Source organism: Vulpes lagopus, chromosome 1 (genome assembly GCF_018345385.1).
Source record: "Vulpes lagopus strain Blue_001 chromosome 1, ASM1834538v1, whole genome shotgun sequence".
NCBI classification, from domain to species: domain Eukaryota; kingdom Metazoa; phylum Chordata; class Mammalia; order Carnivora; family Canidae; genus Vulpes; species Vulpes lagopus.
Genome location: NC_054824.1, coordinates 54,511,319 through 54,572,266, shown reverse-complemented (window position 1 = coordinate 54,572,266; position 60,948 = coordinate 54,511,319). Strand labels below are relative to the sequence as shown.

The window sequence follows — 60,948 nt, the reverse complement described above, 5'->3', positions numbered from 1 at the left end:
ACCCATCGTCATCATTACCTCAGTGCACTGAGGACAAGTAACAGGCAACTAACAAATATCGATGCATAGTTCACTCATATATTTGATTTTAATTTTTGAGCTCCATTCTCCCATGGTTAAGTGACACACATCAATAAGTTACCAAGATTTGAAAACTTCATTAAATGATGAGCAGCAGCGAATTAGTAGCGTTTTCATCAGTTATTCACAAGCTATCAGATCACCTGGGTACCTCAGTTGATTAAACATCCAATTTCGGCTCAGGTCATGATCTCAGGGTGGTTGAGATCGACCCCAGCTTTGGGCTTCCCACACAGCAGGGAGTCTGTGTGTCCCTTTTCCCTCTGCCCTTCCCCATCCCTCACTCATTCACACACACTCTCTCTCAATCTCTCTGAAATAAATAAATCTTTTCCCCCAAAAGTTCACAAACAACCATCATTGCAGAACTATAATCTGGTTCAATCAAAAACAGTCCAGGACTGGATGCCTGGGTAGCTCAGTCAGCTAAGTGTTTGCCTTCAGCTCAGGTTATGACCCCAGATCATGATCGAGCCCCACATCAGGCTCCCTGCTCAGCGGGGAAGTTTGCTTCTCCCTCTCCATCTGCCTCTCCCCTCGCTCATGCTCTCTCTCATGCACTCTCTCTCTCTCAAATAAATAAATAAAATATTTTTTAAAATAAAATTTTTTAAAAAAATAAATAAAATAAAATAAAATAAAATAAATTAAAAAAAAAAACAGTCCAGAACTTCATTATTATTACATTTCTCAGAGGAAAGAGCAATTACGTTATCAATCATCACAAAACTTTCAAGAGAATCTGTAAATGTTAATGTGTGTGTTAGGGATGTGCTTGTGTTCTTGTGTGCTTTTAACCAACAGACCTGAGGAATCATAAGGACAGGTGCTTAAGCTGTTTCCATGGTGAGTATTAGGAGTGAATTGCAGGAGCAAATTTGGTGGAAGAGAAGAACAAAGAATTGGACGGTAGAGGAACTGAAGATTTGTCCTGGCCCAACCACTTTATGACCTTAGGCAAGTGATTCACCTTTCTGAGCCCTAAGCAAGTGATTCCTTTCTGAACTTGGCATAATGGTTCCTTATGTTCCTCCCAGTTCTAACGCTAGTCTTCAAAGTCCCCACACGGAACAGTTAGAACATTATTCAACCTAGTTCTTCCTTATAGTGGACTGCATTTAGTTGAATTGGAATCTATATTAAAAAACATTGTATGGATTTAATTTATATTAAAGATATAAAAGATATCACTCCAAAGCTACATTACAGAATTTTTTTTTTTTCTCTCAGGTCTTCAGGGAAAGAAAGAGATTAACAATACTAAGGCTTCTCCCACGTTTTTGTATACCTCAGACTTGTTTGAGGATTCTGATGTAAGATCTTAGAAATTACAGTTATTCTAAAATGTCCTGTTTTGGTAGTTGGACCATCAAACCCTAGACCAGGGTTTCTCAACCTCAGGACTATTGACATTTTGCTATTTCTTTGTTCTGGAAATGGTCCTATATATTGTGCGCATTTTTTAATAATATTTTTAAAATTTATTTATTTGAGAGAGAGAGCCAGTGCGTTCAGAGAGGGGCAGAGAGGGGGAAAGGAAGGATGACACACTGGGTGCTGAGTACTCAGTGCAGAGCCCAACTCAGGGCTCTATCTCACAGCGCCAAGATTTTGTCCTGAGCCAAAACCAAGAGTCTGACAATCAACTGAGCTCCCCAGGTCCCTGTCCTATGTAATGTTTAATGTTTAGCAGCGTTCCTGGTCTCTACCCTCTAGAGAAGCAGCACCCCACACCCCAAATTATGACAGTTAGAAAATGTCTCCAGATAGGAGCACCTGGGTGGCTTAGTCAGTTAAGGGTCGGACTCTTGGTTTTGGCTCAGGTCATGATCTTGCAGTCGTGAGATTGAACCCAAATCTGGCTCTGTGCTCATCATGGAGTTTGCTTGGCATTCATTCTCCCTCTGCCCTTCCCACTTTTGCTGTCTCTCTCTCTCTAAAATAAATAATATAAAAAAATCTTTAAAAAAATAAAAAGAGGGATGCCTGGGTGGCTCAGTGGTTGAGCATCTGCCTTTGGCTCAGGGTGTGATCCCGGAGTCCTGGGGTGGAGTCCCACATCGGGCTTTGTGCATGGAGCCTGCTTCTTGCTCTGCCTGTGTCTCTGCCTCTCTCTCTCTCTCTCTCTCTCTCTCTCTCTCTCTCTGTGTGTGTGTCTCATGAATAAATAAATAAAATCTTAAAAAAAAAAAAAAAGAAAAGAAAATGTCTCCAGATGTTTCCAAATGTCCCCTGGGGATGAAGGTCACAACCACATTAGGATCACTGCCTGGACAGAAAGCCAACAGCCTACCACATGCTGTATCTCTTTTATTTCCTTTCTATTCATTTCTCACTTTCTTTCTCCATTATCTTTCTTTCCTTTCTACCATTTTAATTCCTTTTTCCTCCTCCTTTTATTCTCCTTTTCTCTTTTCTGTGTCTAATATATGTGACTTAGTTTTGCCACCATCTAACTGGCCCCTGGAAGTCAGAGAAAAGCTGACTCTGGGCCCTGATGAACACCCATAAAATAGCTGTGAGGTTAAGGGGACAGTTCTGAAGTCAAAGTCGGGCTCAAATCCTATTTCTGTCATTTACCCATTTTATGACAGTTTGGAAAGGTTGCTTAATCTCTTTGGTCTTTGGTTTCCTCATCTGAAAACTGGAGTGAGAATGTCTTTTTCATGGGCCTTGTGAAGAGTAAATTAAGTTAGCTCCAGTGCTTCATGTGCTTAGCTTAAGGCATGGGACATTGTGAAGTTTCAGTGGGTGGCAGCTATTATTGAATAATATGAGGTCACTAGAAAGAAGGACACCGTGTTTGATCACATGAAGAGATTTAATAATAGAGATCATAATAGAAGAGATCATAATAGAAATTGAAGCATTATTACTCTCAGTTGTCAAATACAGAGAATCTAATCAGTCCACAGAAAATAAATGTAAAGGGCAAAGTTAACAATGGTTATCCTTTTGAGTCTTTGTGCCTAGTTAAATCCACAAATTGCTAATTTAATTTAAGTGTCTATAACGTGAACATTTCATAAAGGAAGAGCTGCATTTATTTTCAAATGTAAGCTGTTGTTACTAGAATTTGTTAATGTAATAATCCTTCCAAAAGCAATGGCTCTCTTCTTCTTTTGAAGAAAAAAATAAGTATTGGCTGGAAACAATAGTTGAACTCACCAAATAATGTTCAGAGAAATTTTTTGAAACACCCTGATGCCAAAAGGCTAGAGCTGGTATGCTTCTATGCTTCAAATAGATCTAATATGGCTTGGAAAGCCTTAGACCTCTCTGGTTTCTGTAGCTGAAATCAGTTTGTTCTTTGGAGTCACTTGGATAAAAGGCCACTTTGCACCATCATCACATTCTCTAAAATTGTGTTTCTCATTTTCTGGTGCTGTCTTTATAACTAGATCTGAAATGAAAGGTATTTGCAAAAATGATATCAAGCTCACTGATTTAAAAAAAAATTTAAAAAGAGCCATTGCCCAAAGATACCAGGTTAAGAATAAGCAACAGTCAGATTTGCATTACAGAGTTGTGAAAATCAGAAGGGTCTCTGCCAAGTAAAGATCCTCCATGAGCGGGGCACCCGGGTGGCTCAGCGGTTTAGCGCTGCCTTCAGCCCAGGGCATGATCCTGGAGACTCGGAATTGAGTCCCATGTCAGACTCCTTGCCTGGAGCCTGCTTCTCCCTCTACTTGTGTCTCTGCCTCTGTATGTGTGTGTGTGTGTGTGTGTGTGTGTGTGTGTGTGTGTGTATGTCTTTCATGAATGAATAAATAAAATCATAAAAAGAAAGTAACAGTGAAAGTTTTATAAAGAATCTTCATCTCTCTGCAGTTAAGTAACGTTTTGGAAAGGATTGCTTTTCTATTTGTTGTGTGCTTATTAAATCACCCAAATATTTTCTGCCCTTATTGTTGTTTTAAAATTATTTATTTTTTAATATACCTTTCTGTGAGTTAAGATGACACATTGTTACTGTAATATGGAGAGCAAAAAGATTTGCTTATACAAAAGAACCCAGAAATAAAAAAGTTACTGTGCATTGTTTAGAGCAACAAAGCTATAATAGCTTAAAGATTTTTGAAAATTGCTCAAAGGGAGTCTGGTTTGGAGTGTGATCATTAGATAAATCTTCTACAAAGGATTTATTTCTTTTAGGGATCAAATGTTTCTCAAAAATGGTTGTGAACAAATGCCTAAAAGGCCCTTCATCCATACTCTAAATAAATAAATTTACTTTTTTTCATTCTATAAAACCACCAACAGAAAATGTTAAATATGCAGAAAAAGTGATAATGACAGAAGCAAAACAATCAGAGAGTGACAGACCAATAAGGCTATTGAATATAATTGCTGTAATGTTATTTCTACTAATAGAAATCAGATAATATATGCAGTACATGGAAACATGGGCTCAGTAAATGTGTACAATTCCCCATCAGATAACACTTCTACAGAAACAATGGGATCTTCTACATATATCTCTCAATGCCAGTCCTTTACAATTATTAATCTGCTAAACTCAGAATGCCCAGCATCAAGCTGAGCACGTGGAGTAGAATCACAATATGGTGTCATTGGCAAGGACCTCCCGCCCAGCACTACCACATTCCTCACTGAGGTCATCCAGGCTCTGTTCGAATCCTGTAGGGATTGGCAGATTCAGCACAATCAAAGCTGCTTTGTCCAGTACATCCAATTTTTAGAGAAAAGTTTTTTTCTCACACCGAGTTAAATCAACCTCCTGGTGTAACATCCTTCTACTGATCTTTGATCTTTATTGTTAGAGGAAGAGAATTATTTCACCTAAAATGCTTTGAGCACATTTGCACCAGCCACTTTGCTATATACTGACTATATAGCAATGAACAAAACAAATGCCAACTTCTTTCTCCATCTCTTCCTTCTTCTCCAAGACCAACCCCTAATATTAGAAGACAGAGTTGACATCCCTACATTTTCTCTGTTCTAGGATGGCTATCCCAGTTTTCTCAACTCTTTTTTCTTTGACATGGCTTCCAGGATTTTTAAAAATTGGATTGCTTTCTTTTAGAGACCTTTTGGTTTATCAATAGCAATCTCAAAGCAGGCCACTAAAGTGGAACACAGTGCCAAAAATTCAGTTTGATCAGCATATAAGACCATGGCATTGCAACTTCTCCAGCACTGAACACATGAACTTTACTAATGTAACCTGAGAGGTCACTCACTATCTGTGTTTACGAGTCTCAATAAGTTGTCAGATGGAATGTTGATGTGATTGTTGTGTTTCAGACACCATAAAGATCCCACGCAGTGAAAAACTTTTCTTTTCTTTTTTTTTTTTTTTTCCTGAGGGTAAGAGAAGCAGGGATGGAAGGAGAGAGAGAATCTCAAGCAAGCTCCAAGCCCAGCACCCAGTGCAGAGCCTGATGCAGGGCTCAGTCTCACAACCCTGAGATCATGACCTGAACCAAAACTAAGAGTTGGATACTTAACCAAATGAGCCACCCAGGCGCCCCAACTATAGATATTTTATTATCTTCCTCTGTCAGCCTCTGATTCTCCCCTTCACATCTACCATTTTTGTTGCTTTTGTGTTTGTCAAAATTATGGATTTGGGGATTTGTTCCAGCATATTAGCCTGTCGAAATGTTTTTGATTCCTTATCCTGTAACACTGTATTGACTCTTCTTCCCAATGTTTAACACCTGAAAATAACGAACACATCTTCTATTTCTTCTTCTGATTCACCTATTTTTTAAAAATATTAGAATAAGACTAAGGACAAAGTCCCATGGAAACTATTGAAACTACTGCCTCACATTGGTTTCCATTAATCAATCACTTTGGGAGAGAATTACTCAAATAGCTGTAAACCTATGATGGTAGCAGTAGACAGAACATACCAAGTGGTTTTCTTTAGCTGGAGGCCATGATACATATTTTATATGTATTATTTCATTTAATCATCATGACAACCCCATCCAATGGTCATTGCTATGTACATGTTTCAGATAATTAATAAGTCTCATATATGGAAGTATGTTCAAAATATTCCAGATAAGGAAACTGAGGCTGAGGGACGTTAAGTAATTTTCCTACTAACCAAGAGAGTAAATGGCAGATCTGGAATTCACATATATCTGTCCCACTCCAAAGCTCATGTCCTTGGTCAAAAGACAAACTCCTCTCAAATACCATGGTATCACACAACTCAAGTTGGAGGAGCCAATGAGAAATTCTTGAAATGTGTTTGACAGCTCTAGATACATTATGTCCCTGATACTTGGTCTAGTAAACCTTCAAAAAGGAAAGGGGAATGCATGGAACAGTCTATTCTTCCCGAATCTATGTTGATTCCTAGGGATTTCCTCTTTCCCTTCCAGAGTACATGACTAACCACTCTGACAGCTGAAACTATCATTTTCCTGGCGAAACCATAGCACAGATGCCCACCTGTGGTTTCTAGTACCCACCATTTTCCTCTTTCTGAAAACTGAAGTGTTTTCCAGCCTCTGCTATTAGCCATTGCTTCCCTTTTACATATTTTATCAAAGGTTACTGACCATAATTTCAAGATCAAAACCACAAACTCTTTTAGTACATTAGGATGTAATTATTCTAGACTTAGATGCTTGACCTCTTTCAAAGTGCCAATTAGGTAGTATTAAAATTATACCCTCTTCCTAGAGCTGTATTCTTATCCTTTGTTTGCTTTCTTCTCAGATGATATTCCTAAAAACCCTGTGTGTGTGTGTGTGTGTGATTAGTATTTATCAAAAGATCAGGGTCAGTTCTCTTAAACTCTCCCCCCAGAGGATCCCCGAGAGTTGAGATTCTGCTGTAAAGTGTTCAAAAAGGAACATTTCATTTTAAACTTTTCTTTAATTACTATTTAATGCTTTCATAAATCTCACAAAGTCCATTTCTAAGAAAGAAAATTGGATATCATCCAGTAAATCTGCCTCATTTTATAGATAAGAAAACTGAGATCTGGAAAGGTCAAAGGACATACCCATGGTGACATAGCTGATAAGTGGAAGAAACATCCTATGTTAAGGGAATAAAAAGTCATAAAATGAATATCATTTTCTATTTTATTAAAATGCATAAATGTGATTTTTAGGAAGTAGTTCCATGGTAATGTTAATTTCTCCCAAATGTCCCTTGTACTTAAGAGACATTTCAGTCCTGATGTTTTACATTGTATGTGTTTATTCATGCTTTAAAGGTTATATTTCTGCTCTACATCTTTCCATGTCTTTATTTGCAAATTTTTACTCACAGATATGTATTGGTCTATTGGTTGCATTTTGAAACCAAATTGTTTAGTGTTCTCACCCTTTGAGATTGCTCCTTCTTAAAGCAATAATATGGAAAATGTCCACAATGATGGAAATACCTGTCCTCCCGCATTAGTCACGCCAGGGAAAATGCGCACCTCTCACATTTTGTATATGAAATATCCATTGGTATTGGGAACAACTGTACTGTGGCTGTTTGCATCATTTACCCCAACCCCCCCCCCCCATCTTCCATTTCTTAACCTCTTTATCTCCAGGAGATAGAAATTTAAAAATTGTCCCCTTGGCAATTTTATATCTCCCTACAATTAAACAGAATAAGCATAAGGACTTCAGAACATCTAAAATGTGTGATAAAAAATTAAAAAATAAAATAAAATATGTGATAAAATTACTATTGCTCCTCAAAAGCCCAATAGAAAGTAGAAGTTTTCACAGTCACAGTGAATTTCATTCTTACAAGTGATTTCAACTAATCACTTTACAAATTCACAAGTACACAACTATTTTAATAGTACAGTTAAAATAATAAATTTATTCCCTTTCCAATGTTTGCCCCACTCTGTATATGTATATCTACAGATATTTTCATCCCCATTTAATTTTTGTAAACACTTAGGGATCCCTGGGTGGCTCAGTGGTTTAGCGCCTGCCTTTGGCCCAGGGCGTGATCCTGGAGTCCCGGGATCGAGTTCCGCGTCAGGCTCCCGGCATGGAGCCTGCTTCTCCCTCCTCCTGTGTCTCTGCCTCTCTATGTCTATCATAAATAATAAATTTTTAAAAAAATTTTTGTAAACACTCTTGTGGAAGAATCAGCTCCTCCTACTTTATTTCCTTGTACCCAGACCACCAAAACCTCCGTGATATCAAAGCCTTATAAATCCAAGGGCAGGTGCTTGAATTGTGTTTTCACACATTTGACAGTAATTTTTCCAAATCGATGTTAAAAATATATGATCAAGGAATGCCTGGGTGGCTCGGCGATTGAGCCTCTGCCTCCTGCTCAGGGCGTGATCCCAGGGCCCTGGGATCCAGTCACGCACTGGGCTCCTTGCGTGGAGCCTGCTTCTCCCTCTGCCTTTCTCTCTCAGTGTCTCTCATGAATAAATAAAATCTTTTTTAAAAAATCTATGATCAAGATTCTTTTAAAAAGTATGATCATGAGAAAACTTCAAGATAGAAACACGTTAGAAAAATAGAGTCAGGCTGTCACCAATAAAAAGTGCAACTGTCATATCTTATTAATAAATTTGGTGGATAATAATGATTCTGACAGGTGAGAGGTGGAAGTGGCATCTGCACATGTCAGAGTAAGTCAATGCTTCATTTTCTCTCTTCCTTTGCCTGTTTGTAAATCCAGGACAAAAACAACCCTGGAAAAACTTAATTCAAAAATACCGTCATCTTAATTTCAGAAGGAAAGGGAGAAGACAGCATTAATTATAATGCTGTGAAGAAAGTGTTCAGCATATGGTTAGAAGGCCAGCATTGGTATGCCCATCCCCACTTTCCAACCAGGACCTTAAGCGAGGCCCTGGCACCCAGAATGAGAAGAGTCAGGGTCTTGATTTGACACAATAATCCTAATTTAAAATCTTGGCCTTTTCCATTTGATTATTCTTGTGTTTGTGGATGATTAAAAAAAAAAAAAAGGAAACCCAGACAGCGCATATAATGTGTAAAAGAAAAAGTAGTCTATCAGCTGCAAAGGAAGATAGTTTATGAACTTGAAATCGGACGTGCCAAGGTGAGAAATAGGAGAAGGAAGGAAGCCTGAGAAAATTAGCTAATTCATAATTATATTTTTAGAAAAAAAAAGGAGACATGAGACATGAAAGTGCTAGTAGTTGATCTTGATTTAATATAATGGTATTTGTCAGTAACATTTTTTTTAATAAAAGAAGTTATAAACCTACTCCGAAAACCGCCAGCAGAGGGCTCTATCCTAGGTGCGTTAGCTTTCTATTGGTGCCGCCTGTATTTATCGGAAAATACTCCATTTGAGGCTAAGAGGGCATTATTAACTCTCCTCTCTGCTCTTAAAAACGGAAATAAATATAAATGAAAGGGGAAAATACGAATATAACTGTCTCGGCTGTCTCCAGCAAGCTTTTTACCTAGGCGACTGCCCTGAAAAAGAAATACAGGCATAAAGCAAGACGAAACGAAAAGTGAAACGATGAAAATGCATATTTTACTCGTTTATCTTCTTTTCCACACCAGAGTTTGTTTCGCCTTTATGTTTGTTTTGTTTCGCATCTATTAAAAGTCCTCCTGGGGATCTTTTCCTACTTCACGTGATTGGAGGTTAAAGCGAAATGTAGCAGAAAGTTAAGAGCAAGCGAAGCAGGTTCAACTAAGGAAAATTTTCTCAGTAGAGATTGAGCTTTAATTTGCACATTTTTTGAGACTTTTGAACTCTTTAGATCCTGAAACAATCGTTTCAAAAACTAGTAGGTATAACAAGAATTGAATTTTTAAAACGCTTTTAGGGATAACAGGTTTTCAAGAACGGAAAGAAATCGCTAAAAAAGAAATTGAGCGGCCGTGCAGGATTTGCTTTATAAAATCCCGACAGAGGGCGCTGTTGCCCGCTCGATGACTGAGCGCAGGCTCCCAAGGAAAGATTTCCCTTGCAATTTCTAGGATTTTTTTGAATAATGCCCATGTTGAAAAATTGACGCGGGTTTTAATTATCGTTACGTATTTCTTTGCATACTCTTTATACATGTGTGTATATTTTTAAAGTTATGCTTTATTCTTAATAAAACCAGATTTGTTCTTTTTTTCAGTTTTCCTAAAGAATTTATATAAATTTTAACCAAATATTTCAAGATGTTTCTAATCTCAAAAATACCTAATATTAGCATAAAATAAAATTGCATATGCAAATTTTGAAATTATACACATACAAGGCTATAAAACAGCTATGTTAATAATAAATTTTAAATAGTTTTACATATGAAAGTATCTTTCATGGGGTTTTTTGGTTTGTTTTATACTTAGAGTCTATTTATTTTAGGCTAATCAAATGATATACCAGAAAGAGATTTAAGAGATTTCGGGGGGGGGGGGGGAATTAAGATTTTTTTTTCAAATGCTTTTTATTTGGGTTGGGATGATCTTTAGATTTAAAGAGATAATGGAGCTATTGACTTGAAAGGAAAAGAATTATTCTCATTAATAAATTTTGTCTAGAGCATCTCAATTTCCATGTCTATAATATTTGTCTCGCAAAATATTGATCTGAGACTGACTTTAGTTCTGGAAAGGGTGAGAAGGAATGGTAAAACCCGTTCCAAGTTCTACCACACAATGAAATTGGAAAGGATGCTTCCCACGTCCAAACCAGCTCTGGGGGCAAAGAAGAAAATCTCTGCTCATGCTCCCAGTGGGAAATCTGTATAGATTTTGTATGGTTTAAGGTGTTAATATTTAACGTAGAGGAAAAGAAGAAGGAAGGAAGGAAGGAAGGAAGGAAGGAAGGAAGGAAGGAAGGAAGAAGGGTGAGAGGGAGCGAGAAAAGGAAAGGCAAAACAGGAAAATTATAACTGGAAATGAAAAAAGGGTGGTTTATTCCTCAAGTTCTTTCTGAAGCACCTTTTTTGTGCTCCTTTTATTGGACTTATAGCTAAGAAATCAAATTAAAAGCCTGCAGAATTGTTCGTTCTGCATGATACGAAGCTTCTCCCTGTGTTTTATCGAGTCCACGGCGGTTGTCCGGAGCCCTCTCCTGGAACAGCGTCGGTCCCCCGCGCACACGGCCGCGCTCAGCAGTCGTGAGATTTACAGACAATCGCCCTTTGCAGATTCGCTCTTATCAGGTTTAATAACTTCCACCCCAAATTGCCCCGGTCCCTCTTCATTCCCTCCTGTCATTTATTTTCTGCCCCAGGGGCAGAGATCCTCCACTGGATTTCCCTTCTGGCTGTGGGAATCCTTCCGTACTCTGAAAGGGAGTAGAAAAATAGAAGGGGGTGGGAAAAAAAAGAGGAATGAGGTGAGTATTCCATTTCGTGATGAAATTCGGAAACTCTGTGCCTTAAAGGGCACCCATTTTCAAGGTTTGGTTAACTTTGTTATCATTGTTTATGTGGTCCTTTTTGGTAAAAAAAAAAAAAAACATAGTTCACTAAGAAAAAAAGAATGCATTCCAAACAAAAACAAAATCCATACATACTAAAATATTTTTCACTATCTCTTTGAAGAATATTCTTTAAATCTTCCATAGGTTCAGGTGAACATTTCTTGACTGTCCATGATTAAAACCACTTAAAAGTTATAGACCACAGATGCAAATATAATGTCCTATGCCTCTGCAATGAAGGCTCGAAATTAACGTCGTACGAATGTGTGCGTGTGTTGCTCCCAACATGTGAAAAAAAAACCCCACCTCATGATATGGAGACTCTAGCCAAGGCACATGGAATTCGTTGAAAATGCACACAAACAACCATTAAAACGACAAGACAGACTGAAACGTTCAAACAGTAAGTTTCCAAATGTGTAGGGCAAAATGACCAAAAAATATTAGAAATAGTGTGGTGAGCTGCCTTTTTTTGTTGTTGTTATTCTACACTGACAGAGGTACAGTTTGGAAAAAAAAAAAAAAGTTTGTAGACATCAATACAGAGAGATATTGCCCTAAAAAAAATCCTCAAATCCATCTTCAAAATACCCTCCTGCTGAACACACATGAATAGGAGCTTTTGTGTATGAAAATCTCAGCAATGGTCCCCCTTTTAAAATCTACATAGAAAATGGGGGACTGTTGGTCCCATGGCTTCTCATTATGAATTGTAAAGACTTTAGTCAGTGGCTACAATGATTCATCATTTTCCATACAGAGGTTTTTAAATGTGTATATTTATATTAATCCCACTGAAGACTATCTCTCCTTTAAATGTATGTTTAGAGTCTGTAGACTCTGTGTGACCCAGGGGTGCTTATATAACTCAATGTGGGTGTCCGGGTGTAAATACGTGTTTATGATTTTTTTTATAATATATATGTCTGTGGGTAGCATCTAACTCCTGTGTATGTAATAATGTTTTTCTCTCTGCTGAGGCTTACTTCTCCAGCCTATTGTTTGAGACAACAGATATAAGTTGCGATGGGAGAGGAGCGTCGGATTTGGTGTGTATCCCCCATTTCCAATTATAGATGGATCATTACAGACAGCGGAGTCCTGAGAAGCCAGACATCTGCTCCTCACATGAATGCACTCACCTCCTAGAGACCAGGCTGCCATCATGCTCTGGAAGCTCGTGGAGAATGTCAAGTACGAAGATATCTATGAGGTGAGCCGACACCCCCAGATGCATCTTAGAGCTTTGCAGATAGAGAATTTGAGCTTCTTGACACCCCAACTGATATATATTTTTCAGCTATTTAGTCGTAGATTCCCGGCCGGTTTTCTCAGCTTTCTCTAACTTTTAGAAAAGCTGGTTGGGGAGAGACTTCGCTATTCGGAAAAAGAACTTTAAGGCTGAAATCTGGCTACTTTAAGTTAGGAGATTTCTCTCTCTCTCTCTCTCTCTTTCTTTTTTCTTTTATTTTTCTTCCTCTCTTCCTCGCCCCCCCCCCCTCCTTAGGCTCTGATGGGGAATGTGGTGCTACTGAATGTGGGCAGAGAAAATAGAGACTAATAAAGGCAGAGGCTCTCCCCGTTTTGAGTGTGGGAGAGAATTAGATTTTCAAGCTTCATTCGTAACAGACTCGGGCTTATAATTTTCATTTTCAATAATATTTCTGAAATCGACAACAAACGGATCCAAGTAGGGGACAGAGGATGAGAAGGAGGGAGGTAGATAGACGGTTAGAGGTAGACGGAGCACCAGCAAAGGAGTCCTAGCAGATCTTTTTAATCTTTTTTCTTTTTTTTTTTTTCTCGTGTTTTGCTTTTTTTTTTTTTTTTTTTTTTTTTGAGGGTCAGTGCGTCCAACCACCGCAAGTGTGGGCATTTTGGACGCGGCGCTCTAGGGCGCTCCAGCGCCGGGGGTAGCGCAACTCTCGCTCCGGCCGGAGAGGCGGCTCGTCCGCCCCGGCGGGGCCGGGGCCGGGGCCGGGGCCGGGGCCGGGGCCGCGCCCGCCCTGCCCTCCTCGGTCCGGGGCGCCCGCTGCGGCGGGGCGGGGAGGGCGCGGCGGCCGAGGCCCGCGGAACTTCGCTCGGAGCCGGGGCGCCTCTGGGACCCCGACCTCGGCGCCAGGGGCACGGGGAGCGGAGGCTCCGGGAGACGTCGAGGGGGGACGCAGAGCAGAGCCGGGAGGCAGGGCGAGCCCGGCGCGGGCCGGGCGGGTGACGCACGGAGACCGCCGAGCGGAAAAGTTGGGGAGAGGAGGGAGCACGGGACGCGGGTCCCGGGCGCGGAGCGGCAGGAGCGCTCGAGGGGTCGTGCCCAACGGCGGCGGGACGCACGGAGGCTCCCGGACCGGGGGTGCGGGGGCGGGGAGAAACCGAGAGCCCTCGGCTGGGGGACGGCTCCGGAGAGCCCGGCGGGGAGCCGCCTTGCGGACCGCTGGCTGCGCAGGGAGGCCGCCGCCGAGGGCCCAGGGCTTCCCCGCGGACCCGGGGTGCCGAGGCCCCGCGGGCAGCCAGTGCCCCAGCTCCGGCCGGCCCGGGGCCCTAATTTTGGGGTGTGTGTGTGAGAGAGGGAGAGAAGGAGAGAGGGAGAAAAAGACACGGACAGAGACAGAGACAGAGGTGGAGGAGCTTTCGCCTTTCTGCGGGAGGACGATCAGGGTTTTCCTTTCCTCTTTGTGCCCGTGTGCTGACTGTAACGAAGAGCCGCGCCTCCGCCCGGTGGGGTTTGTTTCGGTTCGGCCTCCTTTTCTTTCTTTAACAGGCGGGATAATGGTAAAGTCGCAGGCGCTCGAGCGAGCGGTCCTGGAGAATGTGAGCGCCCGGCGTGGGCTGGGCGCGGGCGCACAGGGGGCCGCGGTGTGGAAATAGCTCGGGATGGACATAGAGGGGTCCCCGTGGCTTCCCAAAAGTAAGCAGCATCGAACTTGTTCTTTGCTCATGAAAAGTAGACTGGCTACATGGGAGAGGAGGGAGGGAGGGAGGGCAGAAGGGACGGAGGGAGAGAGAAGGAGGGGTGGAGTGGAAGAGGGGTAGAGAGAGGAGAATAAAATGAGAGGGAGGGGGGAAGAGAGGGAGAGGCCGGGGCCGGGGCCGGGGCCGGGGCCGGGGCCGGGGCCGGGGCCGGGGCCGGGGCCGGGGCCGGGGCCGGGGCCGGGGCCGGGGCCGGGGCCGGGGCCGGGGCCGGGGCCGGGGCCGGGGCCGGGGCCGGGGCCGGGGCCGGGGCCGGGGCCGGGGCCGGGGCCGGGGCCGGGGCCGGGGCCGGGGCCGGGGCCGGGGCCGGGGCCGGGGCCGGGGCCGGGGCCGGGGCCGGGGCCGGGGCCGGGGCCGGGGCCGGGGCCGGGGCCGGGGCCGGGGCCGGGGCCGGGGCCGGGGCCGGGGCCGGGGCCGGGGCCGGGGCCGGGGCCGGGGCCGGGGCCGGGGCCGGGGCCGGGGCCGGGGCCGGGGCCGGGGCCGGGGCCGGGGCCGGGGCCGGGGCCGGGGCCGGGGCCGGGGCCGGGGCCGGGGCCGGGGCCGGGGCCGGGGCCGGGGCCGGGGCCGGGGCCGGGGCCGGGGCCGGGGCCGGGGCCGGGGCCGGGGTCAGTTCTTCCCATTAGGAAAGTCCCTCTCCATGAACCAGGACACCTACGTTCTGTACAAGCCCCCAGCGATGCTCTCCCTCACTGCCTTGTCCAAAGGAGCAGGGGCTGCGTTATGCGTGTCCCGGCTCAGTTAATTGAAGTTCTGCCTCTTTCCTGCTAAACTTTTCCCCCAGTCTGCCTTTGCCAGCCCCCTCGTCTGATTACATCTAGTAATTCTCCACTGAATGAACGTCATTTACAATAGTAGGGGAGCTCTGCGCTCGCTGCTGCTTCACGCTCCATTTGTCCTCCATTCTCCCTTTAAAGTACTCGTGTAATATTAATAGTCATGAATATCAATTATTATGAGGCGGTGTAGGCAAGCGGAGGGAGGAAGGGGCGCCCGAGCAGTCTGAGCCCAGCTTCGGGTGGAAGAGGACTGCATCTGGAGCCCCGAAGAGCGGCAGAAGAAAAGAGGCCAAAAAGACAGCAAGAGACCGATGAACAGATCTGTCTGTGTGTGACAGGCATCGCCAATCTTGTTTGGGGGGGCCGGGGCCGGGGCCGGGGCCGGGGCCGGGGCCGGGGCCGGGGCCGGGGCCGGGGCCGGGGCCGGGGCCGGGGCCGGGGCCGGGGCCGGGGCCGGGGCCGGGGCCGGGGCCGGGGCCGGGGCCGGGGCCGGGGCCGGGGCCGGGGCCGGGGCCGGGGCCGGGGCCGGGGCCGGGGCCGGGGCCGGGGCCGGGGCCGGGGCCGGGGCCGGGGCCGGGGCCGGGGCCGGGGCCGGGGCCGGGGCCGGGGCCGGGGCCGGGGCCGGGGCCGGGGCCGGGGCCGGGGCCGGGGCCGGGGCCGGGGCCGGGGCCGGGGCCGGGGCCGGGGCCGGGGCCGGGGCCGGGGCCGGGGCCGGGGCCGGGGCCGGGGCCGGGGCCGGGGCCGGGGCCGGGGCCGGGGCCGGGGCCGGGGCCGGGGCCGGGGCCGGGGCCGGGGCCGGGGCCGGGGCCGGGGCCGGGGCCGGGGCCGGGGCCGGGGCCGGGGCCGGGGCCGGGGCCGGGGCCGGGGCCGGGGCCGGGGCCGGGGCCGGGGCCGGGGCCGGGGCCGGGGCCGGGGCCGGGGCCGGGGCCGGGGCCGGGGCCGGGGCCGGGGCCGGGGCCGGGGCCGGGGCCGGGGCCGGGGCCGGGGCCGGGGCCGGGGCCGGGGCCGGGGCCGGGGCCGGGGCCGGGGCCGGGGCCGGGGCCGGGGCCGGGGCCGGGGCCGGGGCCGGGGCCGGGGCCGGGGCCGGGGCCGGGGCCGGGGCCGGGGCCGGGGCCGGGGCCGGGGCCGGGGCCGGGGCCGGGGCCGGGGCCGGGGCCGGGGCCGGGGCCGGGGCCGGGGCCGGGGCCGGGGCCGGGGCCGGGGCCGGGGCCGGGGCCGGGGCCGGGGCCGGGGCCGGGGCCGGGGCCGGGGCCGGGGCCGGGGCCGGGGCCGGGGCCGGGGCCGGGGCCGGGGCCGGGGCCGGGGCCGGGGCCGGGGCCGGGGCCGGGGCCGGGGCCGGGGCCGGGGCCGGGGCCGGGGCTCTGTGTAAGCCTCCTATATTTTTAACTAAGGAATTTAGAATTGCTGCCCTTACCTATAGTTACTGTACCCTCACCCCTTAGGCCCACTTTGCACTCCCAACATAGGGCTCAGATGTCGGGTAAGTGGGTGGTGATTCTCCCCCATTTTTTCCCCCAAAGCCTGGAGTTTGGAATTGCTGAAATCATGTGCCCTCTGAGTCAACTTGGGAGTTATAAGTTTCAGACTCTTGCTTCCCTGTCCTGGGAAGAATATACGAAGCCGAGCTTCTCCATTAGTCGCTTGTATTTTTTTTTCTTTCTCTCTCTCTCTCTCTCTCTCTCTCTCTCTCTCCCTCCCTCCCTCTCTCTGTCTCTCTCTGTCACTCTGTTTCTCTCTCTCCTTCTCTCCGCTCCCAGGACCGGCACGATGGCGTCCCGAGCCACAGCTCCAGGCTCTCGCAGCTGGGCTCGGTGTCCCAAGGACCTTACTCCAGCGCCCCGCCGCTGTCCCACACCCCGTCGTCAGACTTCCAGCCGCCCTACTTCCCGCCTCCCTACCAGCCGCTCCCCTACCACCAGAGCCAGGATCCCTACTCCCACGTCAACGACCCCTACTCTCTGAACCCACTGCACCAGCCCCAGCAGCATCCCTGGGGGCAACGGCAGCGGCAAGAAGTGGGTTCGGAAGCCGGCTCTCTCCTGCCCCAGCCTCGGGCAGCCTTGCCCCAGCTCTCGGGCCTCGACCCCCGGAGGGACTACCACTCGGTCCGCCGGCCAGACGTGCTGCTGCATTCGGCGCACCACGGCCTGGACGCGGGCATGGGTGACAGCCTCTCGCTGCACGGCCTCGGCCATCCCGGAATGGAAGACGTCCAGGTAACCACAAACAAACAAACGAAAAGGACAATAAATAAATAAACAAATAGTGAATGCCCCAGGAGATGGGAGGGATGGGGGAGGGGCAGCTCTGTATCCTTTGGGGGAGGTAGTTTTCATCTTTAGAACAGGAATAGCTGGACACCACAATATAACTGTTAATACATGTATGGCTCTGTAGTGGCAATTCGATTTCTGGAGGTCCAATTATGAAAACTGGAACCACTAAAATCATAAAGGAGAAAAATATATGTGTGTATGTTGATAGTTTAGCATCATCAGAATTAAGGCTAGATGTTTTTTGTCTTGCCCTAGCTACTTCCTATTCTCTTGTACTTTGTGCTAGCAAGCTAGGTACCCTTCGCAACTCACTCTCCATGGACATCCCGTAGTGGGCCTGGCCCCCAGACAAGGCAGGTGAAAGACTGGGCTGCCTAGAGTCTGGAGCTTCAGCAGGGAGGCATAGGGTCCTCTTGCACTCCAGAAGTTCCTGCTGGAATTTAAGCGTGACGATGCACATGGGAAGAAAAACATGTGCTGTGATTGTCCAAACCAGGTCCCACTTTGAATGACTCATAAGCTGCTGAGCCCTTTTTCAAGATAAGTGATTTCCAGAGTCATCTTCCCAAGAAATGGAATAAATATGGGGAAGAGACCCAGAAAGCCATATTCCGCTTGGGAGTCCGAGAGGAGACAGACCATTTTGGAGAATGTTTTCACCTTTTGATCCATTAAATGACTGGGGAGCAATATTCTCCACATCCCTCTTCAATCCTCCCCCTCCTTTAATACTCTCCTCTCCCCAAAGCCACTATCCCAGTTAAAGAGGCATCACGTGTTTGTTTCTTAAAACAAAAGGCTCAAAACACTACCCCCCCCCCCACTCCCTAACCCATCTGCAACCTACACAATGGAGACTGATTTGGTTGAGAATACTTGGTTAAACTAAACAAAGAAACATCAAAGAAATGATTTCTAAAAACTGTCTGGGTGATTCTGAGCAGGTTTCCTTTTGCTCCCTAATTTAAATAGTCTGCAGAAAAGATAAATATGGTTGAAAGGTGTTTGACACTTCTGTCTCATTGGCATAGTTGTATATATTACGCATCATTTCAGCCGTACCTCCAAAGCAAAGAAAAATGAAATGGGGAAGAAAAGAAGAGTACTTGAGTCCTTCTTTACCTTACTTGGAAAAAAAAAATGTATTTTGAACGGTTAAAATGTGGTGACAGCACCAAATGCTGCCTGTGTGTAGTCTATGATGGTCTATTGCTTTAGAGGAGATTCTGTTATTTATTATTTCCAAGAATGATGGAATCACCTGATTTGTGGCTGGATTTACCCGTAGTAACAAGAATGGTAGTGTTGTTGATTTAATCAGGCTTTGAGTATTCTATCTGGAGAAATTGCTCGTTTTGGAATACCATACAGGAAGGAAATATTTAATAGCTTCAAAAAATGTATTGGGGTAATATGTGTGTTTGGGGGGGGGGCTAAGTTCTTAAATTAACCTTTCTGAGTAGGGCTCAAAGTGCTAGATAATGAAAGTGGATCAACCTATCACCACTGCTGTTGGCAATGCTAACACACTGGCCGCATCACCATCACCCTGCAGGCCGGGTGAGTCAGTCAACTGAACCCAGGAGTTCTCTCAAAGGAGGGAATAGATTTCTTTAGTTTCAGTTTAGTTTAGTTTTAGGTTTGTTTTTTTTTTTGTTTTTGTTTTTGGTTTTGGTTTTGGTTTTTTAAAGATATAATTGTAAGGGGTTTTGAGTGTTTGGCCAAAGGTAAAGGAGGAGAGAACAGGACCAGTTCAGTGTGTATTGGGGAGGACACCCTCTTCAAAGCGTCGTGCCACAGGCTGAGTTCTTGCGTCGTCGGAACACGGACGGCGAGGTGCAAAGAGCCCAGAGGAGAGAAGGTGCAGGCCCCGGCCCACGCAGGCTCCCCGCCCACGCACCTCTGGTTCCTCCCCCAGCAGTTTCGCACCAGCCGGTCTGGAGAGGTGGGGGTGCTCGAGGGGCTTTCTCTGGACGACCCTCAGTGCAGGGGGTCGAGGAGGGGGGCTGCTATCCTGCGCCTGTCCCGGGCAGCGGGGAAGATCTCTGCCCCCGCGGCATTGAGAGGCCTCCGGAGGCCTGGGTGTGCTTGACAAGGGGCAGGTGACAAAGAAAGGCCGGGGAGGAGGTGTACCTAGGACCAGACCCCCGAATGCAGAGGCTGTGCCTCATCTGCTGCATCCCGGAGGATCCACTTCCGAATTAGGGATTTGGAGCGCCGAGGGGTTGGGGTGGGGGCAGCTGAAGTGACACGAGCCAGAGGGGATCTCACCCTTCCTTTGCAGCAACGGATTGGGTTGGCTGCGCCCGACCAGTCTTTAAAAAGGGACCAGAGCGTGTCTCCACCTGGACCTCAGTCAGTTGTTCGATCTTAGGAACCTAGTGTGTGTTCAGGCTCCCTCCTTCCTCCACCCAGCCCCGGACCAGGGCGCTGCTGGGCCGATGGGCCTCAAAGCGAGGGGTACTCACCTGGCGGAGTGGTTGGTATGGGGGGTATGTTGGGTGACCCAGACATACACGCGGAGGGCCACCGCCCCGACCTTGAGAGAAGAGAAGGAGGGGATCTAATTAACCAAATGCTTCTAATATTTTTTAAATGAAACTATAAAACCCTGTCAATTTCTATTTCAATTTACTCACAGGGGCTATTAAACTAGCAAATCGCTGTTTGGGTTCTGGGTATGCTACATTTCACCCATTGTGTGTATGTGTGTTGGGGGTGCAGTGTTAAAAACTCAGGAAAACAGCATCAGGAAGAAAGATGGAGTGAGATGACACCTAGTTTGGAGTTTTGTTGTGAACACCTCTCTTCTTCCAATCTTTGCTCTCTAACCTCTCATCACCTCTACTACCCCTGAGTATAAACATACAAGGATATTGTCAAACCCACCACACACACACACACACACACACACACACTCTCTCTCTCTCTCAAACACGCCCTAGTGTCTTAAAGCAACCCCTGGTATCACTTTTAACTAAAGAAGTCTAGTAATTACGAGTCTGAGTTGTTTTTCTGCGCTTCCGCATGCAGTCCTAATTAAATCTTTACGATCCTCCCTGTGACGATTAAGCGCCAGCATGCTGCGTGAATATCCTGTACAAAAACCCAGCAGGCGGCCGTAATTAGATAGAAAATCAGACAAGAGCCTTCTCATTAACTACCACAACTACCCCACGTCGCTGATGAGGCGTATATACATATTTACGTATGGACGTGAGGGTGAGGTGTGGGGGCGCCGGGATCCTGGCCCCTGAGATCCCGGGCCTGCCCGCCCACAGACGCGGGGGAGTGTTTTTGTCTTGAGTGGACACCTCGCGCTGCAGACACGTGAGCATGGCAAGGCGTGAATCTTGAGCGTGTGTGTGCACGCGCGCGTGTGCGTCGTGGGGGCTCCTGGGGAGTTTCGAACAAGTTATGTGAAGTATTTTTTAAAGAAGCTTTTCACTATTAATATGCACATGACATGTTGCAACATGGAAAACCGTTCTTAAGGAGAATAGCAATTTTCCTCACCTTTCCGACAACTGAAGAGTGACTATTAAAAACGAAAAGAAACAAATTAACATGCTCCCTTCGTGATTAGATCATCTCATTTCTAATGTGCTGCTTGTTTGGGGTAGACAGTCTCTTCCTTGTGATGAACACACACCCTGTCTGGGGATGCAGCCTGAGTGGGTGGAAGGTGCTGTGAAAACACAATCTCACTCTCAAGCCCTTTGCTTTTTACTTCTTTGTAGAATGGGTGACAGATTGGTCCAAACTTAGGTTTGAGAATCAGGGAAAACAGCAGTTCATTCCAGAAAGACTTAGCATCTATTTTCACTGGGGTGGGTGCGTGGGTGGAGGAAGGAATACAATGCTTTTGGATGCCCTGGGATGCACAACCAGAACTCTGTTCTTGTGCATCCTGACAGTAAGAAACTCATTCCAACAGCTATTTCCCCTCAGAAGTCCTGCCAACACCCAGGGTTGAAACTTTCCTTCTTTAGCATAAGACTGTGGCACAGAGGATGAATGCTCTTTGCCATTACCTAGGTGCTGACTGGGAGGATCCAGAGTCTCTGTATCTGTGTCTGTAGTTACTGCCATCCTAACAGGTGTGCTTCTTGCCGGGAAGTAGCAGCAGCAGCAGCAGCAGCAGCAGCAGCATTGGGAGGGGGAGCAAATTGTGCAGGTTCCTCTGAGGGATTATCATGCAGCAAGAAATTCATAGTACACTAGGGCGTGTATGGACTGCATGGGTGTGCGGTCCTGCCAGCTTGCAAACGTGTTCTTATGTGTTGCTGTTTGCATTCCATTCCAAATTGCTCAGACTTTAATTAAAATCCCATAATGTAAACTATTATGTATTTGTAAAATAACTCTAGGGTTAAGATGTGCGGGGATAGAATTGAAAACAGAAATTATTCTTACCAATATTGGTGAAAATATTTCAGCTATTGCCAAATTTTCACAATTCATAAGAGCAAATAATATAAAACTTTATATGTCTGTGTAACATCTATGTTTAATATAATAACTAAAGCAATACTGCATCCCAGATGTCTCTCATAGTTTCCTTTTTCCTCTGCTTCCATTGGAAGAATTTATAATTTGGGTGAATTTCATTTCTATGTTGATTTGGAGGTAATAATGATAATAATAAAACCTCCCTTTGTGAATTAATATAAATGGAAATAACAGAAACTCCAGTTTGGAATGACATGATTTATGTGTGCAATTCTTTAATATCCAGTCAATTTGAATAGTGATGTTTTTATATTCACAGTCAGTTGAAGATGCCAATAACAGCGGCATGAATCTATTGGACCAGTCTGTCATAAAAAAAGGTATGGATTATTCCTCCCAAAAGTAAGCAAAGTTTTCCTGTGCAGTCATGTCTTCATGAGTTTTCACTTTGGGGGAATTAGTTATTTTATAAGACAGAAATGTTTGTTCACAATCATAGGACAGAGGATGTCTAGGTGAAAAAAGGCCTGTCTGGAAGAAGGAAATTGGGGGAGGCGGGGAACGGCAACCAAAGGCAGAAACCCAGATAAGAGACAGAGGGACAGAGACTATTGCCATTTTTCTCATGGTACATTTGGTGGCAATTCTAGATACATCTTAAATAACCGAACTAACATCACGTATGGAACTGGCTAGGAAACACTGCTTTCAAAAATGTGCTATAATTATTTCATTGGTAAGTGGAGTTTGCTGAGCTAAACCCCAAGTTGTTGAGACAGTTCTTCTTGTTTTTGCATTTGATTGTTTTGTGTGTGTGGTGATTCTGTTCCCAGCTCTCTGTGTTTTATGAGTTGTCTCTTATTTTTTTTAAATTGTGCCAAATGTGTTGCCAAATATGCACATCCTGAGAAGTTGAGACAGCCTATGCACATTTCTAAATCTTTCTACATATGCATTCATGATTTAGTGTGACTGTGGAATCACCCCATACTGTTAAAGGGCATGTGATATTAACAAATGTTTGCAGTCTCTTGTACAGCTGTAAGCAAAATAATTAACTAATTAAACTAATTAAATGTAATTACAATAACTCATTTTGGGCGTATTGCAGCTGCTTAATTTTTCCCCCTCTCTTCTGACAGTCACTGAGAGAATGCCTGGCGATTAGTGTGGCTGCCGAAAGGCCCGAATGTCACTCACATGCCACCAATTTAGGAGCTTGAATGTGTAAACAGTGCAATCTTTAATTATCGCAAGAACTGGTATTTGGAGATACAATTTTAACTACTGTAACCCTTTCTTATCGATTCTGGAGAAGGCCTGTCCTTATATTTCGTGTCAACAATCCCTAGCTTCAGCCGTTTGTGATTAATTTGAGCCACGTGACATTCATCAAAACAATTAAAGAAAAAGTGCTTTGGAAAGTAACCCAAAGTCAAGCCCGTACAGTAGGAGGGTCATGAAGTAAGAATTACAAACAGGGTGAGGTATTCTGAATTATCTTTTTTTACAGAGACAGAAAACGTGGCTTTGAGAGGTGGAGGATAGGAGGGAGCAGCTGTACTTGGAATAATGCCATTTGGTTTTGGAATGTAAGATCCTGAAGAAGAATAGTAAGATTTGGGGCAAAACTATTTATTTTATGTCTTGCTCCAAACACCCTTCTCTCTCTTCGTTAGACAGTATCATTTCAGTTTTTAATGCCAACTTTTGGGTTTGCTCGGACACCCAGGCATGGTGCTTAGATTTGCAACTGTGCTGACTGCTCACTTTCACCATTTTCTCTTGGGTCTTCTCTTTTGGTTAATTGCTGGTTGATGGGGGCGAGTAGGGGATGGTGGGGAGGCACTTCTCCATTGGCTTTTTTGTTTCAGCTCCTCCTCCCTTTTCATGGAAGGCTAGAATTTATCTCAGGGCTCTGAATCCTAGAAACAACATTTGGGCTGTCAGTGGGGCATGCCCAACAGATGACCAATCAGAAATGTTATTAATAGGCAGGCCAATAAAAATATTTGGAACTTAGCTTGCTTAACAAAACGGAGTTGAAAATATTCTTAGATGTGGGATGCTTTGGTTTTAGGGCTTGTATATGTTTGTCAGCAAAATGTGATTATCTGTGTAGAAGGGTATCTCTAGTAGTAAGGAAAGGAGAATATTTACTACAGTTGCTCGTTCTGTTTTGAAGAGTACTTTTCAAAGTACTTTTCCTGGCCCTGAAAGCCTTTTTTTAAATTGTGTAGTTTTAAACATCTAAGTGGCACCCCAGTCACTTTATTGATGTAGGCGGTATGGTATGAATATGAACTGTTAGGTTAACTCCATTATTTAGTATTTCAGGTATTTGCTTTATTACATGAAGAAAAGATCCTAATATATGTTTATCTTTAGAGAGTCATAGGCAAAACAGTAATAAGTGATTGATTTACTGTTCTAGATAACTATGAACCACTTAAACTAAGGATATGGATTCACTTGCTCCTTCCTGGCCCTCTGGTCTCTCCTCTTTGTCCCCTCCCCTCCTCTTATGAGGGATATCTCCCTGAGATTAATTTCATAAAAAGAGAGGTGAGAAAGTTTCTGAACTAAATTTTCTAAATTTCAACAACTGGCAAGGGACCTGGTTGCTTAATTTATTTTCTAATGGGCTTTTGGAAAGATTTAAAAAAATTTTTTTGGTAGAAAGATTTTTTTTTTTTTAAAGTCTACCTCCTTAATAAAAGTGCCGCCACTGACCAGGTTCCATGTCTCTGTCATTATGTATACTGAAGCCAGAAGACTTAGGCATTAAGGATATGTCTCCATGTCTCTCACTCTCTCTAATTATGGAAGGACTCCCTCCTAAAACTTAACCAGTCCAATTTTTCACCCGTGTTGATATCACCCCATAGATTATAGGCTAGCTCTCTTGTTATGTTTGCTATCTGGGCTTAGCTGACATTTCTGAAGTAATTTAGTTAAGAGGAAATGAGTTGTTCCCAGTAGAGAGAGCAAACGAGTGGAGTGAAGGTAGCCAGCGTGATAAATGGCTCTTTCATTTGAAGATCTCCAGAGCTCGTTTACGGCTAATTTTCTGTATTGGCCCCCTTTGAGCTATTAATGCAATCGGCAGGGACCGTGGCCCCTCTCCTCTTAGCTGCCCCATTAGAGCTCCCATTAAGCTGCCGAGTCTCAACTCCAAGGCAGGAGTGGAGGGAGTAATGAAAGGTGCTTTTTAAACTCTCCTAATCTAAACCGGCAGAGGGTGGTTAATACGATTTGAAGGGGGCTGGTCAATGAGCAATCAATAAAGTAATAATGAGAAGGATTCGGTACATTAACAGTCTAAAAATCCAACGAGACATTAAAAAATCATTCTTAACTATCAGTTCCATTAAGATTAGGAATCTGGGCTGGGGAGGGGGCAGGTTGGTGCCCAACTAATATAAATGATCACAGCCATCATCCTATAGCCTAACTAAAAAAGGTTCACCTAGGCTTTAAGAAAAAGTTTTTGGTGCAATCAAAGGCCAATATGCAATCGGGTTGACACCTTAGAGAGCAGAAAATATGCTGGGATTTCTTGGAAAGGCTAGCGTGGCTGGAGTCCAAGGTTCAAATGTGACTGTGGGGCATTTTCATTGGGCTTAGGGATATCCTGTTTGGTTAGTTTCAGTTCAACTTCAGTTCTCTCCCACTTTTTTGCCCGTTAGTTCTGGCCCCTTCCCCATATAAACACTTTGATTAGTGTGGATTTTCTTTTTTTTTGGGGGGGGGGTATGAAGAAATTGCCAATTTCAGTTACAATGTTGGGATTCTTCCTTCTGACCTAGAAGGTAAAAAGCACTAAGAGTATGTCAGAGCCTCTGAAAGGATATGAGTTTCCCCTCAAAGGAAGAGGTTCACATTTCCAGAGCTGACTTGGATCCCAATAGGTATTTATTCAACTCCAGACTCTGAGATACATTCCAGCCACCCAGGGAGTAATCAGAGTTCACAGAATTTCAAAGTTGGAAAGGTTAGATGCTCTTCTCCAACTCCCACCCCAAATCCTAGTGAAAAAAAAAAACTGAGACAGAGAGAAGATAAATTACTTTCTCAAGGTTCCACACACCAAGTAAGTGATGGGACCCAATTCAGTTTCCAGACTCTTAGACTTTGCCCCTGAAAGACGCTAACCATGAATGTTTGTAGTTCTTAATATTCCAGGTTTCTTTGTGAGAATCTTTTTGGTTTTCTTTCCAGAATTTCAGTGCTCACACTTACAGATGTGCTATATATACATGTGAAATAATATTTAGCCCTCAGGTAGATGAGAAACAATGCAAGTATAAAAGAAAGGGTGGTATGCTGGTGAGAGGTAGTTATTTCAAGCAGTGTTCAACCCCTTGGTGGCTTCCTAGTGTCACTCAGGGGGACTTACCCTTCAATCTATTAGATGGGTTCATTTCTTCCCTTCTTCCCCACCAGCAGATCAGAGCCACAAAGGGTCTGTTTGCAGTCAAACACAAAGATCTCAAGGCTATGATTTAACACTTAAGTTTAAAGAATACAGATTAAGTGCTAGTCTATTAAAGCTTTGGCTGTCTATAGTCCACTAATGAATAATATTTTCTCTAATCAGTCCTCCTTCCTCACTCTTAAGTAAAACTCCAGTCACTGTAATGAAATATTGATCAGTCTTAAACCCCATTTCTACTCCCCAATATGATGCAAGGAAAAAAGAAGAGGAGTAAGTTTTGTGGATGTTATATCCAGAAGTTGGTCATGATATGCAACTGAGAACCAAATAGGAAAAAAAAAAAACGGTTTTAATGTATGCACAGAAAATTGTAAACATGTAAAGAACTGAAAGCTTCACGCTGAGTTTTGCTATGCTCCATTTCCTTACCATTTCCTGCTGTCGCTTTAAACCTATCTTAGTCATCTCTGGGTTCCATGAGCAGGAACAGTGTGCTCATAATTACTAACAAATCAACCGGGCCCTGTTGCTCTCTGGGTTTATTGATAAGCTGGAGAAAAGCAGAAGGGAAAAGACAAAGAGAATAAAATATGGGGTTAATCAGCTGAGCTAAGCAGGTGTGAGAGAGGGGAAGGTAGATAACAGTGCCAGGGATTTAAAGGAAAGTTAGGACAAGAAATATGCAGGGTCTAATCTAAGATACCAGGATTAAGGCCAGAGTAGAAGAGGGTTAGAACCTGAAGATGAGGGAGTAGACGGTAGGAATATGATTTATACTTAAATTAAGAAAATGGAAATAAAACCTGAAGCATGTCTGCTCAAATAGTTTGCATCTTTGGGGGGCGGTGGACAACAACAACAAAAGAAGACAGCAGTGTGCTGACAGAAGCTGACTGGATTGGTGATATTTAGGTGATAATGCATTTGTGGAAAGGTACAGCCCACAAGAGGGAACAATATACATTCCCCATAGGAAATGGCTCTTGTCAGGTAAATCAGGCAATTAACAATAGTGAAATTGGAGGGCAGGTTATAAAGTGTCTCTAAAGGCCTGGGTTTTCAAGAGATTTGGCAGCTGGGACTCTGAGAAGAAGATAAATTCTAGTCCTAGAAGATATTTGGTGTCCGGTATGGGAAATAGGAACTGAACTTATTATTTTCAGCTTAGTGAGGTTTTTTTTTTTTACTGTTAACACATTATTTCTAAATAGTATTTAAATATGAAAACATTGCTGTGTGTCAAAGATGAGATTTTTGTGCAATTTATTTCTGTAGTTCTTACCATGTTAAAATTACAAAAGGCCATCATGTATATTTTGGGAAAAAGTTCCTCCAAGACTATCTGATGCTAATTCCCACGATCATAAATTATTTGCTTATAGTTCTTGAATATGAATCTGAAACAGAAATCGAGAGTGCTGTGAAGAATAAGATCAAAATAGATGTGGATGTTGTGTAAGAGAATTAAATGATAGAGTGCTCCCACCCAAATCACTCTTTTAAATAACTTTAATTCCATATTTTACTCAAATTTAATTCATATTCACACTTTGAATTCTCATTGGTTCACTCTCAAATGGGGAGCAGCTTCACTGATAAGAATATGATGAAGGGAATCAGAAAGAAGAAAGCACCCTCTGTAGCTCCCCACCACCACCACAGCAGTGCAGGAGATCCACTGTTACCTAACATCTTTTACCTGCCGTGAGACAAAACTCTGTAGACAGATCCAGAAATACTAAAATGCCTACTAAGGAGTAGCAAAAGGGAATTCTCGAGGACACCCATCCATTCTCCTAGGAAAATCCTTTTCTACAAGGTGTTTGTAAAGGGCCACATGTAATACCTAATAAATAAGGAATTTGGGACCTACTTTGGCTTTCAGCAGTCTCTAAGCAATCATGGATGTCTGAATGCCAGAATCTGTAGGAGAAAGAATAAGCTGTTACAAAAAATACTCAGTGTTGGTTAGTCTCTTCTGTACAAGGGAGGTTGTGCAACTTGTTTGATATGCAGTGTCTTAGGCTCTAAATGGTGGAAAGAGCTTATCTGTCCCCTACCAGAATTATAGGATGAGACATTGTGTTTTTTAAAGAGAAATGGAAACTTCCTTTTTCACGCCAGATGCACATTTCAATAAATCCCCAGGAATGGTGATCCACTAAATAGATCTGCAGATTTTTTTTTAATTTTTATTTTTTGGGGTATATTTTTTTTTAAAGATTTTTATTTATTTATTCATGATAGAGAGAGGGAGAGAGAGATCAGAGACACAGGCAGAGGGAGAAGCAGGCTCCATGCACCGGGAGCCTGACGTGGGATTTGATCCAGGGTCTCCAGGATCGCGCCCTGGGCCAAAGGCAGGCGCCAAACCGCTGCGCCACCCAGGGATCCCCGGTATATTTTTTTATTGGAGTCTGATTTGCCGACATATAACACCCAGTGCTCATTCCGTCGAATGCCCCCCTCGGTGCGCAGACTCGAGGACTTTACATACCATTGCAAGAAGCTAAGGTGTAAGGCAAGTCAGGAAGTCACCTGCCCTGTGGCTTCTAGAACCTGAAGAAAATGGGCTTCAACAATGTAGAACTCCAAGGGAGTATGCCTGCCAGCGAATTGGGAGGTTGACCATTCATTGTTCTTCCTTCCCAGCCTTCTGGTTCTACTGAGCCCCGCCTCCTCCTGAGGTGCAGATGATACTGAAATACAATTAAACAGAAATACAGGCTGGAGAGGCTGAATGCGCCTGGGTAGCAGTGGCAACCAGCTGTCAGCTCTTATTAACTTCTGCATAAAACATACCTTGAGTGCGGTTTGTTATCAATTACTTGCCGAAATGAAACAACTGGGGCAAGGCAAGACCTCCGCTCACATGAATTAGAGTGATTGGTTGATTGATCAGGGCACCTGTTGTAAATCATAACTGCTCCAAATAATCACCAGCCGGTGCTTTAGTTAATTTGTAAACAAAATTCATGTCACTGTGGAATTGCTTTCACTGGAGAGGAGCATTTGGGTTCATTTCTAAAAGAATGTGTTATGATGTAGGAAAGAATGAGATCCACTCTAGAGAAATGAGCAGCAGCTCGTTTGAGCCCAAGCTTCCTGGTATCACTTGGCTGTTCTTGAGCCCGGTGTCTGACAGCGCCCACTCTCCAGGACTCTCCAGGGCTCTCCAGTGATGACCACAGATTTCGATCCAATAGGAAAGGAGGGAGGGGTTCCCATAAAGAACACTGATACCACCGTTTTATATCATTGATAGTGCAAACACTTTCAGGATTCAGCACCAAACGTGATTATCCTCGGGAGACGGACGGGGAATCTTAAAAGATTCCGAGAGGCTCACGGAGATGTCTCAGGTCACAAGCTAGCACATTGATGGACTAGGAGTGGCCGGGTTTCACAGCACCATCCAGGCTCTGGGCCGCGCGTTTTCTTGCTTTGTAGAGTGAGCGGGGCTGTGGCGAGCGACATGGGGTAAGTTTCCAGAGGAGTGATGGCTTTTCCATTCGTGCGCACCCGGTGCTCTGAACGCCCGGCAGCCCCGCCGGAACAAACACTTCCTCCTCCAGCTTTCCACTTGGCGCCCGTCCTGTGGCCTCGCCCCTGCGCGCGCACCGACACATTCTATCAGCCGGTCACCAGGATCGAAACCCGGTCACCTTTATGGCATATATTTCTCTCTCTCTCTCTCTCTAGTTCCGGTTCCTCCCAAATCTGTGACTTCTCTGATGATGAATAAAGATGGCTTCCTGGGAGGCATGTCCGTCAACACCGGCGAGGTGTTTTGCTCCGTCCCGGGCCGTCTGTCTCTGCTCAGTTCAACTTCAAAGTACAAAGTAACTGTGGGGGAAGTTCAGAGGCGGCTTTCGCCCCCCGAATGCCTCAACGCGTCTCTCCTCGGCGGCGTCCTCAGAAGGTAAACCCCACCCCCCAGCCAGTCTTACGGGGGTGAAGGAAGAGGGCTCCCTCCCGGAAACCAACGGAGAGCGGGGACGCAGTTGCCTAGCAACCGGGCGTCCGGAGCGCGCGGGCCCCCGCGCTGCGCGTGCGGGGAGCCGCGGCCGCCGCGTGCTGGGGGCCGCGCGTGCGCGTGCGCAGACGCCGCCGCTGCCGCCGCCGCCGCCGCCGCCGCCGCCGCCCTGGGACCCGCGCGCCGCCAGCACGCGCCGCCTCGCTCTCGCGCAGCTGTCGGCGCTGGGAACCTCCCACGCTCCCGGCCCTGGGCCTGGCACCTGGCTCCCTCCTAACCGAACCCCGGGGACGCGTGAAGCTCAGAACCTGCACACGCTTCTCTAAAAGAGACGTCTCGCGGACTAACTTACTGTGTCCCCGTAATGTGCTGTGATATTTCTGCTTTGGTTCAGAGTATGGTTAGCGAGCGGCCAAAGTGGTCAGTACGCACCAAAGCATTGTTCCCTACGGTTTGCAAAATTCTTTTTTTTTTAGTTTATTTATTTATTCATTCATGAGACACACAGAGAGAGAGGCAGAGACACAGGCAGAGGGAGGAGAAGCAGGCTCCCTGCACGGAGCCCGATGCGGGACTCGATCCCAGGACTCCAGGATCACACCCTGAGCCAAAGGCAGACGCTCAACCACTGAGCCACCCAGGCGTCCCGATTCCGTGCTAGACTTGCGACCTCCTGCCCTCGGCGGGAACACCACCAGTCAGAACAGTGGTATAGTGAGAGATATCTCGGGGGCGTTCAAACAACCCCTCAATATTGAAAGAAGACCTTCCAGAGGCTCCCTGTGGAAAACGGGGGAACACACGGCTTTTGTCTTAAGATCTAATAGCCTTCCCCCCAGGATCTCTGCCAATGCCTGGACAAACGACACTTCGGTAGTGTCTCCAATAGGAAGGTGACACTGTAGGAGATGAACTTCTCAAGTTAGCCTCTTTGGGAAGCTGAAAGTCCCTTTCTTTCCTAAAAGTGGCAAGAGAGGTCAGGGTAACTGGGTTTTTGTTTGTTTTTTGTTTTGTTTCGTTTTTTTTTTGTATTTTTGCTCACAATTTAGCACGTACAGGGAGAGTTTGGGGAGGAAGTAAGGGTATGATTCGTGGGTTTCTCTCTGAATCCTCTTGGTCTGCTCTCCAGGAGTGAGTCCTTGGAGCCCCGCAGTGCGGAAGTTTCTTTCAATCACCCCTGGGCATCGAGCGTGTGTGTGTAAAACTTGCTGTGAGATTAAGTGAGATAATCAATATACAGTGCTTATCGCATAACTAAACTCCCTAACGTGTTAGTTTAACTGTTACTGTGATTACCATCATCATATTGGTTTCATGTTTCAATCTTCCGTCCCCTCTTAACCCGACTCCATTTTATAGCCCTTGACCCCTTCCTTCCTCAAGAAGCCCACCTGTTTCAGCTAGTTAGTGCCTTCTCTCTGAACCACTTAGTTCTTTTCCTCTTTTCAGCAAGATTGTAGCTTGCCCAGTTTCTGTTCACCTAACTGGCTCCCTTACAAGGAAAAGAGCTTGTGTGTTTGCATGTGCAATTTATACCTTTTCTGGACGCACAACCTACACCCTAATTATTCCCATCTGGTATCATTTTTTTTTTCCTCACGAGATAAAAAAAAAAAAAAAAGAAAAACGACTCAATTTTTTTATGCTCTGTATTGCAGAAATTAAGCAAACCTCAGCATACTATCAGCAAATAACCAAAAGGAAAGGGGGAAAATGTGTTAACCTCAAGTTAAAACCTCTTCAAGCTCCACTGGGCTTTAGATTGCTAAGTCTAAACTTTGTTTCAGGAACACTCTGAGGTTAATCAGAATGTTAATTCTTGCAATTTCAGAGCCAAATCGAAAAATGGGGGGAGATCTTTGCGAGAAAGGCTAGAAAAAATCGGTTTGAATTTACCCGCGGGCAGGCGCAAAGCAGCAAATGTCACGTTACTCACCTCCCTGGTGGAAGGTAAGCAAGACGTGTGGCCATTTCAAGAAGTGGCTGAGTTTAACTGTTGGCTGAGGGCTGACATTTTACACGTTTCATGATTAACTGGAAATCACTGCAATTGTTGTGCCCTTATGAGGTGGATGTCAAGCGGCTGCCTGAGAGAAGTTCAAAGGTCTTTTTACTTAGAGGGAGATGGCAATTGTAGAGAGGCCAAGGGACATGTGAGAGGGTCCCTAAGCTCTGAAGAGTGCTCGGTTCCAGACTCTAAGGCAGAACAGGGGTCACTTCTGCCACCAGGTGCAGGACTCAGTATGTGAAACACCCACTTCTGCCACCAGGTGCAGGACTCAGTATGTGAAACACCCTCGGTATGAACTCTTGTGAGAGTAACCCTATAAGCAGCAATCCATTCTCTATCTCTCTCCTTCCCAGCTTCTACAGTCAGTATTAGGGAACACATTGTCAATTTATGAAACAATTATTGCATTCCTGACCCCTACAGTTATTTTAAAACTCTTGCCACTCCCGGGGCCCTATCTCCTCCTGATTACCTGGGACTTACTATTATTGAAATATGGCTTAATGAAGTCAGTGAGGCCTAGGAGAAAACGGGGTTGAGGATGGTGGTGAGGAAACAAGGAGGGGACTCACATATGATCTTCAGTGTAGATTCATCAATTGTGAATTAAAGACCCATAATTATAACAAGCACGTTCTAATTTGCTCATCATTTTGGGGTTGGGGGTGATATTTATGGTATGTAATAAACAGGATCTTCTACACAATCGAGAACAAGAGGATCTGCAGTTAATTTGTGGGGTGGGGAAGGGATAGGAAATACAGCCAGATGGTCCTAATGAAGGAAGTTGTAGAATTTTCTCTAGAGTCTAACATGTTGGTCTTGGTTTTTTTTTTTTTTTCCTCTATTTTTATGAATGTGATATTATGACACCATTGTGGGGAATTGGTTTTTGGAGGAGAGCTTAGAATAAACCATAAAGTCATCACATTTATAGTCATTGCACTTTGCCGTCTTTAAGGCAAAGTTGCCTGGCCCAAACTCACCTTTCAGGGACAGCAGTCACTAAATTTCCTCATCACACTCATTAGCAGTTGACTCTGCCCTCCAGGGGATTGCTAATATCACAGACCTCATTTTGTAAAAAGCAGTTAAGGTCATCTGACCAATTGTGAATTTGGGTGGAGAAGGGACAAAACTGGAAAACCACTGAAATCCCGATATTCGATATTCGTTTGGCAGTTTTCAGCTTTCTGGATCTGGATTGTTGTAAGCACCAAGCCTGAAGTCTTTTGTTGTTACTATAATAATGATGATTAAAAGTAAGTCATGATCCTTAGAGTAACGTAGCTGTTGGATAATTCAATATTTCTTTTTCATGTTTGGTATCTTCCCTTGGACACCTAAGGCTGTGCATTAAAGGGTAATAATGCTTTATTTGAAAGGGGCTTCCACATGAGCTGAAGAACCTCTCAGCTGTCTAGGTTTTCTATAGCTGCTATGTCACCTTGTGCAGTAGAAAATCCTTAAGTAGGTAGATGATGACAGGAACCCCTGAGGAGAAACCTGAAACCTATCAGAGAACTGACAAAGAATAAATATTCCATTGCTGGACAGAAATACTCATTCCATGTATGTTTTACATATGTTATTTAATATATGTGAACATGTAAACACATGAAATGATGTTTGCATATATTAGTTATTAATAAGAGGTTTTTTCCTAGTACAGTTATAGGAAGATACAAAAGATAATATACAAGATAGAAATACTTTTAAATTTTAAATTTTATTTAGAGCAGGTGTAACAGGTGCTTTTAAGGGGGGGAGGGTGGAATCTGGCTCAAATATCCAGCCAAATGTCTAGGTGCAATTGTAAGGTGGCCCTTGAACATGCCTGCCCACCTTTCCTTTAAGAAAAATCCCTGAAAGCTATTCAGGGGATGTCTAGTGAGGACTTGGCTAAAAGGATCATCAGGGAGAGGCTGAGAAGAGCAGCGTGAGGAATTTGTTCCATCAACTTTGATGGCTTGAGAATCATTTTTATTTGGGCACTAGCCTCACCTTTGCTTTTGCCCCCAACAGCTGGCCTCTTTTATAAATAACAACAGTTAACCAGGAAGTGTCTCTTGTCCTGGGATGACTAAGAACTAGGTGCTGATTATTACCTCTGGTGCTGTCTTTTCAGGAGAAGCTGTTCACTTAGCTCGGGATTTTGGGTATATTTGTGAAACGGAGTTTCCTGCTAAAGCTGTTTCTGAGTATTTGAACCGGCAGCACACGGACCCCAGTGACCTGCACTCCCGAAAGAATATGCTGCTGGCTACCAAGTGAGTGTCCCAGACCCTCAGCCCTCCTCCCTGACTCCCACCCCACTACATCACCTCCCTTGGGAAGGAGGTGTTGGGGAGCGGCAATGCAGATGTCATTTGTGGAGCAGGGATGCAGCTCAGTGGTAGAAGTAGTTTTAGCTTTTGCAGCCTGTGGATTGCTGGCTAAGAAGCCCTCCGGGCTCCACCTTGCTGCCCTTCTTCCTCTCCTTCCCTCCGCCCCACCCAAGTTGATTATGGGCTGTGGGTTTGCCCTGGTCTCCCTCTATTTCCAAGTTTCTAGGGGAGGTGGTGTGGAGAATGCCCTTATTAATATGAATCCAGGCTTTTTACAGTTCTTATCCCCAACCCTGGGGATGCCAGGCAGACCTTTCTTGGGTTGGTCGTGGTTCCCGTTCTTCCCTAAATCCCTAGGTGCACATTTCTGCCTGGTTTCACATCTCCTTGTCATATGCCCGCTCAGAGTGTCTATATGTCACCCACTTGTACCCGTCTCTACCCGCAGCTCTAATTATTCTCTTTCCAACGTTGCTGTTTGGCATCTTCCACAGACGTAAAATTTACTACAACTCCAGAGGGGAAAATAGTAAATCTCTGGCTAAATTTAGGTCTAGAGCTCATTTGAACTTTTACAGTGGGTTTTCTATTTATTTGATTTACTCCTGTCTTTGGCTTCGGTGTCATATTGTTGGTGTTTTATGGCCGGCTCAGGCCTGCAGTGGGCGGCGCTGCGTGCACCCGCACGTTTCTCTCTCGCAGGCTCGGTCCAAACAGCGGCGCTCATTTATTTAGTGCTGGAGGACGCGGTTTGTTCCGTTGACAGCGTAATTTAAAGAAATATATGGAAGGCTGAAAAATCATTTGCTCAAATTTGTCCAGATGTTTTTGAGACGTGATTGGAATTTGATTGCCCCTTTCCGCAGGGTCAAAAAATATTAATGTCGCAGAACTTTAATTGCTTACAGACCCTGCTTTGGGCTTTGAAGATTTAGAATGTTTGACTCTAAGCATTTGTTCTCCCCAGTTCAGAATTTCCTTTTTGGCACTTTGGTAATGAGTGCAAACTTAAGGAAAGACTTTAACCATCTCTTCCAACGATCAAAACCTTGGCGCCCATCCTCTTTTTGGAAGGTTTCCTTCTGATGCACCAACTAGCAATATCACAGATCTACTGCCCTCCTGTGCTGTGCCTTGCCTTGCTGCCTGGTATTGGGGGACCCGTTGGTGCTTTATAAAAGAATGAACGCACTTTGGGGAAAAAATAAAACTAAAGTGTATAAATCAGGTAATAGGATTCCACAAATTCTATCATTTCCCTAAGGAATGCTTGTAACTTCCTCCACCCCATCACCTCTTGAAGCCCTGTGGCTTCACTTACAACACCACTTCTTAACCAGGGGTATCAGAATCATCTGGGGAGCTTTTCCAAGATTTTTATTTGTGGACCTAGCCCCAGGCTCCCTGAATTGGAATTGTGGGGGAAAAGGCATGGATGTGTGCATTTGAGCCCCGATGGTGTTTCTGAGGTACCCCCAGCCTACGAACTGCCCCATTTAGGTAGAACCATTACCCATTTCCTCCTGGTTGTAAGATGTATGTGTGCATTTCAAGTGGAGAAACCCATAGAGGAGAGGGTAGAGAGAGAGGATACCTGTTAGGATTCTCTATCCACCAGCCTTAAAGCCAAAACCGTTTCACCTGCTGCAGGTGGGGGTGGGGGAGGTATTATCTGTCTTGTTCAGCCATTACTCTTCCTGGGAGTAATCCCCCTGGCAAAGGATGCCCCAGGGTCACTTATATGGGCCTCTAGGTACCTGCCTTGTTTATCTGTTGGCCAGGCCCCATGAGTCAGGCCATCCCAGGGTGGGGGTAGGCACGGGCTGGGACTGGAGCTCTGTGGTTTTTCTTTCTCACCGCCCCACCCCTCCCACCAGTGGAAGCAGGCTGACAGGAGCAGTCTGCCAGTCTGAGAGAGGCTGTGGCCTTTGGGATGCCATTCCTCTGACTGGTAGCAGAGCCAAGCCATTGGACCTTCCGGGCTAAAACCCTCCTATATTTACCCTCTTGTCCACCTCCTATATTAAAAATTTCTTAAATAAGCTCAATTCATAGTTAGGCACACAGGATTTCTAAGGCTGAGAGGTTCCTCTCAATTGTAGTTGCCTTGAGGAAATAAAAACCTTCAACAAATAAAAATCTACCCTCCCCAGTGTCTTAACCATCTACCTGTAGGTTTTATTTAAACAATGTAGGAATCCTTTTATATTGACAACAATCCTGTTGTACAAAGATTTTTCAGTAGCCTTTACTTAAAAGAAAGAGGAAAAGGGGGAAAATATACCTTCCTTCCCAAATACTACAGGTAAACAGATTTTTGCTTTGGAATCAGCATTCTCTCCTGGAATAAACAGTTGCTTGCCCTAGGCCATGCAAGTCTCCGCAATCTGCTAGTGTGCCAGGGACAGGCTTGTGGCTCAGGGGCCTAAATCTTCCAGGGCTTTTGAGCCTGATCACCAAGAGGTTAGAGAAGCAGAACAGAAAAGGGAGAAAGGGTTTTTTTTGTTGTTGTTGTTTTGGTTTGTTTTTTTTTTTAAGAACTGCCAGGTCAGAGCCAAAAATGACTGACTATTCAAAATCAAACGCTAAAGCCTAGCAGATTTCCCAAGCAGAGTTTAAGTGGTCCTGGAATGATGGAGGAAAGACTGGATTTGGGGGGGAGGGGAGGCAAACCTTTGGGATAGAAGGGGTGCATAACTCCCCCCCTCCCCCGCTTTCCTTCTAGTCCCAGCTGCTCCAGAAGGGAGAGCGCTAGGAAGGGAAACAGAGCGGAATCGTCCACATTAGCCTCGGTCTGGTCTCCGGCTCTGTGGTGACCGGGCAGACGCCTCTGGGCTCGAGTGAGCGTCTCCTTTCTAATGCCAATGACAACGACACTGAGAGTGATTTCTTTTTTTCTTTTTTCTTTTTTTCTTTTTTTTTTTTCTTTTCCTTTCCCACGTCTTCGCAGGCAACTCTGTAAGGAATTCACGGATCTGCTGGCGCAGGACCGGACGCCCATCGGGAACAGCAGGCCCAGCCCCATCCTGGAGCCGGGGATCCAGAGCTGCCTCACACACTTCAGCCTCATCACGCACGGCTTCGGCGCCCCAGCCATTTGCGCCGCGCTCACTGCCCTGCAGAACTATCTCACCGAGGCGCTCAAAGGCATGGACAAGATGTTCTTGAACAACACCACCACTAACAGGCACACGTCTGGGGAAGGCCCAGGTAGTAAAACTGGCGACAAGGAGGAGAAACACAGGAAATGAAAATTAAAAAAAAAAAAGAAAAATGTTTTAAATACAAAAGGAAAACAAAAAAAATTAATTTTAGCTTTAAAATGTTGGATTGGCTTTGGAAGAATTATATTAGGTAGAATACACATACAATCAAATTTTAAAAAAAGAGCTAAATAACTTTAAAAAAAAAAAAAACTGAGGCGCACAACGGAGCAACAATATCGGTTCCCAGTGTCTATTTCAAGATACATTTGGAGACAAACGTCCGGATTTTCCACTTCGGTTCTTTCGAGCTTAGTAATACTGATAAATAAAAGAAAACCATGATTTTCCCCCTTTGGAAAATAAACATAAGACTAAACAGGAGAAAACGCTAACTTATTGGAAGAAAATCGGAGAAACATTGTTGGTGTCAGTGCTTTTGAGAGTTGGTTGACTGAGATGCACGAACTTTTTAATTTTTAATATTTTTTTAGGAAACTCTCTCGCAGTCCCCGCCCTTCCACCTCACCTCACCCCTCTCCCAGCCACCCTTTTCTTCATTGCCCGCCCTCCCTCAAGCTGTCGCGGGGATTTTCCGGGACGAAAAGGAGTGTGGTTAGCCCCTTTGCGTTGTGTTGCGGTCCCCGCGGTGCCCCCGCCCTCCCCCGCCCCGCCCCGCCCCGCCCCCACCCCTGGATCTTAACTATCCGGCACCCAGCACCCCTCCGCCCCGTTGGCACCCTTGGGAGGGGGAGGGGGAGGGCGAGGGCGGGCGGGGAGGGAGGCCCACGGAGGTGCCGGCGGGGGGGCGGGGAGGGTGGGGGGCTGCGGCTCGTGCCGGCCTGCCGAGCAGAGGCTCCTGCGGCTGAGGAAAATCCGGATCAATAAGTTGATTCCGACTCATCATCAGTTCCTTTCAGAAATGTTACTAATTCCCAGCCTTGCCAGCACCTGCATACAGAGAATCTTGCATTTGTTATATTTGTGTCATCTACCAATTTTAAGAACAATAGTAAAAAAAAAAAAAAAGCACAATATGAATACGTTGATTAGTATGTAATTCCTTCGGAGGGGTATGTACCATTTCATTCTCTTCTGTTTTCCAAAGCTTTGCCCGCATGGTTTATGAGCTTCTTCAAAGAGGACTTGGGCTTCCTACACAATCTATAAGGTACAGAGAAAAAAAAAATCCGATCCCTTTTTAATCAAAGCCTGTGTGTCAGAATTCTGCAGGTGCACTTCTTTAAAGAAGCTCAAAGGGAATAATTTAGAAAGTGGCCAATAAGAGATTGAAGCAGCTTTGAGTCTAGTTGTTAACAGATACCTCAACACGGAATTCTAGGGGAGGGGGAGCTGAAAAATGAATTTTAGGGGAGAAGAATAAGTGTTCTTGGAGCCCAATGTTTTAGCAATATTGCCCTGCCTTTGATATAGATTCCATTTCCCTGGGCTCTTTGGTGATTGCTGTTTTAGCGGGCAAGGAAGCAGCTTTTCGAGTGGTCGTGGGGAGGAGGGTGATGAGAGCTCCCGTGTTTCAGCAACAATTGCTTTCTTACAAGATGCTTTATGAATAAGACACTCCCCCCTCCAGACGCACACTTGTTTTGGCATATAATGGCAAAATAATGAATGCAAAGTGAAAGGAGATGTATTTCAGCTTTGAATTTTACCGTCTGTATACACTGGGACTATTCCCAGTAGATAAAGTTTCCTGCGTTTAATGTCTCTCATTCTGGCAGCCCTGCTCCTTTCCTGGGGTCATCTGAGCATTATCATGAAACAAGATCTGGAACCCGTTGTCCTCATCCTCCCCAAAGCAGTGGGGAAATCCACCCCCCAGTGGTCTCTAAATTTAGTGTTGATACATGCACCTCTTTATACAAACTAGACCTTAGGACCTTTGCAACATCCCCGAAAGATAAAGATCCAGATGTCAGTTCTGCAGGATTTACACTTAGGATCTACTGGGACTCTCAGTTCTGCCGCCCCCATGCATGGGCTTTGGCCTTGAGGGGAGGTTGGACTACTGGGATTTAGGCACCTGCTGAGAGCTTTGTGCGGACACTTTTATGGGGGAGGGGGTTAGGGAGCTGGTTTCAGGTCACCAGGAAGGTCCAAGCAACGGTTAATGTCACACCCCAGTCCATCTACCGCTAGCTCCTTTGGGGGCTTCTGGGTGTGCAGGGTGCCCTACTAGACGAGGTGACATACAAAGGCTGGGAACTAAACCTTACGGAGAGTGTAGACACTCCATCTCTCCCCCGCTGAGAAGCCTGCGCCTTTGTCGGAGGGCCTGGCCGCTTGCATTATATGTATTCTGATTGCAAAAGGCCAGGAGAAACCACACTGAAAACCATCGTCTCCTTTCCTTGCAGGGCAACGCGCCCCACGCGTGTGACGTGCGAGAGACGCGATGGACGCGCCTTGCTCTTACTGTGCAGGTCCTGAGAGCGTGTGGGCCACTCGCGCCCAGTCGTGTTGAGGACATAGAATCAGCCGCTGGAGAGGCCTCGGGCCGCGCGGGCCCTTTTCGCTCTCGGTCTCACCCTAAGGGCTAAGGCGACCGAGAAAGCCCCATTCTCCAGTAGGTAATGGGGCGGCGCCACGCGGGCTGCAGGCGGGGAGGGTCTCAGCGCTGCCCTTGCCCTTTGCTTCCAGCGGCCGCTCCGGGCGCCTGCTCCAGCAGAGCGAGTGGCCTAGACACGTCCGGGGAATCGAGAGCTTCCCCAGCCTTTGGCAGGACGAAAACTCTCTCTCCTCACGCTCCTAAAGGCGGGTGATGGGATAGGAATTGTCCTATGTGGCTACGCAGTGTCTCTTCGTCTCCCTTCGCCCTCATTTGAGGGCTGCTCCCGCGCCCCCGCCAAGTAGAGCCCTCCGCGCGCTTCCCCGCCCCACCCTCGGCGAGGAGAGCCCACTGCAGCCGCCGCCTCCTCCTCCTCCTCCTCCTCCCCCTCCTCCCCCACTTCTCCTTTTATGTACGACCCCCACCCCCTTGCTTTCGTAAGCCAGGCCCGCTACGTTTATCTGATAATTGAGTTATTAAAAGATTTGGTTTCCTTGGGCCCATAAATCAATAAACAGTAGGATTAACGCAAGAGTTTGCCTTTTAAGTCAAGGGAAACATTTAAAACAAGGCCTTTTGAGCTTTGTTTTCCAACCAAACAGGTGAGTCGCAGCTCTTCCTCCACCCCTGCACTCTTTAGGCATTTTATCCATGCTGCCTGCCCCCTCCCGAATGCTCAGTCCGAAACCAAAATAGCTAAAGATAGAAAAAAAAAAAAAAAGGGGGGGGGGGGAGTCAGGATGTGGCCGCGCTGCCTTCACACTTTCCACTTTGCAAGTTCCTTTGGAGGTTCCAAAGGTCTCCTGTCCATTCTCTGTCTAACCCCGCCTCCTCCTACAGGTATTAACGGGTCTCAAGGGAGAAGGAAAAAAAAAAAAAAAAAAAAGGGGAGAACTCCCTGAGAGAGGCTTCCACCATCAAAATCATCTTTATTTTCTCCCCCAGCTGGGAAAGTAACTTTCTCTCACCACTTCCACCCCCAAAATTATCTTGCATTTTCCTTCCTTCTCTCTGGCTCCACATCCTTAGTTTTCTCCACCCCCCCCCCCCAAAAAAAAAGAACCCAAGAGGCTTTCAAAGACCTAGCTGTTTTATTTTCTTTGGCCAAGGAAACCACTTTCTCTCAAGCAATTATTTCATATCCTATGAAAACTTTGGTTGAATGGAAAACCTGAAGCCCCGGACTTATCTACACACTGTTCCTCTGGTACAAAGCCTTACTTAAAAGGGCAACTCCTTCCTACTTAGAGTGTTTATAGAGAATTTGTCATCACATCTGATATCCTGTATGCGTAATACATTATGTGGAAAGGAAATAATAACGTTAAGCCATCTGATGTTGCCTCAAGAGCCCAAACAGTGTTTCCCCTCCTGTGCCAATATATGTTAAATTATCTGGGTTAAAAAGAGAAAGAAAAGAAGGAAAGAAAGGAAGAAAGAAAGAAAGAAGAGTAAGAAGAAATATCAAAATACAAAATTCATTTTTGTTTTCTTTCAAAAAGTGTAATGAACACTATTCTTTAAATGCCAAAATTGACTCCACTGTTGAGTTGGTCTCTAATTCACTAACATTGTTTTTGCCACACAATCGAGAAATATCAATCTATTGACTCTTCAGAAGAAGAGTTCTGGAGGGTATCCATGTTAAGTTTGTATATATTTATTTATGCTTAATTTAATGGGAATGTGTAAATATGGCAAGTAGTTTGGGATTATTTATCTGTGAATCTATACCTCTGTGAATGGGTGGTTAAAAAAAAAAAAAACAAGAAAAAAAAAAAAGCTTGACCCTAGGTAGAATCCTATCTGAATTTTTCTTTGTTCTTTATAGACAAGCTGTTATGGTAATGGGTAGAAATTGGTTTATTGTCCAGTGTTGATCTGATTTACACAAATAAAAAGACTGTTGTGTTTTTGTTGTGTTTTCATCTTCAGTTTCTTGAATATGGACATTGTTTAATTCTACAGACAGAAAAAAAGGATAGCCAAGAATTTTTTTTCTTTTTGTCCCCTCTCACCGAAACACAGGCAATGTTTTCGTTATAACATAAATACAATAAATTTTGCTTCTAGAAAAACAGACCCTTTTGTTTTCACTAGGAGGTGTTTTTTTATTTTCTCAATTCCAAGTTGACACTCTTCTCTCCTATTTCTAACTAGATTTGCAATAAAAGCTCATGTTAACTGCATCTCTTCGTTTATTTTGCCCTTTAAAAAATGAGGCGTCAAATTTACTTCCCAGGTAACTAAAAAAGACTCTGTGTCCCAGTAATTAAAGAGCTTTGGGTCCAAGTCAGAGATGATGCTCCCCTCTTACTGCTAACGGGATAGTGTTCTGGCATGGTGTTCCTTGGAGGAAATGGTGCAGGAGATGCCCACAGGGCCAGGTATGGTTCCTGCACCCTAGCCTTGGGATCTGGAGGAGTTAACTGGCTTATTTCAGGATTGAACCCAACCCTGACCTCACCAGCTGTGCAAGGCCCTCCATAAACAAATGAGGAACAGTTCCTTTGACCCAGAGGAGGAAAAAGACATAGTTGTCTTAGGACGTTGGTTCTTACCTTAGGCTCAGAGGCTGCCCAGAGAAGCCAGAGCTTTTCTCATTTGGGTTAATGGGCTGCAGCCCAGCCCTAATGGGCTGCAGTGATCAAACATCTTCTCAATCTGTATTTCATCCCAAGGCTTGGGCGTCTTCCCTGAGGCGAGGAAAGTAAAGTCATCCAATATGTTACACAGTTTGGACAAGTCACTGTTTCTCTTTGGGCCTCAAGGTCTTTATCTGTAAAATGTGGGCCTCCTAGGGTCCTTTCCAACGTCCAAATATTGCCTAGTTTAATTATAAAAAGCAGAAACAGTAACGTGTTTATACATTTAAGGATAATCAGTAAAGTAGAATCTTGGTAACTCCAGATTTTGAGAGTACTTAGCATGTAGTTGGTGCTCAGTTAATTAATAATATGCCTCCTGTATCAATTTTCTGTTTTTCAGGTGAATCATTCCCAGTTCTGGACTTCCCTATAGGGAAAGACAGAAAGGACAATGGAATCTGCTTTATGTGAGATTTTCCACTTCTTGGCTTCCTTATTAACTAAAGAAAGGTGGGGTTGGGTATCATGGTTAGAACTATAAATGGCTAAATCACAGAACCCCCCCCAAAAAAAACAAAAAAGAAAGGAAGAGAAGTAGAAGGAAGGAAAGACTTGCAAGGGAAATGTGATTAAGAGGTCATGCAATCCATTTATCTATAATGAAAATAGGTATATGTATTTGTCTGTGGCTCAACTGTATTACATTGAGTTTCCTTTTCATTTGCTTTTCGGAGAGTGAGGGCTTGGTGACCACTGGGATTATACAAAGGGGATGGTGAGTAATTTCCCTATCCTATGGCAAATCTTCCTACAGAAGAGAAGTGTCAGCTCCAGCTCTGGAGCCACAGACCTGCCATCTATTATCCCATAGGTAAATTCCAGACCACCTCCCCTTCCCACCACCATTTGACAAGGAGAGTATCTGAGACAATCGCCTTTACTAGGTAAAGCCCAGGATCCTGAGGGTCCCACATGTGAGAAAAGAACTAAGGGAAGACATAGAAGGGAAAACTAGAAAGGGAAGGAAAGGGGTAGGAAGCCTGAGAGGGCCATGCCTCACAAAGTGGCCTCGTCGTAGCTCCCCAGTCCCTTTGTTACTGTTTCACCAGGCTGCGGGGTGGGGGGGTGGTAAGGAAAGCCACAGCTGGAACCGCTAGGCCGCTAGGCCGAGGACCCTGACCACAGGCCCTGCACCGGGGCCCCGGGTAACCCTGGAGGAAGTGTCGCGGCCTCCCCTGCTGCCAGGAGGCAGCCAGCCGGGTTGAGCGGCTTACAGTGCCCCCAGAAGCCGCGGGCCCACCGGTATTAGCGGCTTAAGGACCCTGATTAAAAATAATGCTAGGAGGAAGACTCGATTATTTTTTTATGAGGCCACATTCTTTTCCTTCGTTTGCAAATAACAGCCCCGTGGGGTCCTTCCCCTGGGAACCCCGGGCAGTCAGAGCTTAGAGCCACTAGAGAGACGCTGGCCCGAAGGGATGTGTCCCTTCCTGGGGGCGATCACGAGTCCCTGACGCAAGCTGCCTTCCGCGCTTGGACTTCGAGGGCGGGTGTCTGTCATGTAGAAGCCTCAGAAATTAAACGCGCAGCTCACAAGTCCATTAATTTTAGCTTCCCATTAATCTATTTATAAGTGAGCCGGCGCTGGCTCTATAAATACAGTCCTATAAAATTGAACTCCTTCCCATAAATCTTCCAAGTTGTTTATTTACATGTATTCCCTCGCCCTCTAACGAGCCTCGTTTAAACCTGGGGAAGATTCGGGGCCCACTTGACCCAGGATGGGGTGTGCTCACCCCTCCCTGGCTTCCCGGCTGCAATCGCAGTGGTGGGCTCCTGGGGAAGGAGGGAAACGCACGGAGGCAGAGGGGGTGGGGGTGGGGGTGGGGGGAAAGGGCGAAAGCTCATTTTTCCTTCTTGACTTTGTTTCCTTGTTTCTATCCCAAACTCACGCTCTCCATATTTCCCATCACAAGCTCCACGTTGATTTATATCGTCATAAACAGCATTCTTGAGACTATAGCTTCCTTCATAGCTTGGGGTGAGCTCCTTTTTCACTTCCCTGGCAGCCACTACTTTTAAATCAGGACTCATAAATAACCCCGTCGCTTCTTTAGGATGAGGTCAGTCAAACGTCTCGTCGGGTCCCCTTTCGTGCTCGGATCCCTCCTCGCCCTCCCCCCAGGTCACACAGGCCTGGCACACTTCCACCGCCTCTCCCGCACGTTTCCAGAACGCAGCCCCGGACGGCAAGGTCGAGCCTGGGCACCAGAGGGCTGACGGTGACCCTCACACCCGGGCAAGGTGTCGGGCGAATGCACGTACCACGCGCGCGCCACCCCCGCCTCCGCCGGCCTCCGCCGAGCCCGTGCACACCGCGCGGCTGCCCGAGTCTAGGCGCGCTCTCCTGCTTGCAGGGCCGGGTGTCAAGGATCGCGCACGCGCAGACACTCGCGCCGCGCCGCGCCGCGCCGCCCCGGGGCGCAACTCCAGCTCCCGCGCTACTGCCCAGGGCGCGGCGCCCGCTGGCAGGGGTTTGTACTGTGCGTGCGCCCTCAGGACTGAGGCTGCGTTTGCAAAAGAGCTGTAGTGTGGGCCGGTGTGCGTGCGTGTGTGTTCAGATTGAGGGAGCGGTTTTGTCACACAAGTTCAATACGTTCCACGCAGGTCACAAGCGAGCAAGGTCAGGCGGTGATTTTTTCCTTTTTCTTTTCTTTTCCTCCCCCCCCCCCCCACACTTGTTCAAAACCTATGGGGTCTGTCCACCCTGCTTCTTTTAGCTTTTTCTCTTCTCTCCAAAGGGCTGCAGCCTTCTGGAACCGACTCGAGAGGCGTCCAGACCCAAGTAGGGGTCACACCTGCTGCCGGGAGAGGCCTCTGCATAAAAATGCTTTTTAAAATCTTTAAAAAGCAGTACAATAGCCAACGGACTTAGCAAAGCGTGACTGGCCCAGACCGCAAGGAAGGCAACTCTGGCAGTCATCTGTAGCTCGCCCACCAGTTGACCCACGTCCTGGACGTGCCCGTTAGTGCAGATCTTAGCCAACGTTTCTAGGGTGTAGCTGTTGAATGTCATTAGCCAACACATTTAGCTGGAAAGGGGGTTAAGGGCAGGGCCTATATGCATAGAGTATTTGGGGGACGTCAGAGTCTGCGCTCTGTAAGAGTCAAATGTCCCTTCCTGTAAGGACATTTATCAAAACGACCAGCGAAAAGAAGCTGGCACAAGAATAGCGGGGGTGTAGAGACGTGGGAAGGGGACTGGGCCTGCGAGGCTTTTCTGAGGTGGAAACTTGACCCAGGTCAGACCGGTATGGTATGCTACGGAGACCGACGTGAAGGAGGATCAGGAGGACAGAGCCAACCACCCAAAGAGTTGTAGCGCTCACCGTGCAAACCACGGTCCCGAGCCGCTAGAACCTGGCGTTCCAATACGCGGTTAGAAGCTAGGCCGCTTGGGGGATCCCCGGGTGGCTCGGCCGCTTAGCGCCTGCCTTGGGCCCAGGGTGTGATCCTGGAGACCCGGGATCCCAGCCTGGAGCCTGCTTCTCCCTCTGCCTCTCTCTCTCTCTCTCCCTCCCCCTGTGTCTCTCATGAGTAAATAAAGAAAACCTTAAAAAAAAAAAAAAGAAGTTAGGCAGCTTGGGAACACCTGATCACAGAATCACAGAAGGGTCCAGCCAGTGGCTAAGTGGGAAAAGTGAGGGTGAGCATATCTGAGTTTCTAAGGAAATAGGATTTTAGACAGTTTCTACACAGTAGTTTTTACTGTTGAAATGTGGACCATCCTAGGTTTTGGAAAGGGGCGAGAGGGGTTGTACAAAATGACTAGGAAAATCACAGTCAGGACAAAGAAAACAATATAAAACTAAAGCAAACCTCAGTGTTCCATCAATCCTCACACACACACACACACACACACACACACACACACATCCACACAAAGGAGAAGGCACCAGCACTAACTTTGACATCAAGGTATTAATATTGGACCAGGATGAATTTTGTGTAAATGTTATCCTCCTTTATACAAATTCTACCAGGAAACTAGGTGAGAGACTTCTGGGGGGAGGAGGCACATATTGTAATTAGGGCTATTTACACACACACACACACACACACACACACACACACTTCACAATATGGAAAGTCCTCCAAGACCCGGACTAAACAAAAAACAGCCACAGTGAAGCAACATTTACCAATGTGAATTTTCTTTGCCATGAGAGATCCATGTGTTGGAAAGATTTTTGTTTTCATGTCTTAGGTTTCAGGGCTCTTATTTTCAAGATCAAATTCTTAAAAAAAAAAAAAAAAAAGAACAAACCAAGATTAAATTCTTTTGGCCAGAGATTCCTAAAAATATGAAACTTTTCAAGAGTTGAGGCAGAAGCACACTTGACTCTTTTTAATACGTTGTTTCACACATTTTCCCTTTTATTGTCTTTAGGAAGCAGAGGGCACAGGTGTGAGCCCTACCGACAGAACGGGCCCACTGAGTGATTCATTCACTTTTACGCTCAAACTAAATATTCTTTTCTTTTTTAAAAAATAAGAGCCATTCAAGACAATGGGGCCAAATAATCCAAAGAAGGATCTAGCTGATCTGGGTCCCCGCGACCTTTTACCCTTCCTTTAATTCTCAATAGTGAACATCTGTGTTTGGTGGCCAATGTCTGAAAGTAATAAAGACAATTAGAGCATTTTATTTTTTCTTGGGGGAGAGGGGTTTGGTTTTGGTTGCCAGTGTAGGGAGGTAAAAACTTTGTCTAAGACACTGTTTGCAGGATTAAACCAAGAGAATATCAATGACTAGGCCTTGCTGCTTGGTAGGCCTTGAGAAATTGAGCATAATAATTATGTAGACTCAAGTTATTGGTAATTCATATTGCTCCATTGTTTATGAGTCTGTGGACAATTTTAAAATATAACCTATCATTTGTCAACTCTACCACAAAAAAGAAAAAAATGTCCACCTTGTTCTGAAGTTTCTTCCAGTTGTGAAGACTGTTAAATAAGGTTCCTGAATATAGGCTCCTCTTCCACCACTTTTATGAAAGTTGCTCTTCTCTCCCTTCCACCTAAGAACTATCATCAAGCCAGAGCCAAACAACTTGACATGTTAATTGATTGAAAAGTATTTTAACTTTTGGCATGTAAAACTGTGAAGTCCACTGATCTTGAGATTATTTGAAAGGGTCAAAGTTCTGAAAGAATAAGATAGTCTAGAGATAATCAGTTAGAGAAATTTATCTCCTAAATGATGTCAAGGTTTTTCTTAGTATGTGTTTTCCTAGTATGTGTTGTCCTCTTGGCACTCTACTGTTGGTTTTTGATTATGCAAAGGTGGTTTCTTGTAAAGGACATATAGATGTCCTTGTATGAATGAGGAGACCTGTTATATATCCATGCAGGAAGCTACATAACTTTTTTAAAAAGATTTATTTATTTATTTGAGAGAGAGAGCATGTGTGTGGATGAGGGGCATAGTGAGAGAATCTTTCAACAGACTCCCCCACTGAGCAAGGAGCCCAATATGGGGCTGGGATCCCTCAACCTTTGAGACCATGACCTGGGATGAAACCAAGAGTCACTCAACTGACTGAGCCACCCGGTTGCCCCACTACATAATTTATTTTTTTTAAAGGATTTTATTTATTTATTCATGAGAGACACACACACACACACACACAGAGGCAGAGACACAGGCAGAGGGAGAAGCAGGCTCCCCGCAGGGAGCCCGATATAGGACTCGATCCTGGGACTCCAGGATCATGCCCTGGGCCAAAGGCAGGCGCTAAACCACCGAACCACCCAGGGATCTCCACTACATAATAATTTTTTTTTTAATTGGAGTTCAACTTGCCAACATATAGCATATCACCCAGTGCTCATCCCGTCAAGTTCCCCCCCCTCTGTGTCTGTCACTCAGTCACCCCATCCACTACATAATAATTTAAAAATATTGGGTGAAGTTAAAGTTGAAGAGTGACCATATTATAGACTATATTATATATGAACTATTATATATTGTATATAACATATATATATATGTATGTATATCTCCTGGAATCTCAGTTGCAGTGAAACTTTTTAAAAATGGAGGTCATTTGGAAATATTTTTAATGTTCTAAAATTTGTAGAAGGGTGTGTATTTAAGAAACAGAGCATGAAACTTTAAGATGAGGGTAGAGTTCTCCTGTCCACTAGACACTGGATGGCTTCTGTGCACGTCAGCACTCTAATGCGTACACAGAAACGTGAGTTTGTAGTCGAATTGTTCTACATTTAATCACATATGTGCATAGGCACACACACAAGACTGTTTTCATTCACCATTTCCCCTTGATGTTAAACACGTGTTGGGAATTGTGGAACTCTGACTTCTCCAGATCATATTTGTGACTTTGTTCTTACACATGCAGTTTAGAAACCTACAAGGTGATAACTAGGTTATTCTTCCTCTCTCTCTCTCTCTCTCTCTCTCTCTTTTTTTTTCCTGTTAATAACTCTGTCCTTCTTCCTTTTCTCTCCCCCACTGGTTTCACCCCTCCCCAGCATTCTGTCAAGCAGTAGGCTGTAAAATAGTTATCCAGACCAGCAGCCAGGCAAGTGCCGGTTGAGAGTAATTTCTGCCCCAAGCATTTAGCCCAGGGCAAAGCAAGCGTGCTCTCTAACTGATCAACCTGGATATTTCATTATTCATTAATTTACTGTTTAACCAAATCCCACTCATTATCAGAGGCAACGCTTGGCAGAGCCCAGCGAACAGTAGCAGTTGGTGTCAGGCGTGGAGAATTGGCCCATTTGATCCTGGGCTGTTTTATTATTCAACACCACTGACTGAGAAAAAGGTCCATGAATAATAAAGAGCCAAAGCGTGTTTGAACTGAGAAGCATGACACAGCCTTACAAAACAGCAGTTAGAAAATTAAAGGCAAGGTGGCCCAGACTTTGCATTTTTTATCTTGGCTGTGGGCACAGACACTTATATCCCTACATTGTTTTCAGTGATTTTTTTTTAAGTCCTTAAGACAGAGGCATTTGTTTCAGTCAGTCTCACCCTTTCAAAACAGACCATTGAAGAACTCAGGAGTGAACTTACACAGCAAGAAACAAACATGCCTCCAGATGGGAACTTGAAAATGTAATTTCTAACCTTATAATCAGTTAGGTCCTTTGTGGCCCTTCCGAGCAATTGGGAAGATTTGGGTGATTTTAATTCTCCTTTGGACCTGCCATGATTCATACCCTGGGTTAGTTTAATAATATAATTCATGATGCTGATCAAACACATGTTAAATTCCTTGCCTGTCCAACTGGTTCCTTGATAAAGCTTTGGGTCCATGAGTGCCTGGCCACAAAGGTCACATAAGAAGGGCTTTAGGGATCCTCTATGTAATATCTAAAATCTCATTACTATGAGAGAAGGGTCTATGAAATATATGGGGATGAAGGGAGGAGTTTATGCCCCCTCGGAAGCATCTTTTTTTTTTTTTTTTTTTTTTAGTGTACCGAGGTAGTAGTGGTCATGAATTCTTTCAGGCTCTGTTAGGTCTGCATTTGTCGGATCCAGTAGTGGTGGGCTTGAAAGTATGACTGCCTTTGGACTATTTATCCTATCATTCCACTCATATATCCTTTTTACTCACTGACTAATAGAGTATTTGAATAAGCATGATGAGACCTAAAACAATAATGATAACAGTACCTTTTGTAACAGCTGCCTTTTACTGCCTAGCACCCCCTTCACTTTATCCACACACTGCGAAACTTGTGCAGAGAAATAGGGCCCAGGGGCTGTGGCTCTTCTATTTTGAAGAGTAATTGAGTAATAGCTGTGTAGGAAAAAGTTTCTTGCAACCAATAAAGCCCATTTAGGCTGCTATACTCATCAAATGTTTTATATATACATATATAACATCTGTCTATCTATCTATCTATCTATCTATCATCTATCTATATCTATATATCTATATCTATCTGTCTATCGTCTATCTATCTATATAAAAAAATCTTTCAAGATTCTTCATAACCTGATCAGGGTAGAACTGCCTTGGTGCTAAGATACTTAGTGTGACACATGAAAGACTCATTCAAAGATATCGATGGTGAGTCAAACTTTGCGTTATTTTTTTTTAATGTTCAAATCAGTAAACAAAAGTTGAAAACACTAGGAGGAGGCTTGGCTTTTTCTTTCCTCAGGATATTCTTTTGCCTGCCTTGGATGGATTTGGAAACTTTTGTTAGTATATTAAATTTAAAGTAGGAAGGGATGTTAGCATGGAAAAGATTTTTCTAACATCATCAACCTGAACACTTCATTTTACAAATGCTTAGAGAATGGCTCATCCAACCTTGTGCATGTAGCTCCTGGTAGAACCATAATTAGTTCCAAAGTGCTTTTTCATTTATAGAAGGTCTTAGGGCTTTGGTTTTTATTCTAGATAAGAATGTTGGATTTTTTTCTACATATGTTTTGGTGGTGGTTTTGAAGAAGAGGCTTTACAAAAATTCTGATCCCATAAGGACTGAAGCACAGTATTTTGAAAGCCAGATCTCTTACAATGGATATTCTTTTGGCATTGCAATTTTTGGCACTAATTATAAAAAGAGAATGAAAATCGTTCTTCCAACTTAGTGGGATTGGAGGATCAGGAAAATAAGATGAATAACTCCATTGTTTTCCTTCCTAATACGGCGGAAAAGATTGTTCACTTTTAAATAGAAGTGAGAGTAAGTTAACATTAAGTGTGAACATGATTGAAACTTAGGACAAAGTTAATACCTTGACTTCTCAGATCCTACCAGCCCTCATTAAATCATAAAACCACACACACTTGAGTATGACCACATATAAAGAACTCCCAAAGTGAAGAAATCAGGCAATTTTTAAAAATACTGATGTCTGAGTTCCATCCTCTGATGTATTTGTTCTGAGACACTAGTTTTGCTTCAAAAGATCCCCTAGGTGATTTTAATGTACAGAAATCAATGCTTTATGTTCTCAGAGCATTTTCTTCAAAATATAGCACTTACTCCATTGTCCTATTATAAAAATTTCTCTCTGGCCACCTTATATTATATACCTTAAGTGTAAAGGCCATGTCTTAATCAACTAACATAAAACATGGCATATTGTAGTTACCAATTCATTTAATAGATTCTTCTTAAGAAGTTACTAAATTGTAGGATTTGGGGATACCTCAGTAAAAAGATACATCTGGTCTCTTACCTTGTGAAATTTGCAGTCTTTTGTCCTTGAAGACAAATGCCGATTCTGCCTTTGTCAATCTCTCTAGGATTAGCTGATAGCTGGCCAAGAAACATCTTACTACAGCAGGTTATTATTGAGTGCCTCCTATGTGCTAGCCATTTTTCTAGGTCTTGGCTACATTATAGTAGATGAACTGGACTACAAACGCTCTTGGTTGAGGCATAGTGTTGTATCTGCTCTTTGGATTGGCCCATCAGTGTCTCCTAGACTCTGTACACTTGCGAGACTTTCACTAACCTATGTAATGAATCTCAGATTTTTAAAATCTAAAAGATTTCTAGAAAATTTTTTTCTAAAAGATTTTTAAAATCTAAAAGATTTCTCAGATTTTAAAATCTAAAAAATTTTGGGATGCCTGGGTGGCTCAGCGGTTGAGCATCTGCCTTTGGCTCAGGGTGTGATCCTGGAGTTCTGGGATCAAGTCCTGTATCAGGCTTCCTGCATGGAGCCTGCTTCTCCCTCTGACTGTGTCTCTGCCTCTCTCTCTCTCTGTCTCTCATGAATAAATAAACTATTTTTTTAAAAAAAGTCTAAAAGATTTCATTACCTACATAATGAATCTCAGATGTCTAAAATCTAAAAGATTTCTTTTGGGGATCCCTGGGTGGCTCAGCAGTTTAGTGCCTGCCTTTGGCCCAGAGTGTGATCCTGGGGTCCTGGGATCGAGTCCCACATCAGATTTGCGGCATGGAGCCTGCTTCTCCCTCTGCCTGTGTCTCTGCCTCTCTCTCTCTCTGTGTGACTATCATGAATAAATAAATAAAATCTTAAAAATAAAATAAATTAAAAAAAAGAATGATTAAGTGTTTGGATTTCCTTTACTATAGTTTCACTCCAAGCTGGGACATATTATATTTTTTAGGTAATAATGAATTTGAAATCTATATCTGGGGACGCCTGGGTGGCTGGGACGCCTGGGTGGCTCAGCGGTTTGGCGCCTGCCTTCGGCCCAGGGCCTGATCCAGGAGTCCCGGGATCGAGTCCCACATCGGGCTCCCTGCATGGAGCCTGCTTCTCCCTCTGCCTGTCTCTGCCTCTCTCTCTCTCTGTGTCTCTCATGAATAAATAAATAAAATCTTAAAAAAAGAAATATATATCTGGATATTTTATTTTTTAATATTTTATTTATTCATGAGAGACAGAGAGAGAGGCAGAGACACAGGCAGAGGGAGAAGCAGGCTCCACGCCCAGAGCCCGACATGGGACTCGAATCCGGGACTCCAGAGTCACGCCCTGGGCTGAAGGTGGCGTTAAACCTCTGAGCCACCCAGGCTGCCCTGGATATTTTAATATAATATGTCTCATCAACATTTCCTTTTAAATCGAAGATAAGTATCCATTATGTAGATAAAATAATTACATTTGCATTTCACTTTATGTAGTATTTTCATTAATTTAAGTAACTACACTGAATTTGATCCTTGCAACAAGTTTGAGATATAAGGTAGGTACTAAAGCACCTCTCTTGGTTTTATAGGTAGGAAACCTAGGTTCAGGTTAAGAAAGCAGGCTTACCTTGCAGGAAAGTGGCAGGGCACATAAGTTGGATGCTCTTGCTATCATTCCATACTGCCATACTTAAGGTAAGTATGTATCCAAACATGCCACAGAAATGCACAGAGACTTTTTATAGTACTTAAAATGTAAAACAAGAAAGCTAGCATATTAATGTATAATAGTATGATATATATTTTAATAATTTATTAATTTACATCAACTGGACAAAGATGTGCATACACTTGTGAGAAGTTTGAACTACAGAAAATTTTAAAGGGATGCAGTGTTACTTCTTTCAAGTATATAGAAATGGACCTGCAATAATTAAATCTTCCTTTTAGAAGTCCTTAGAGTACTAACTTTGATTAATACATAAGATTGGCTTGTAATTATACTCTCAATTATTTGTATGTAAATGGGTGCTCCCCAAGTGCTTGAGGATACTGAAAACGGTGTATTCTCTTAAACAGTTTATATACTCCCCCTGTAATCTTTATTTACACTAGTAATTTGTTCAGCAAGTCTTTTCTCCATTGATATGGTAAAGACAAACTTCACTCAGCCCGATCTTTGTTAGATCAGAAATTCTGATTTAAGTGATTCTGAATTAATGAGCTTTTACTTTATTTGCAATGTAATAGGTTTTCCACCACACATCTGCCTTTACATACACATATAACCTTATTAATATATGTTTTTCCACATTTAAAAAATTCGGCTGAGCTAATGACTTGATTTATCAATGAATCTGAGATGTTTCAAATTATTTTATAGCTTCTTAGTATAGACTTGCCTTAGTCCATCTGTAGCAGAGGAGGAAAAATTCTGTTTCCTTAAGTCCTTTTATGAGGGTGCCAAAAGGTATAAAAATATGAAGCCATTTAATAGCCAGGCTCTTTGAAAGTACCAAGCACACATAGTGTGCATGCTAAGTTTAATCACACTGATGGATTTCCATGTAATGTCTCAATTCCAGACTCCCTCATTAGTGCAGTCAATCTTGAAGTTCTCCCCGGTGAGTGAAGGGTGAAGGTGACTTGGACACCCGTGAGAGGGTGGCAGGAGATTGCCAACACCCAGAAAAAGACAGTGGGAAAAAGCTCTACCATATGAGGCTATAATCCTAGCTGTGGTCAATGTGTTGAAAGCTTTATATTTCCTGACCACAGGATCTTTCTATAAAATGAACAGGGAGGAGGGATATTCCCAGGATTAGCCAGCTGGCTATTTCTATATGCTTATTAAAATTTCTGGAAGAAATAGTGGGGCCTTTTAACCCTTTTAAAATATATCTGCTTGGGAAATCATAAGCTTCTCCCTCATCCAAACTATTTAGTACAAGAGGGCTGGATAAAATATTTTCAAACTTAAATTTTGACAGTTGTAGTGAAGAAAAGGGAATATGGAAAATGGTGGTAAAAACAACAGCAGTAGCAGAAGCTGGGAGAGAATCCAGATGTCACCTTCGTAGGAAATCTTTTTCTCCTCTAAGGACCCGCAGGTCAGGCTTTTTAATTTTGGACAAAACAGAGTTTCATTCTATCCCACGCAGGGTACAGGGATAGCCTCATTTTTTAGAGGCTGCATTTGGAACCTGCTGCCTCTTTGTATTCAATATCCACATGCTATTCCCCTAGCTTGCTGAGCGAATCCCTGCACAATAGTGGTATTAAGGAAAGCAAAGCACAGGCAATGCATTTGGCTCTTTCTTTAGGGAAGAAAAACAAGCAACTTAATGCTTAACATTCATCAAAAGACGCTGGGTCATCATGCATACTATTGAAGTAGCGGTAGAGTTGTGTCCATTATATAAGAAGTGCTCCGTTTTACTCAGAACTGTGACAGGAATATTCTTGCAGTTCTTCTCATTCTTTCTTTTTCTCCTCCTCCTCTATTCTCCCTCTCTCCCTCCTCCTCCTTCTTTGAGAGAGATTTAGTAAATAAAGCCAAGATGCTCTCTTCCTCTGTTCTCTCCCTTCCTCCCACTATATATATGTGTGTATATATCAGGAGAAAAAGTATATATATCTATATCTATATACATATAGCAAGAGACAGGTATTGATATTTATATATATATATACACACATATATATATAGTGAGAGAGAAGTAGATATAGACATAAGTGAAGATAAACAGATACAGATATATTAATTACTCTTCTTCATTTCCTTCTTCCTCTTCTCCTCCTTTACATAGAATTACAAAGCTAACCAAACCAAATCTTCATTTTTGGTTGTAGGGTTCCCAGGATATACATAAAGGAAATCTAATGTACTTTCAGTGTCTTGAAATTTTATCATTGCAATTGAGACACCTTGTCATTTTCTTCTAGTTAATACCTTCAGAACCAGTGCATAAGCATGGATATTAGATTGGGGCCTTAAGCAAACTTGAAGAAAAATCTGTTGTTGAAAAGGGTCATGAAAACAAGAGTTTATGTTTGTTTAGTTTTTTACATTTTATAGCGGGCCTCCACATACTCTGTTTCATTTGATCTCTCCCAAGTTCTCTGGAATATTATGGACCTCATGGAGTTGGTCAAGGAAAGGGAGGATGGAAAGTTATTAAGCTTGCCCAGAAACAAGGAATGAAGAGATTCTCAACTGATTCTCTGGAAGTCTTCTAGCTGGCAGCAGACATACTGTTATATGCTAGAATCCTCTAAATTGTAAGAGAAAATACAGACTTATCATTTGACAAAAAAACTTAGGTGAAAAGTGAAATAATGAATTTGATGACTTGTGAGTGTATGTATGTGTGTGTGTCCCCAGTAATCTAGTTCCCAAAGAGGGGTTGTATGTCAGTTCAAGAATATCAGAACAGGAGAGAGAGGGGGCACTTATTTTTGAGAAATATCTCTGCTTTTTGGCTTCTAACCATTAGGAGTTGGGAACATAGGAAGACAAAGAGTAGGTTAAATGATTATCCAAGGAAGGAATGAATGATGGGAATACAGGGATAAAATGACAGAAAGAAGAAATAAAGACTGAATTAAGGAATGAGCAAATGAAATAGCTACTAATGCCATTTTTCTTTCTTACCAAAAGCTTGATATTTAGAGCTCTAAAGTATTATGTATACATTAGAGTTAGGCAGACATTCAATAAGACTGAGTCAAGAGAAGGCCACCTTCCTTCTAAATATCTCTTCACTTGGCTTTTGATACCAGATATTTTTTTTAACACCAGGCAAAAATTTTCAATTCTCTATTATAAATTTAAGATTTTTAAAGCAAATATGCAAGTAAAAGAGCACATAGCATGAATGATTTTTAATCAAAGTATAAAGGATTATTTCAATTTATTTACTGTTTGGATATAGGAGATGTATTTTTCATAATATTTTCTTTGCACCTTGGAGAATGGGATGGAGTTTGTTATCAAACTGAAAATGAATGGAAAAAGTCAGTGGAGACTCTTAATATGTCAGTGGAGAAGTGCTGTGTGCCTGCTGATGTGATACATTGAGAAGAAAATGTCACTTATGTTGTCACTATGCACTTTGACATCTTGCCAAAAAATTGCATAATCTGAATTTGATCATAAGGCCACATAATATACATCCACATGTCGACTCCATGTACATATCAGATAGTATGTACTCTTCAAAAATATCAGTGTCATGAAAGAGAAAGAATGGCCAAGAAACTCTTTCAGATTGGAGAAGACTAAAAAGACATGCAACCAGATGCAAATTACAATCCTACATATTAGGAACTGGATCAAAGAAAAGTTTGCTATAAGGATTTATTGAGGAATGAAGAACTTGATGAAATTTAAATATGATTACTGTGTTAGAAAATAGCATAGCATCAATGTTAAGTTTTGAACTTTGTGCTTGTACTGTGTGTGATACAGGGGTGTATTATATGCAACTGCTTGAATAATTCAGGACAGAAAGAGAGAAGGAGAGAGGGAGGAAGGTAACAAATGTGGTAAAACTGATCTAGGTTAATACAAAAGTACTTTGTTCTATTTTTGTACTACTTGTGTAAGTTTGATAATATTTCTACATAAAAAAAATTTAAAAAGTAAAGAAAGCATTTTCTTTTCAGAGAATTTGCTTCTGTTGGAGAGGAATTGAATTATGCACCTGAGTTATGTTTCTATAATGATAACTTAGCAGCTCTAAAGAGCAATAGGTTTAGATAATGTCATATTTCTTTAAGTTCAAATTGTCAATTTTGAGGGTTCAGGTGAGTCACACAACATAGCTCATACATTTGTAATATGTTAAAGAATAGTATGTCCTCCACATAAAGGTATATAATATGAGATACATTCACATAGGACTAGACCTAGAACAGACATTTTGTTTAACATGCTTACCTGGATATAAAGATTTTGATTGAAAACCTAATTTGGGACATTTTAGTAGAGTTTACTCTCTTTAAAAATGATCACATGGGGCAGCCCTGGTGGCACAGCGGTTTAGCGCCGCCTGCAGCCTGGGGTGTGATCCTGGAGACCCAGGATCGAATCCCACATCGGGCTCCCTGCATGGAGCCTGCTTCTCCCTCTGCCTGTTTCTCTGCCTCTCTCTCGCTCTCTCTGAATGAATAAATAAATAAATCTTAAAAAAAAAATGATCACATGGAGTTATTTGAAGTATTTATAAAGATTCTTTATAAAGATTACAATAATTAAGGACAATTAAATGTTCATGATAGAATGAATTAGATGTGTTTACTAAATCATTAATGTAAGCAGCGCTATAGATAAACTCTAAGTTATATTTGGAAATAATGATATTGTAGTTTTTTTTGTTGTTGTTGTTGTTGTTGTTGTTGTTTTTTTTGATATTGTAGTTTTATGTTATTTCTTAGTTTCTTCTCACCAAATCCATGAGAAGCAGCAGATAGGGCTGGAAAACATCTCTGCCCTGGATCAAGTCCAGTCATTAGATTTTTTTTCAAATCACCAGGTTTCCCATTGATCTGTTCATACCCCATGTTGATGCATTCCATTTTACAGGGGCCAATATAGGCACAATGTACTTATGTCATGGCTGATATACAAATTATGGAGAATTCTTAGTCTCTCAATCTGCCACAACAAAGTTTTGTATTAATATTTGTTTTAGTATTTGAAGTGCAAGCTCTTTATATACTGATTTTCATTGCTTTCGCTATTTACTTCTTTTACTACATGGATTCACGTTAATGCTGGAAATGTGATTAGTTTCCCATTTGGTAATTGTATAGTTTTTCTGTAGCTGCTTAGATAAAAATATCTTTCTTTTGTAGTAACGATGAAGAGGTTTTGAAGATTCTATTGGCTTTTAGGGATGGGAAATAGAACAAACTTCAGGCTGAGCACTAGTTAAAAAATTATCTCCCCCACTACTCAGAAGTCATTTACTTTATTGTTGCTTCCTGTGTTTTGCTATCAACAACTCCCCCATGACATCAGCAGCCTTTGGTTAAAAGCTGTTCACTGGCTGCCTTGACAGGCATTTGTTGTTTAACTATTTCATGGCCACTTAAATATGTCTTATATATATGCTTCCCAGTGATTCAGTGGGTTTTCCCATGACATCCAGATTACAATCTGTAAAGATATGGCTGTTTTAAAAATTAGCAGGTTTTGAGTTGAACTATAGGAAAAAAAGCAGCAAATGTACAGAATCTGTGGGTCACTCACAGTAAATTCTTTACTGTCAAATTTTCATCATGATTCAGGACACAGCAGTGTAGTACAATGTAATACAATGGCAGTGGGGACTTGGGGGTTGAGTGGGCAAAGTAGGATGTTTCTGTTCCTGCCTTGTTCCTGGAGAATTAAAAGTTGTACAACTCTCCAAGCCTCTACCGAAGAATGTTTTCCACTGAATCTGAGTTAGCTCTTTACCGGCATCAGTCAGAACATAGGCATTAGCAGGAGCTGTCACAAATGTAGGGACAGGAACATGGTAAGATTCTCCCTTTAGCAGCGGCAGTTCCTTGGGATCTCTACAAACATAACCTCCTATCAGGTTGGCTTACAGATTGCCATAGTGTTTACAGATTGTCCTGAAAATGAGATGTCATGTGAGGGGATCCCGGGGTGCAGCTCTTGAAATGAATTCAATATGAAAAATTAAAGTGATGTGGGATCTTAGAATGAGTCAAAAAACCTATGCAGAATTGTAGATGAAAGGAAGTTAGTACTGTAAATTATGTTATCATGGATGGGGAACATTTATATCAATCATCAGGGCTGGAGGATGAATTTATATAAGGATAATTGATGAGTCACATTAAAAAAAAACTAATGTAGATAATAAGTGAGTAGAGAATAATACCCCTGGTGTTTGGGCCTGAAGCTGTCCTCTGGGTCACAGTAGCTAACAGTCAAGAAATCATTTTTAACTGTGTGTATAAGAAAATGCTGAGTACCTTTTTCTTTAGACATCCCTGAACATCCTAAGTCATTACAGGTGCTAAAGCCATGTAAGGATTTTAAAGCATTACTTCCAGATTCCACAAGAGAAGTCCTGTGTGGTCTGTTTTACTGCAAGAACAGTAAAAATTAGTGGGCCCTATTTATTCATTACTAATCTGGTGGCAGAGATGTATCTTAATTCCTCATGTGCTTTAAGTGCTGCTGTTATTATTTGTTGGGAAAATTTCCCTTTTTTACCTATTAAATCTTCATTCCAGGAGTTGTGTTTATTTGGCACTAAGTTAAAAGGAGAGGATGTTGTTAAAGGAAGGGACCACTTTACTGTTCTTATTAACACAGCATCTCACTCCCTACTGCTACTAAAATCCAATTGATTCAGTCTCTGAAGTCTGTCATCAAAGGGTAATTTGGAAACTATTAGGATTCACAGATATAACTTTTTAATTTAAATATAGATCATGGTAAAATGGTTGAAATTTAGTACAACATATTTTTTTTCTAGGTTTTGGTAATATGATATTAGCCATATCATATTTTAGTTTTAATATTTTTCTATGACATTCATAGAATACTTTAGAGTTTCTGTCCTAGAGGTGCAAATGCATTAAAAAAGGAGAGAAAGAAAAACTTTTATTGGTAAACTGACATGTACAAGTAAGAGGATTTCAAATTGGAGCAGATTATGGGCAACATCCAAAGTCTTACAAGATTGAAGTGGCTAATAAAGATGTATCTGGCCATGTTTTTTTTTTTTTT

At 44.1% G+C, this 60,948-nt stretch overlaps 1 protein-coding gene across 1 annotated transcript; it reads left to right on the top strand.

Annotated features, from left to right (window-relative positions):
- The first annotated feature begins 12,540 nt into the window (after positions 1–12,540).
- Positions 12,541–42,632, top strand: TFAP2B (transcription factor AP-2 beta). Its single transcript, XM_041725259.1, has 9 exons — positions 12,541–12,664; positions 16,952–17,410; positions 22,242–22,302; positions 30,063–30,282; positions 32,168–32,286; positions 34,476–34,617; positions 37,625–37,884; positions 38,986–39,048; positions 40,253–42,632. The coding sequence occupies exons 1-8, from the start codon at positions 12,584–12,586 to the stop codon at positions 39,045–39,047; spliced, it is 1,404 nt and encodes a 467-aa protein (XP_041581193.1). The 5' UTR covers positions 12,541–12,583; the 3' UTR covers position 39,048; positions 40,253–42,632.
- Positions 42,633–60,948: the final 18,316 nt, after the last annotated feature.

Coding starts and splice junctions, on each gene's coding strand:
- TFAP2B (XM_041725259.1), top strand. CDS start 12,584: ATGCACTCACCTCCTAGAGACCAGGCTGCCATCATGCTCTGGAAGCTC. Junction 17,411..22,241: donor CCGGAATGGAAGACGTCCAG/GTAACCACAAAC, acceptor TTATATTCACAG/TCAGTTGAAGATGCCAATAA. Junction 34,618..37,624: donor AATATGCTGCTGGCTACCAA/GTGAGTGTCCCA, acceptor ACGTCTTCGCAG/GCAACTCTGTAAGGAATTCA.